Source organism: Spermophilus citellus (genome assembly GCF_964194105.1).
Source record: "Spermophilus citellus genome assembly, chromosome: 7".
In the NCBI taxonomy this organism is placed as follows: domain Eukaryota; kingdom Metazoa; phylum Chordata; class Mammalia; order Rodentia; family Sciuridae; genus Spermophilus; species Spermophilus citellus.
In genome coordinates, this window is record NC_138188.1 from 58,412,055 (window position 1) to 58,484,143 (window position 72,089).

At 33.4% G+C, this 72,089-nt stretch overlaps 1 pseudogene across 1 annotated transcript; it reads left to right on the forward strand.

The window, feature by feature from the left end:
* Positions 1–37,697: 37,697 nt before the first annotated feature.
* Positions 37,698–38,451, forward strand: LOC308653778 (dnaJ homolog subfamily C member 8-like; annotated as a pseudogene). The gene has a single exon. The product of its transcript is annotated as a dnaJ homolog subfamily C member 8-like (transcript).
* Positions 38,452–72,089: the final 33,638 nt, after the last annotated feature.

Here is a 72,089-nt window from a genome sequence, read left to right on the forward strand (position 1 = left end):
CAGAAGTTAATCTGAAAAATTCAAGGTTTTATATCTGCACAACTCACATGTAAATTGCATGAAATTATTTAAAGCATGTAATTGAAATATATACATATACATGTACATATATATATATATGTATATATATATATATATATATATAAACATTGTTTTAGAGAAGCAAAATACATTAAAGTATTATATCTATGTATTAAGAAAAGTAGATTAATTCACTCATGTTCTGAAATCTAAGTATTTACAAAATAGTTAGTTTTTACATGTAAATTGTATAGATTCATGCCTTAAAATGTAAACTTTGATTGTTGACTCATATAAATGAATGTTGAAAAACTTGCTATTAAAATTATGAAAAATTATATAACTGGCAAAAAATGATAAGATAGTTTGAAATTTTTTCTCTTCTGGTAATATGTATTTTAATTTATAAGTAATATTAGTTAATTGTAGAAAATATTAATAAATTAAAACATTGATACCCATGAAAAAGTAGTGAGTGTTGATATTTTGGTGAATTCCTTTCTTGTCAATTCATATTATACATGTAACCAATTGAAAAATTAGAATAATACTGAGTTATAGTTCTATGATCTGACTTATTGTTATTTTAATATAATGATTTTCTATGTCATTAAATAATATTTGGTTATTTTTAATTTCAAGGTAATATTGGATTACAAAATCAAAATATAATTTATTTAAAAAATTCTATTACTGGATATGTTTGATAGTCCCAATTTTTTACTATTATGCAAAATACTACAAAGACATTTTATTCATCAATATTTCTTGGTATCCTTAGGATAATTTGCTAGAGAACTCTGAAAAACACAAACATTTATTTACAGAAGGCTTTTCACTTTTTTTTTTTGCTTTTCACTTTTCTATAAAAATTTCCATTTCTGCACAAACTTGTCAACCATAAGCATTAATATTACATAAAATTTTGTCAATTTGATTGATGAAAATCATACAAACACTATTTGTGATTGTTTCCTGGAGAGTACTTTTTGCTGTTTCCTGTTTGTATTTCTTTTCTTATAATCATCTTTTTCATGATACTTGTTCATTTTTTGAATGAGTAGAAAGAGATTGAATATATATTTTTACAGACTCATTTATTAAACACAACATCCCTTTCTTATCACATTTGTTGAATGTACTCTCCTTTTTATTGTCTAAATGTTTATTAAATAGAAGAAATACAAAATGAGCTATAAATAGTTATACATGTGTCATTCTTCAAAATGAGGTTTTAATTCCTGTGTCAATGTTAAAATGAACAGCCTTTAAATTCTTCTAATGGAGATGAAATAATAAGCTTCATAAAAATATAGCAAATAACACAATTCAAGCCACAGAACATGATGCAGAATTTGATATGGAAGTGGGGCGAAACCACCAAATATAGATACACTATGAAGATTACCTTAAATAATCTAGATCTCATTTATTTTAAATATAATTGAATGTACAGTATGGAGTTCTGTAAATGCTTTGTATCAGAGATACATCTTGATTCTAGTTTTAGTTGATATCTCTGCTATATAATTCAGTATTAAATTGGATCATGATAAAAACAGCTCTGTAACTCCATCAATATTTTAGAAAGCAGAATTTAAAACCATCTTTACTTTCTAGCAGAAAAAAAAAGAGAAAGAAAGTGATTTTAAACACTTAACCCACATTTAACTGGTTCCAAAGTCATAAGCATACAATTGTGCTTGTCAAAGAATGCAGTTCAATTGCAGAGCTGTCCTCAATGATTGTAGCACTGTAGTTGAGGACTTGGCAGTTGAGAGAGTGGCAGCAAAAGGATCTGATGCAATGTGATGTTAAAGTATGACCATAGCATCAAGCAGAGCTTTTAAATGGGTGCCTCCTGCATATTTTATTCAAACATGTTTGTAAATCATCTAAAATAAAATAATGTATCATTGAAATAGATGTCCTTGGATAATCTATGTGACTTCTACATGATATATTATAAAATCCAACTTAAATTTAAATTGCTTTACACAACTTAACCCTTCTCTGTAATGAATTGCATTATCTAATAAGCAGTAAAGTAGGGTAAGTAAATAAGATAATATATCACACAGGGTATGGGTGTCTTTAGAAGAAAAAGGTTATGTGATGAGCAATTACCATGCTATTTGCATTTGTGTAATAAAAACAAATTGTTTAAATGAATAATAGAAATTGCTTTTTTAAAATCTGAACGAAGGTTAATCTTATTTTAAAATACAAAACAATTTTATTAGTTTTCATTTACTCAGTAGATCTTAGTTAAAACATACTGGCTTCATTAACAGAACCATAACAAATCTTGAACGAAACTGAGGGCTTTTCCCAGCATATACCTCTATCCATAGAATGATAATTGAAAAATTATCAAGAGAATTAAGCATGAATCACTGAGAAGTATTGCCAGGAAAGCATGTCCCTAGGTGATTAAAATTTTAGAAAAAAATGTTCATATTTTTCATATAAACAAACTTAGGGTAAACTCATTCAAGTGTGTAGGGAAAGAAATAAGCATTTTGCAATACAATTGATCCTAACTGGTTGGAGTTAAAATTAGGAAAAAAAAAACAAAAAACGGGGAGAAAAAATGAAAGTAACACATGGCATATATTAGAAATTTAGTAAGTTTTAAATAAAATTTAAGACTGAAAATAGGTTAGGAAATGAAGATAAACACATCATCTACTTCTGAAAAGTGTTTATTGAATGTCAAATTTAAAATAGCTACTCAAATATAAGATATTTTAATCAATTAATTGACATCTAATTTGATATTTATATCTTGCTTAGCATAGATTAAACACCTGTATATATTCCTGAAGGTTAATACATTCATAGGAGTGCAGTTATAATTTTAGTGTTTATAATGCTCCAAGTGGAATGACACAAAGACTAATTCATAGCACACACTTAAATGCAGCTTTCAGTATATTATTGTGACAATTTTAGTTTCCCATTATCTGAAAAATTTCCAATTCCTCTGGGCATATTTGCATGTTAAACAAGTAATACAATCAAATATGCTGCAGAAATTGTAAAATAAGAATTAAAACTTTATTCACAAAAAGTATAAAAATAAAAAAATTCAAAGAATCTTCATTTTAATAATGATAAAATTGAAATAAAATTTAAAGTGCAAAAAATACTCATTTAACACTTCATGATGAAGAGCAATGAGCCTGAATTTGCAAAAATATATAATTTATATATTTGTCTGTGTGTCTCAAGTATATTATTATAAATTCTTTAGAATTGCATAAGTCTCGTAACTTTGGATGAGTAATGTTTTTTTTGTAACAATATTATTAAAGCTATGATGTGGCAAAGAAGCAAAGATAAATGACCTGAATACAATTTTAAATGTGATATAAAAAAAATAAATGAGCGGAAGTTCATGAACATCAATGAATAACTACTATATTCTAGAAAAATGATAGGTATTTTCACAACATTTAGTTCTCCAAAATACACTAGCAGATACTTTTAGCCTCACTTTTTCTATAAATAAATATGTTTGATGAATTTAAGAAATTATTATTGATTTTTATAGGTAAGGGAAATGAAACAGAATTATTAACACATTTTCTAAGATATGCAGCTATAAGATGACACAAAAGTATTCAGTCACACTAATAACATCATGTCATGTCAAATTTTATTACAATAGAATTAAATTATTCTTGAACCAAGAGAAATTTTTATCATTGTTACTCCTGACAAGGATTGTATTAAAACTCCAAAACTGATGAAATAAGTCCTATCAGAAACTCAGAGAAAACCTAATTGACCTGATAACTAAGTAACAAAATTTAAGAGTGGATATAGGTTCCCAGAGAAAGGAAGAAACCCTCTAATCATGCTCAAATAAAAAACAGTTAACTCACCTGAACACTAGGCCATTTATCCTTGTGTCTGTGCTCATTAGTTACCCCATTCTTTTTTACACTAAACACAAAATCAAAACACTTTCACTGACTTGCAGCATCATGTTTAATCTATCTTTATTACAGAATATAAATACTTATTTTCTAAAATAAAATTTTCCTATCTTACTGGAGTGAGATGGTATCTTAGGGTGGTTTTGATTTGCATTTCTCTGACTGCTAGAGATGGTGAGCATTTTTTCATGTACTTGTTGATTGATTGTATGTCCTCCTCTGAGAAGTGTCTGTTCAGGTCCTTGGCCCATTTGTTGATTGGGTTATTTGTTATCTTGTTGTCTAATTTTTTGAGTTCTTTGTATACTCTGGATATTAGGGCTCTATCTGAAGTGTGAGGAGTAAAAATTTGTTCCCAGGATGTGGGCTCCCTATTTACCTCTCTTATTGTTTCTCTTGCTGAGAAAAAACTTTTTAGTTTAAGTCCCATTTGTTGATTCTTGTTGTTAACTCTTGTGCTATGGGTGTCCTATTAAGAAATTTGGAGCCCGACCCCACAATATGTAGATCGGAGCCAACTTTTTCTTCTATCAGACGCAAAGTCTCTGATTTGATATCAAGCTCCTTGATCCATTTTGAGTTAACTTTTGTGCATGGTGAGAGAAGGGGATTCAGTTTCATTTTGTTGCATATGGATTTACAGTTTTCCCAGCACCATTTGTTGAAGATGCTATCCTTCCTCCATTGCATGCTTTTAGCCCCTTTATCAAATATTAGTTGTAACTTTTATGAAGTCAAACAACAACAAGTGCTGGCAAGGATGTAGGGAAAAGGGTACACTTGTACATTGCTGGTGGGGCTGCAAATTGGTGTGGCCAATTTGGAAAGCAGTATGGAGATTCCTTGCAAAGCTGGGAATGGAACCACCATTTGACCCAGCTATTCCCCTTCTTGGACTATTCCCTAAAGACTTTAAAAGAGCATATTATAGGGATACTGCTACAACGATGTTCATAGCAGCACAATTCACAATAGCTAGACTGTGGAACCAACCCAGATGCCCTTCAATAGATTAATGGATAAAAAAAATGTGGCATTTATACACAATGGAGTATTACTCTGCAATAAAAAATGACAAAATCATGGAATTTGCAGGGAAATGGATGGCACTAGAGCAGATTATGCTAAGTGAAGCTCGCCAATCCCTAAAAAACAAATGCCAAATGTCATCTTTGATATAAGGAGAGCAACTAAGAACAGAATAGGGAGGAAAAGCATGAGAAGAAGATCACCATTAAACAGGGATGTGAGGGGGAGGGAAAGAGAGTGAGAAGGGAAATTGCATGGTTAAGGAAGGAGACCCTCATTGTTATACAAAAATTACATATAAGAGGAAGTGAGGGGAAAGGGGAAAAAACAAGAGAGAGAAATGAATTACAGTAGATGGGGTAGGGAGAGAAGATGGAAGTGGAGGGGAGGGGAGGGGAGAGGGGATAGTAGAAGATAGGAAAGGCAGCAGAATACAACATACACTAGTACGGCAGTATGTAAAAATGTGGATGTGTAACCGATATGAATCTGCAATCTGTATACGGGTAAAAATGGGAGTTCATATTCCGTTTGAATCAAATGTATGAAATAGGATATGTCAAGAGCTTTGTAATACTTTAACAACCAATAAAAAATATATAAAATAAAATAAAATAAAATAAAATTTTCCTAACTTTCAGAAACTATATATGACCAATTATATTTACCCAGTAAATGAAAATTGGCCAGAATCAGGTTCTTTGTGACCATGACTCATGAGATATAAGCATTTACATAAGAATACACACATAAAGGGAGGAAAAGAAGAAGAAGAAGAACAACAACAACTACAACAAGAGGAAGAAAACAGAAAAAGAAACATAAAGAAGAGGAGAAAAGAAGAGAGAGGTGAAGGAGGAGGAGGAGGAAGAAGAGGAGCAGAAAGAACTTTGCTTAGCTAAGAGCATGATACTAGCATGTGGTTAGACTCTGGTGGTCTCTGGCTCTATCTCTTGACAGTTGCAATCATGGTGGGAGCACATGCAACAGGGACAGATCACATTGAACGTGGGAAACCAGAGAATTTAGGGGTTAGATATGCTCTCATAGGAACTAATCTGGATCCAGTGAGATTTTTTTTTAATCTGTTCCCAGGATGGTGCTCTTGATGGCCCCACCACATTCTACAAGATTTCACCTCTTAAAGATTCCACCACCTCAATGCTGTCAGAATCCGCATTAACCTTTGGGGGCAAGCTTACACCATATGGAAACCACAGCAGCGTTGTTGAATGAAATTCCAAAGCTATCATACATCTATTAAAAGAGATTTTCAGTCAAAGGATTTCACAGTTCTTACATCTTTCCTAAGGAGCTAGAATAAACAGAAATAAGCTTAAGCAAAATTATCCTTGAATGACAAAAAAACTGAAAATATTTAAAAACTAATATATTTATTAAATATTTTCAAATTTTACCTCTATGGAGATTGGGCCACTTTAAATTCCAATTTGTATTGTCTGTTAGTATGTTGCCTTGAAATTTGCAAGAATGTGTTTCTAAATATATTTTTGTTTATTCTTACAATCTGATAGGTTAGCGAAGTATTTCCTTTTAATTTTTATTTGCATTGCTTCTATGACAAGTTAGTTTTTACTCTTTTTACATTTTCAAGCCTTTTATATACATATTCTTATGAACTATCTGGTCATGGATTGGTAATACCTAACAGTGTTACATGCCAATTTGCCTAATGATCCTTGTCTAGAAATACATTATTTAGTTCTAAAATATCAAAATACCTATATGCAGTTTATGAGTATCCTTTCATACTTTGGAAAAGTTTTCTCATGGAGAATGTATTTTTAACAGCAAAATATTGGACACATGTGAATAAGGCAAGGGATTCCTTTCTCAGTAAAACTATCCAATTTCTATTGGATATTCTAGCTACTTTAACAACAAAATGAAAAGATACTTGTACAACAGTGGTGCACAGCTGTAATTCCAGAAACTGAGGAGGCTGCAGTAGAAGGATTGCAAGTTTGAAGCCAGTCTCAGTAACTTAGTGAGGCCATAAGCAAATTGGTGAGACCCGGTCTCAATATAACAGTCACTAATATGGCAGTATGTAAAAATGTGATGTGTAACCGATGTGATTCTGCAATCTGTATTTGGGGTAAAAATGGGAGTTCATAACCCATTTGATTCTAATGTATGAAATATGATTTGTCAAGAGCTTTGTAATGTTGTGAACAACCAATAAAAAAAATAAATAAATAAAATAAATGAGGAGCTGGGAATGTGGCTCAGTGGTTAAGAATCCCATACAAAAAAAAAAAAAAAAAAAAAAAAAGGTACCAAATTGGAAAGTAAGAAATAAAGCCCTTTTATTTACAGAAGAAATGATTTTCTATATAAACTGCTTCCCAACACCTACTTAAAATGCACAATACAATACACATGAAACTAATAAGATATATCATGGGATATAATATGGATAATATAGAAAATTTGGTTGTTTTCCTATATACCAGTGATGTAAAATTGAAATTTAAAATTATAAGAAAATATATTTTCTATAATACCAAAACAATGCTATAAACACAACAAGCATGTATAGAATTTGTATGCAAAATAGTTAGGAAACAAATCAATGAAGATCTAAGAAGTAAGGATATATTCTATGTTTATGGGTGAGAAGACATACTTTTAAGGTTTTCATTTTTTCCAGTTTGACCCATACATTAAAAAAAACCCACCAAGATCTCAGAAAGTGATTTTGTAAATATCAATAAAGTGATTCTAATGTCAAAAGACCTGGCATAACCAATAAAATGATAAATAAATCAAAGTTGAAAGACTGACTTTCCTAATTTCAAGAATTACTATAAAGCTGCAATAATCAAAACAACATGATATTGGTGGAAAAAAATAGGCACAGAGATATACTAAATAGCATAGAAAGCCCCTAATTATGCTCAAACAAATAGTCAACTCATAATGGACCAGAAGAAAGTTAATAGAAAAATCTTTCCAACAAATTAAACTGAAAAAAATGGGTGTCCTTTTGCAAATAAGTTAAACTAGATATGGATATTGCAGCATACACACACACACACACACACACACACACACACACACACACACACGAATGAATACTACATCTGTCAAATACAAGAAAATGAAGTTTCAAAAACAAAACAGGAGAAAAATCTATGGGACCTTGAGCTTCATGTTGAATTTTTAGATGCAAAACCAAAAAAGTATGATACATCAAAGAAAAAGTGATATATTTATTAAAATTAAAACTGCTTCTTTTGAAAAAAGAATGGAAAGAAAAAAAATCCACAGACTGGGAGAAAACAATTCTAAAATCTGGAAAGTTTAAGAGTTGGGTGACAGCATCTGATGAAGTTCTTCTTGTGGGATGTGGAAAGTCCAGATGTGACATGAGCCTCTGGTTTCTCCTCCTCTTCTTATAAAGCCCAAATTTATAAGACACATCTTTAAACCTCATTTAATTTACATTATCTCTCAAAGGTCCTGTCTCCATTTACTGTAGTTGGAATGTTTCATCTTTTTAAAAATTCTCAAAATGAATTCAAATAGGAACAAGATTTTTGATAGAAACATTCAAAGCAAATCACAAATTTTAATTTTAGATTTTCAAAACTCACTAATAAGAAAACAAATAACTCAAAAAATGATCAAAAGATCTGAACAGATACTTCATTAAAGAATATATAGATTGAAAGTATCATATGGAAAGAGGTTCAGCATAATTCATTATTAATAAATTGCCAATTAAACATCAATGAGGCTTTACTACATTCCTAATAGAAATTCTAAAATTCCCAAAATAGGACAATACCAAATTCTGGTGAGAATGTGGAATAACAGGAACATTCATTTATTGCTGGCAGGAGTGAAAAATAATACACTTTGAAAGACAGTTTGGAAATTCCTTTATAGTGCTAAAGATAATCTTACCACACGAACTGGAAATTATTGCACTCCTATGTTTAACATTTTATATTTGTTGGTATTTACCTAAGTGAATTTAAGAACCTGCATCTATATACGAATCTGCTTGACAGGATTTACAAAGACTTTTTGTCTTTTTCTATCTTATATTTTGTGAAAATTTTTGTGCTTTTTTTGGTGGTGGGGGGGTGGTTACTGAGGATTGAGTTTAGGGTACTTTACTAACTAGCTATATCCCCAGCCCTTTTAATTTCTTACTGTAAGACAGGGGCTCACTATATTCTTTTTATTTTTTATTTTTTTTTTTTAAAGAGAGAGTGAGAGAGGAGAGAGAGAGAGAGAGAGAGAGAGAGAGAGAGAAAGAGAGAATGAGAGAATTTTTATTTTTTTTTATTTATTTTTTTTTTTTAAAGAGAGAGTGAGACAGAGAATTTTTAATATTTATTTTTTAGTTCTCGGCGGACACAACATCTTTGTTTGTATGTGGTGCTGAGGATCAAACCCGGGCCGCACGCATGCCAGGCGAGCGCGCTACCGCTTGAGCCACATCCTCAGCCCCTCACTATATTCTTGAGGGTCTCCCAAAGTTGATTGGGCTTACTTCAAACTAGCAATCATCCCGCCTTGGCTTCCTGAGTCCCTAGGATCACAGGAATGTGCAAATACTCCCAGATAGACTTTCTTCTAATGCCCCAAAATCTGAAACCAACAAGGTGTCGTTCAATAGGTGAGTAGAAAAACAAATTCTGATATAGCCATATAATGGAATAATTTTCATCAATTTTAAAAGGAACATCAAAACATAAAAATATGAATTGATGGATGTAAACTGAAATTAGCCTGGAAAGGTTACATACTATATGATTCTAATTATGTTACCTTTCTTGAAAAAGTAAAATTAGGTGACTGTAACAAGATTACCAGTTGCCAAGGTTTTAAGGGATTGGTGTTGAGAAGGTGGAAAACAGAAATTCTAGGGAAGTGAAACTATTTTATATGATAATGATAGAGGATACATGACATATGCATTGATCAAATCCCAAAAACTTTACAGATTAAAAAATAAACCATGATGAATGTAATTTTATGAGTATCATTTAGGAGGCCAGACTTTCCAGGATAGAGTGCAGATTATGACAAAACAATACAATTTTATTATAAATATACAATCACACACAATGAAAGGGAAGGGCAAGGAGGTGTTAATCCAACTAACTTTGTAAGTAAGTAGAATCTATAGGTGTAAAACAACAAAAAAAAAATGTACATAAATATTGTATACAAGCACCCCAAATAAGCAAAATTGTTAAAATTAATAATGTGGTAGCAATGAGTGAGGCACTGGGTTCAATCCTCAGCACCACATAAAAATAAAATTAAGGTATTATGTTCACCTACAACTAAAAAATATATATTTTAAAAAATAATGTTTTCCTATAAAACCATGGGCAAAGAGTCTGATAACATTTTACATCAATAAATGAACCATTAAGCAAATAGTGAATTATTTTTTTTTTTTACTCCTGGAATAGGAAGTTACATATAAACATTAGAAAAACTCTAGCATAGAGATATCAAAATGAACTTATGTTTAGCTCAATATAAAAAGAACTGTCTTCCCATAGAAAATTGTGTAGATATGTGTGTATTGATGGGTAGTAAATACACACATTCCTTTAATCTTTCAGCTGAGAGGGCCTGAAAGCAATCACACCACAGTAGCAATAAACAATTCTGGCTCATAGATATTGGTTTAATATACCATAAGCTAATTAAAATATTCACCCTTCTTGAAAAAAGTGGCCATTTATACAACTGGGACAAAAAATATACAAGATTATCCTGGAACATCTTTTATGGTCAAAAGTTAAGGAATCATTGGGGAAAGAAATTATATTGACAAGGCATATGATAAAGCAACACAGGACCAGCAAAAACTACTGGATTGTCACACTGGAATACTTTTCAGGGCATGTTTTATATGATCTTGAAAGTAAAACTAATTAATAGAAAGCATTCTAGTTTTAGTACAAATAATTTGGGGCAGTATGTTAAAATTACATCATATATAGGAAGAAAACTGGGAATACACAGATGAGGAAATTCAGAGGACCAATAGAAGAAATCATGCTTTTACAAACAATATCTTCAATATTTTAGTTTTCTGAATTCTTGACTGTTATTTCTACATTTATAATAGTATATCTTAATTACACGAAACACCTTTTGAAAATGAGACTAAGACAGAAAACATTAAGAAAATAGTAGACATCTATATATATTTGTTTAGAAAACAAAGATTGGTGCTTAGAGTTCATTTTCATTTTATATTGCATTTACTCTTTCTGTTTCTTTTTTTTTTTTTTTTTGGTTACGGGGATCAGTCATTGGTCTCAATTACTAGCTAGCCTCAACACATATCATTTTTCTTGATTCATTCCCAATCTTGTCTGTTCAGAGTACTTTAATATACCATAGACTGTGTAATTTACGCTTATTCCTTGAAATTATGAAAGCTTGAAAGTACAACATTAATATCTAGTAAGGGCCAAAATTTTGAACAGTAGACACCCCTTTCTCCTTCTGTCCTCAACAAGCTGAAGAGTCAAGAGAGCTCTTCTGGATTCTCTTCATAAAAGGCTCTAATCTCAGTAATAAGGGCTCCGACCTAAAGATTTAATAAACTCCTAAAACCCCACATCCTAATAGCAACAATGAAGATTAAGATTTCAACATAAATTTGAAAAGGCATAAATATCCATTTTTAAGTAGACATGCATGGGTATCTATTGACTGGCTGACACTCTTATAAAGAATGGATTTGCAACATCAGTAATACTGTTGAGAACTGCATCTCAAGGTATTTTTACCCTCACATGAGTAAAACCTGGGAAACAGAGAATAAACAAACAGAAAAATTCAAGGTAGTGGTCAGTGTTAAGATGAATTAAATATTGCAGGTCATTTTACATGATCAAAAAAGACTCTCTTAGAAGTTTATATGTAACATAAAATGAGAATGACATAAAGGAGGATGTTTAATAAAACTTGGAGAAAGATATTTTGAGATAGAATATATAGCAAGGAACAAGGCAAGTGACTTGACAGGTGACTTGACACGAATGGCAATACTATTGCTAAGTATAGGAGTGAAAGGGTAAATGGGCATGACCAATATCAATAAAGGAGACCAGGATAAAGAATATGCTTGGACTATATGGTGGTCTATATGGATTGTTATCCACTTGTTTTACAAGGCATAATAAGTGATATACTTGTTGTTGCTATGCACCAGTTATTCTCAATTGCAAACAGGGAGACCTATTAAGGTGATTGACTATGGTATGGGATGGCATGTGAGGGATTCTCCTGCACTAAGAACATTAAAAGCATTTTACAGTGATATGTGGCTATAAAAAATGGTTTCATTACCTAAATTGCTTTGGTTGGCTTTTCAGTTACAGTTATAATGTGTTGTGAAATGCCAACCATATTGATGCCTAATACACAAGTTTAAGGTTTATAAAAAGGCAGTTGGTTTTAAAAATGGTGAGAAATAAAACATGGACTGTTATAGATCATAGAAAAGCCACTTCCCTGTATAAAAGATGCCTAAATGTGATTGTTAGTATTGAAGTTAGCCTGGAAGATGCAGCAGAGCTATGTCCCATGGTAAACTGCTAACCTATATATATTGATGAAGAAAGGAGGAAAAAGAGCTTTGGGCATACACAATATGGTTGGAGGAAAATCTAGACCTTAGAAAAAGCATCTTGTATGTGTCTACAAAAAAGAATAAAGCACTTGCTTCATTTTAAATATTTGGCTGCTGATACATGGAAGGCAGGAGGCAGGTTTTGAGAAAAACCTAAGGATATGAGGAAAATGTGGCAAAAGAAGATAGTGCTGTACAAGTTTCTCAATCTCCTAACTTAATATTGAGCCAAGTGCTTATTTTCAGGTGGACTGAAACTGCAATTAAACACCACTAAGTTATACTAAACAGACCAAAATATTTAACTAGTTAACAAAATTTCAAATCCTTCTTCTACTTCCCATACTATATAGGATAACAGGCATTATAATCATTCTTCTTCAGTCATATGAACCAGGGAGATAAAAAGGTATATTTTCCCAGAGTATCGTACTGTATACAGTACATAGTCCCAGAGTGCAGTATACTAAACTGCACCTTCTTCCATAAAGTTTTAGTTTCAACACAACACCATAATATAGGGTTGTTTCTTTGTAAAAAAAAATTATATTTGTAATATAAAGGTTACTCCAAGACACTACATGAAGCTCTGACAAAGAGCTATATGACTTTTAGCAGTTCATTTAACTTCTAAATTTTTGTCTCTTCAAAATATTAGTTTAGTATTACCTACCTCATCAGGTAAGAAGTAAGTGATAATTGTCTACCAATTACTTTTCTCATATTCCTTATTTGATTCAGAGCAGTGAGACTACAGTAGAACTGCCCCTAATTTTTCAAGGCCATAGCTATGCTCTGGTCATTCCCAGGTCCCAGACACACTGGAGAGAACGTAGCTATCTCCAGGGAAGCTTATCAAAACACTGGACCACTAACGGACCAAGGCCTGGACCAAGAGCTACACTTCCCAATGTCTAAGGTAGTTACTGGTCTCTAGAAATGGGGAGAATTTTAGCACTCTTTTCTGTCCTTGAATTACTATCATGGACTACAGATGTGGGAACATTTTATTAAATTAAGAGTTTAAATAGAAAAATTAATCCTCAGTTTAGCTCTCTTTTAGGACCTACCCACAACTGACCATGCAAATTTTCATTAGAAAAGGACAGCAGGTATCTCTGAGTTAATTTGACCTATGAGGTAATTTGAATTCAGGAGAAGAAAACTACTAAACCTACTTTTAATACAAAACCAGGTTTTCCCATCTACTTGTACTCTGATTTCTTACTAAATCCATTTTTCAATTGCCTTACAAATTACAGAGTACATATTGTTACTCTGTATATGCATAAATTTAGAAAAAATTAGAATATTTAGGAAAAAATAGCACCTGTAACCTATGAAGTGACATTCAAATGGAATTCATGAGTATACTCATGGATTCATGCAAAAGACCAGGGTTTTCAATCACGCATGTATAGGGTCTAGGTAGGTTGCATAGATGTCTAGACCCAGTTGAGAATAAAAGTATAGTGTGGTGGTACCAATAGTGTTGTGGAGACACATTTCACTATTGTTGACAGGTTGTCAAACAAAGTATTCAAAACGTTGAAGAGGCCAAGGTCTGCTAGTGGAATCTGTTTTGCTAAGAGCACTTTCTTTAGAAATAGGGATTAATTAATTCATTTTACTATCTCTAGATCTTATCACTAGAACATGTCTGTAACAATACTCAATTAATATTTCTTGATTAATTGAATAGGGAATGATTGTCTCAAATCTATCATTGATTATTTTCAACTAAAATTTCCCTAATCAAATGTTCATCTGCTTTTAACATTAATGTGGCTTTAACGTTTCACTGTGCCAGAGTAAAATGGATGCACACACATAAATTGAATACAAATCAAGAAATATGAGCAATTAGTATCATTGTTTATCTCAGGCATATAAAATGTTGAAGTGTTGTTTTATAAAACAGATATAGTTTTATGTAATAAGGAAATTGAAATGTTTTTTTCTAACAATGCAAGCTATAAGTATATGAAAATGTAACTATCTTTTGCTTACATATTTTATATTGAAAGAGCAAAAACTCAATCATAGTGGGTCAAATATTTTCTTTCACATTTTGTCAACAATTGCTGATGGCTATGCCATTTCGAAGAATATCTCATTTTATCCTGGTAAATCTGAGCTATCGAGAAGTTCATCATTTTCAATTTCATAGTGTTTGCTAGTCCTGAGTAATAATACTTTTTGTGATAAAGTACTCAGATGCTGTGGATTCCTGAGTTCTTTATCTACCCAGGAATGTATCAACTTAAATTCAAATGCTAACAGAATTGTCATGTTTAAAATTTTTTACATTATGAAAACCTGCTGATAAAAATGGATAGAAATAACCGATATGTAAGTATACCTTGAGGGTAAACACTTTAGATGCAGTTTGAAATATAACTAAATCTAGTCATTATAAGCAAAATAGCATTCATCTTATTTAAGAGAGCTTAAACATTACCACAGTTCAAGAATTCAAAGGTAATCTTTCAAGTTATAACCAAATTTTATTACTCTTTGATTTTGAATTTCATCAAATCAATTTTCATATGTTCTTATATTGCTAGGAGGGAAAGCTGACACCATTGTGTTCAGCAATGCTGATATATGAGATTATTCATTCAAATAAATTCAGAAAGTATAACATCAAAATGACACATTTCCTCTTTTCCATGCCCCCAAATTAATATATACATAAGAAAACATACTACAGCCCACATACATAAAATAATGCATATAATTTCACTTGATGCCATTTCTTCCTTTTTATTGACAATTTAAAGCAGTAAGAAGATAATTTTTCAAAGGTATTCCACACTATCCCCACTTATCAGCATCAAAATTACATATTCTTCCATTCTGGTTATTACTAAGGATCGACTAACTCTACATAATCTTATGTGGCACGCAGTGCCACCCTACCTCACCTGAGGGCTTGGTCTTAAATTTTTCTCCTTTTTCTCTCTACTACATCAAACTTTCCCTTTTAACTGGATCATTGTCATTACTAATCAAACACTCTTTAATTTCTTCCACTGAAAAGAACAAACAAACAAAAAAACCTTCTTGATCACATGTAAGTCACCACATGATTCTTTTTTTTTTAAGAGAGAGAGAGTGGGGGGGAGAGAGAGAGAGAGAGAGAGAGAGAGAGAGAGAGAGAGAGAGAGAGAATTTTTTTAATATTTATTTTTTTTTAGTTCTCCATGGACACAACACCTTTGTTTGTACGTGGTGCTGAGGATCGAACCCAGGCCGCACGCATGCCAGGCGAGCGGGCTACCGCTTGAGCCACATCCCCAGCCCACCACATGATTCTTTAAAAGTAAAAATTATTTAAAAAAATTCCTAAAAAATGATTTATACATTTACTGTCTTTAATTCCTCTTTTTCCATGTTCTTAAATACATTCTTTGTGTTTCACTTCCAGCACATCAACCAAAATGTTTTTATTACAAAAGCTAATATTCCCCATCTGGCTGATTCCAGTGGTCAGTGTTGGGACCTCTTTACTCGGGCTTTTGGCTAACTTTTGCTAAAGTTGCTCACTCCTTCTTCCTTCATGTGCAGTTGGTTTCTAGGACACCACATTTCTTATATTATTGTAGGACAATACTCTGAATTGCCATGGACAGACCCAGTTCTCTTCCTTTTCTCTCTTGCAATTCTCAAGAATCACTAGGATATGCTTAGAATGTAACATTCTGTGACATGAAGGAGCTGGACAGAATAGCTCATGCTCTGTCGTAGTTTTCTTTAGGAATAAAGTCACCCTTCAGTGTTCTGGTCCACTAATTCTTTTTGCTACAGACATCAAATTCATTGTGAGCTGCTTTCTGAGATCCCTCCTCTAGGGCTCCAGGGGGATGCATGCATTCAGGAGTCCATCCCCTTGGGAAACTTTCCTTTGCAAACCAGTTCACAATGAACCCTCAAAGTCTCTTGTCCTTTGCTGCCATGTGTAAGTGATAAGCCTCCGTGATGTAACTGGTGGGATATTATCTCACACTGGACTCAGACAAGTTGATGATGGGTGCTCAGTGAACCAGCTTCACTTTAGTTACCACTCCTTCATAACTCCTGTATGTACACTTTGCTGCAATCGCTTTAGTGATAGCCATGTTCATCGTCAATGTGCTAGTAGCACAACAGAGCCCTACACGACAATGACTGCTTCTATCATTGCGAGGGCGATTCTTTAAAACTCTTTCACAGGTGTCTCTTCTAGCCAAGACCCCACTATGGCACCCATACACCGGGCAGTAAAAGCTTAAGTCCACAAAATGGTCAATGAGGTCCTACATGGCCTGTGGCTTTACGCTTTCTTTGATCCTGTTTTCACTACTCTTCCCGTCAATCCTTTTGCTGCTTTGGTTTCATTGATGTTCCTTGAATACAGAAGACATTTCCCTGTCAGTCTTTGCACTAAAATTTGACTAGTTGTTTTTTTTTTTTTTTTTTTTTGTTTTGTTTTGTTTTGTTTTGTTTTTTAGCTATTTCTAACTCTATCATCTTACCCAAAAGTTATCAAAACATTTCTTATGAGAGGGGGTTTTCAGTTCGGTTTGCTTGCTTTCTTTGGTTTTAGTTCAACCCTCATCTCAACCCTGGCATGCTAAATGGCCGTTCATATTCATTATGTAACTTTTCCCCATTCATTTGAAAATCACCTTGCAACAAGGTGATTCGTGACAAGATCATAAAAGTGAAATTTGTGCTGGACGTGGTAGCACACACCTTTAATCCCAGCAGCTCTGGAGTCTGAGGCTGAAGGATTGTGAGTTCAAGGCCAGCCTCAGTAAAAGCGAGGCACTAAGCAACTCAGTGAGATCCTGTCTCTAAATAAAACACAAAATAGGGCTGGGGATGTGGCTCACTGACTTAGTGCCCCCGAGTTCAATTCCCTCAATCCCTGAAAAACGTCCTGTTTGTACTGAAATATATCAAATGCCCCTGAGCCTGGATTTCAATGGTTGCTTCAATAATATTTATTAAATAAATGAACATAAGTTCAGATAGCATGACTTTATTTATGCTATGTCCTTATTAACGTAATTGTAACATTTAGCATTTATTGAATTTCTGTGTGTGTATGTCCTTATAATTTATTCCAGACTTGTGATTAGTGTACTGTAATAGCAGATGGATTTCCAATAAGTGTGAAACAATACTCATCAGGAGACTCCAAAGTTGTCTGTTTTCCTCAACTCATACTTCATTATATTAGGAAAAGTTTTTTCTATGCTCATTCACATCCTGTGCCCTAATTTTTTACAGGGTTTTCATATTTTCCTGTTCAGTCTCATAGCACAATGCTTAAGTGTACATTCTAGAACTAGGGGACTGGCTTAAATCCCATATCTATCTGCCCTACTATGGCTGTGTGTCTTTGGGCATGTTACTCCATATCTTTATGACTCAATTTCTAAATCTAGAAATTACAAGAAATGAATTACAGTAGATGGGGTAGAGAGAGAAGATGGGAGGGGAGGGGAGGGGGGATAGTAGAGGATAGGAAAGTTAGCAGAATACAACAGTCACTAATATGGCAGTATGTAAAAATGTGATGTGTAACCGATGTGATTCTGCAATCTGTATTTGGGGTAAAAATGGGAGTTCATAACCCACTTGATTCTAATGTATGAAATATGATTTATCAAGAGCTTTGTAATGTTGTGAACATCCAATAAATAAAAAAAAAGAAAAGAAATTACAAGAAATAATCATATCTCTTATAGGATTTTTGTGAAGATTAAACAAAAACATTCAAAACTCTTTAAGAGTGCCTGACACATAGTATTATTATTTTGTTTCTCATATTAAATTAATCTTGCCCTAGCTTTCTGTTAGAGTATCAAGTTCTTGCTGTTCTCTAGATATTTTTCTTGAAATTTTATTGTCCCCCCTCAGAATGTTGGCCTAAAGTAACCATGTAACAATTGAGTCCTGTTATCTTTTTTTTTTTAAGAGAGAGGAGAGAGAGAGAGAGAAAGAATTATTTTTTAATATTTATTTTTCAGTTTTTTGGTGGACACAGCATCTTTATTTTATGTTGTGCTGAGGATCAAACCCAGCGCCTCATGCATGCCAGGTGAGCATGTTACCGCTTGAGCCACATCCCCAGCCCAAGTCCTGTTATCTTAATGACAAAAATTGCTTTTATGATGATTTAAATAAAATGTCACTTGTGTGTTTGCGATGCTATGAGTCCTTTTAACACTCTTTTTCTCTCAAACATGAGTATTTTGCATTCACCAAGGGTGGCTTTCTATGGTGTCTAAATAATTTTTATTACAGTATTTATTTTTCAGATACTGTGGCTATAAGCAGAGAATTTAAAATCTCAACCTTAGTAGAGCCTTCTCTTTTTTGAAGTTTAACATGTATACATTTCTTAATGCCAAGAAATGTAGATATCTTGATATTTTTATTAAATACCGCCAGGTTTTCTAAGTCCTTTTAATTAAGGGTATAAAGGGCATATAGTTCCAGTTTCCATGAAAATTTAGTAATACATAGAATGGATATATGTTATTTTGGACTACCGAATGTTCTATTTTGATAATTTAATGAATACTCTAGTGCCAAAATCTTAACATGAAATTGTTTTATTAAATCTAGAGGATGATTGTCGAAAACAGATGTGTTAACATATATATATACACATATATATAATTTTAAACACTTGTATGCTATAAATTCAAACACTTGACACATGTATGTCAAGTGTTTGAATTTATAGCAAATCAACCTTTCAAAAGTTTTTAATATATCCATATGTGCATAAAATATTAATTTTTGTACAGGTTCATTTATACTTGTATTAATTATATTGCTAAGGATTCTGATCTAAAACAAGAACATCACAATTTTTTTTTCAGTTTTGTTCTCCTATGAACACATTTTTTACATTTGTTTACCATCATTATTCTTCTATAAACTGCTGTCTTTTACCCATTCATTTTTTGGAGTGTTCAATTTTTATCTTGTTGATCTATAAGTTTTCAATGTATATATTTTATAGTAACATTTGTTAATATCAACTTGAAAATACCCCCCCCCCTTTCTGGGCATAAATGTGTGTGTGTGTGTGTGTGTGTGTGTGTGTATATGTGTGTGTGTATAAATTTCAATGTAGCCAAACATATTAGTCTTTCTTTCTTGGTTTTTAGTTATTGTCCTGCTTAGTCTATTAAACTTTAGTGTATCATTTTCCTCCTGTAACTTGTAAGTCTCAAATGTTTTCAGTTCATTGAATATTTAAGTGTGCTTGAAAATTCCCCATCATATCAATAGAAATCTAATTAACAATAAAAAGGAAATGTTAATCACCAGAATTAAACAGGATATATTATTGTTTTATATAAATGAACCAGTAATGGAGTGATATCTTGTGTTTATAAAAATACAATTAATTCATGCCATAATTTACAAGACAGTATTCATTTTGTTTTTCTATTTGTAATAATTTAATATGTTTCTATTTCAATTAATCTTTTAAATATATAAAGATTTTTCTTTAGGGAAGTATGAAATAAGTTGAGGATGATGAAACAATAATACCTCATACATGTCATGTAAAATGAATATTTAAAGTAAATAATTTTCTAGTCACAAATCAGAGTAACATAATATTGTCCCCATTCAGGTTTGAAAGGCTTATACAAATATTGTTATATTTCTATATTGCCTAAGCATAATTCTTACTATGAAAATTTGCTTCTGCTTCTTTAAACAATTGTTTGTGATATGTATAGGTACACCTTACCTGTGAATATTTTGTATGATATATGTAGTTACATGACATTTGTTCATTTTTAAAAAATAAAAAGGAGAAATTACTCAAGACAATTTAAATTTATTTTAAATAATTATTTATTTTCTCAATTACCTTCTTATCTCCCATGTATAAGGAGATAATAATGTTTGTTAATTAAGTTAAAGTGATTCATAATGGAAATAATATGACATTAATTTAATAAATTTATTCCAAAAACAAACCTATTCTTATACAATATAATGTGCAATCAGTGAGAATGTTGTACCACACTGAATAATTTAATCTTTCAATGCTATTTTCAGTGTCCAAATTTCAAGATCTTAACCACTGAGTCTTCAAAAATGCCCTTCTACTTACATCAACTCAGTATCATAGTATGCATACCTTTGTGACCCTTGGTTCAGTTACTTTTAGAAGTTATGGTATGAACACCTGTTCTAGTTGTTGCTTATATTCTCCAATACTCTATTTTCTACTAGCTATCATTATTATCTTTTACTGGTTACAACATCACTTTCAAACTTCACCCTCTCTACTAATTCCAACATTTCCTGCCTATGGAAGGGCCACTATTATTGTAATCTGCATATCATTTTTTTCCTATCTTTTACTTCTTGTTTTTTGGGGATTGTAATATAAAGATGGAACTTCCATTTTCATTCTCCATGTTCAAAATCTTGAAAGTCATCACTTCTATTGGAACAAGATAAATGTTGAAGAAGCTGAAAATCAATGATTTTCTTGTGCTCATCTGTGAAATTGAGGTTCTGTGGAAAACTGCCACCTCAAAGTACGGAGAGATAGATGACTACTGAGAATCACAGCTAACACAAGGTGAAAATTTCAGGCAAAATAAACTAGGGGAACATTTAAATGGTCGTTCTGATGAATTGCTGGTGGCCTAGTTTGAACAATTCTGAGAATGAGATACTCCTGGGGAAATGCAGACTTGAGGGTGGGGGGTAAGTTACAACACTTTTGTGGGGAGGCATACGTGCCCAAATATCAACATTCTCAGATCAAAGAATTAAGAACACGCAACTGGTTTTTAGTTACTGTCTTGCTTATGAAAGTAGCCATTTGAATGAAAGTAGCCATTGTGAAATATACCTACTATGTTACTCTAATGTAATTTTCTGGAAAAGGCATAACTATAGACGGTCAAAAGTCAATTCTTTCTGATATGTTGCCTTGGTTCAGGAGTCAGTGTGGATGATTTAAGTAGGTGAAACATGATAGATTTCATGAAACTATTCTGCATTATATTTTAATGGTGAATATATAACATTATGAGTGTATGAAAACCCATGGAAATTAAATTTAAAAAGCCAAATTGACCAAATTATCATATTGTGTGCATGTACAAATATGTAACAACAAACTTATTATCATCTAAATTTATAATGCACCAATAAAAAATTAAACAAAAACAAAGACTGAATCTTAACGCATGTGTATTCAAAAAGAAAAAGATTTAGAAGGTGGTGGATTTCAGGGAGGAGTGTTGACTGTATCGAGATAATGTAACTATGTCATAAATGCATTAACAAATCTCAGTAAAAAGGATGGCAGATAAAGGTGCTGACTGAGGTAACTTTGTAAATAAGATGGAAAATGAGTACTATATCCTTATTAATAATGTTTTCTCCCCCAAGGGATAGTGGTAAATAATTTTGAACTGCAGTGCATGTATACTGAACTTGCATAATTAAGTAAATGGATGTTCCAAGGTGAAATTTAGGTCTAATAGAGTTAGAGAGCTGAAGTGGAAATTTACACCAAAATAATGGGAGGAGACCAGAATGACATATGTGGTCCATTAGATTATATGTGAAGATATCAATATAAATTCATGTTTACCTTAATATAGATATAAGATTTTGCTTGTAGAATTAGTTATACGTATGCAATTCCCACGTTTCTAAGAAATTAGGTTGGTACTATGACTCAAAATCTGTTCATATATAATCACATTTTTTCTGTTATATAATAAAAAAATAATCTTTAGTTAAAATAAGGATAAACCTTTGAAAAGCTACCCATTATTTCAGCCCTGAGAGTCATGAAGTATTAATTAGAAACTACAGAAGACCTTAGGGCAGACCATTTTACTGACCCAGGCAGTTCCCAGGTTTTTGTGGCAACTATGCTTACCTTACCTCTGGGTTGCAGTTACATTGCCACCAATTGACCTCTGCCTTTTGAGGGCCCTCTCATTCCCTTAAATTTAGTGATTTAAATCCTTTCGACTTATATAACATTCCCTCAATATCTAAGGTCTATCAAAATTGCCACAAAAACATTTTTAAAGATGATGACACCCTTGGGCTGAGGATATAGCTCAGTTGGTAGAGTACTTGCCTTACATGCATAAGGCCCTGGGTTAATCCCTAGCACCAAAAAAAAAAAAAAAAAAAAAAAAAAAAAAAAAAAAAAAAAAAGATGATGACACCCCACATCCCTCTCCAAAGTCTATTCCTCCTGGCCCTTGATGAAGGAAGTATCCTCCAGACCCCAACGTATAATTTTAGGAAGTGTGTGGGACAAATCAGATTCACCCCAGCATTTTTTCTTTCAACATTGTTTGGATTTATTTATCAACATAGTGACTTGGAATTGCTGGTATTTTTGTTCAATTTGCCACAGGCTATCAGTGCAACCAGACCAATAATGTGGACCACTCACAGCTGTTTATGTTACTGCAGAGAGTCCAGAGACTCCATCAGACAGACTATTATTGATTAATTCAGCCAAGTTTCTCATTATATTCTCAGAACTAAATCCATTTTCCCATATATTTTCCCAGACCTCTGGAAATAGAAATAATTTATATAAATTGATAATATAAAATATTGCAAATCTTTTTGTATAATAACTTTTTTTCAATGTTGTCTTTATGGGACAATCCCAAGAAATGTTTAAGCTGTTATCCTAATTCAGTGTTTATCAATCTTGATTCAGTTTAAAGTTTGGCTTGGAAGAGTTGAAGATTTCTGATGCTCAGCCAATCTCCAAACTAAATAATTCGGTATCCCTGGGGAGAGACCTTAGCATCAGTACCTTTTACACCTCTTAGGTAATTCCAAGACACAGACAAACTGAATAAATGCTGTTTTATACATTAAATATCATGATAGATGGGGAGTGTGTTATACTAAATGGTGGTCTCCCAGAAGATATGTACAGGTTCTAATACCCAGAGTCAGTATCTAATAACTTAGATGGTTAAGAAAGTAAATATTGCCTTATATAGCAGAAGATGTGATTAAGTTAAAAATCTTGCAAGAAGGAGTTTTTCCAGATTATCTGGGTGGTCCTAAGTGCAATCACATGTGTCTTCATAGAAAAAAAAAAAAGTAGTTTATAGACACATAGAGGAAGGAACATTGTAGTGATTGTAGTGATGTGAATACAAACTAAGAATGCCAAGGATTTCTGGTGGACTGTAAGCATGATAAAAGAATGACCAACACACATTAAGTAACATTCAACTATGTTACAGTGGACACTTCCCAAACAAGGGATAATCTTCAGTGATCTCAAGAGCTCAAAAGAGCTTGCATACAATATTGCTGCTACTGGTCTGAAGACCTCCTGAACTAGCTTCTTGACCAAAAGAAGGGAAGGAATCAACCTCCTTGGGCCTTAAGAGTCTGTGCATTTTAGGACTTCATACATTGAAGGCTTAATGACCCTTTCACGTAAGTAATATCCTCAATTACAGATTGTTAAATGAGGTTTAACATAGCTATCTAACTTTCTGGATGTTAAGGAAATATCCTTGACAAAGCTAAGAACTGAGACCAGTAGACGGGCTTCCTGCCTGTGCTGTTAATGACAATACTTCACCATAACAATGAGAACTCTGGGGTTTCAATGTGTGGGGTATGATGAGCCAGAACCTTTTCCCCCACAATGCTGCAGCGTTATGTGCTTTCTCTGGGCCCCATTCTTAGAAGGGCTCCACAGTTGGATTAATGCTCTGTTTGGTCTAAGACATCTTGAAATCATTAATCTTTGAACAAAGAGTCTCACTTTTTTTTTTAAATTTTGCATTGGATTGAACATAATATATAGCCATGTGTACTTTGAATCTTCAGAATTTCCTTTCTTTCATTCTTTTTTTTTTTTTTTTTTTTGTACTGGGTATTTAACCCAGGTGGGCTTTACCACTGAGTCACATCCTCAGTGCTTTTCATTTTTGAGACAGGGTATTGCTAAGTTTTTTTGCTTAGGGCCACACTAAATTTCTGACACTGGCCTTGAACTGGAGATCCTTCTGTCTAAGTCACCTGAGTCGCTAGGATTACAAGCATGTGCCCCATGCCCATCTTCATAATTGTCTTAATTCCTTTATTAGGTGTCCATTCCTTACTAAAATGTTTATGTTCACAATGACATCTACTAACAGATGATGAAGTGCTATCTCAAGTATTTTAATGTCAGTGAGCATCCCATAAACCTTTCATAAATGACATCTTACATTCAGTGTCAGGTGGTAGTCCTAACTTAGTTTCTGTTACCCATACTTGTGCAAAAATAACCATTACTTTTCATTATGTTCTCATTAAGTATATTTGTTTTCATTATTTTAACAACATATATAATATTTAATTGTCACTCAACATTTCTTCCAAATGATTAAGTTCCAATTTTCTTAAAATTGATGAATTATCACCAAGTTTGATTCAAAGAAAACTACGTTTATTTGTTGTCACTGCAGTAAGAGAAAAACCCTCACATGAAAGTCTTTTAACTGTCTCAGTAGGGGAGTCAGAAATGGTACACATACAAGGTTTTGGGGGAAATGATGTCAAAAGATGAAACTAATGGGAACTGGTAAAGTATGTTGGACATTTTTCTCATTCATGTGTTTCAAGAATTCAGGAAACAAAGTGGGAAGTCATCAATGACTTTAGCATCTCAGTTTACATGAAATAACAACAAAAAAAGGATATAAGTTGTCTTATTTTTAAAATTTGTTTTTAAAAATATAGTTTACCATGTTTACAGCAAGTGTATATTTTATACTACTTAGGGCATTACTACAATTCCATATTTTTGTCACAAAGCAAAAGCAAGAGTTTTTGCTACTTGCTACTCAATTTATTGGCATCATCAGAAATATGTAAAAAATACTGAATCTTAGCTTCTCTCTCTATACCAGGAGTAATAAATAATTACTAATAATGATTAGTATTAATTTAGTAATAATTATTAATTAGTAATAATTTCATAATAAATCTGAGTCTATGTTTTGACAAGAGTCTCATTATTTATGTATACATTTTTTAAAGAGAGAGAGAGAGAGAGAGAGAGAGAGAGAATTTTTTAATATTTATTTTTCAGTTTTTCGGTGGACATAATATCTTTATTTTATGTGATGCTGAGGATCGAACCCAGGGCCCTGCGCACGCCAGGCAAGTGCGTTACCGCTTGAGCCATATCCCCAGCCCCTCATGTATACATTTTAAGAATAATTGCATTAAGTTACCATAAAAATAAAGCAACCCACAAGTAGAAGAAGTTGTGTTAACTTTTGTCTCTGAATTGGTAGCTTCAAAGTTACTATCAAGCACCATATAATGTGATTTAAAGCAGAAAAAAATGCCAAATCCCATAGAAAAGAATAACTAAGTTTAAAAAAATCAATTAATTAAGATGATAGATTCATGTGTCAGGCATTATTATTGTTGAATTGTGGACAAATTATCTGATAGTTTGCATCTTTGAACGGAAGTGTTTAACTTCCATGAGATTCAATTGAGCAAAGGAGTAGGAGTTTATTAAAGTTGAAAAGAACTAGTATCAAAAGAAAAAGGAATATGAGAAGCTTTGGAAAATACCACAGAAGTTATAATTAAGACTTTAAAAATATATTCTGACACACTGTCAGCACTCTTAGGAAAATCATATATCTATGATTCCACACTAATAGGTGATAAAAAGATTTAGTTATTGAATTTAAAGATATTTTGGTAATATCTTACTGCTTTATCGCATTACCATTTCCTTTATGGATTCTAGAAGTGACCAATAGATGAAAACAAAATGTCTAAATAAGTCTAGAGCTCTCAAAGTATAAAACAATAATTTGTATCAAAACTATATAGTTTGTAGTTTTATATCTTTTTCAAAGTTATATAAAATAGTTGCATGTTATTTTAATAATTACTGTCATTTCAAGTTGATAAAATGAAGGAGTAAATCAGCTAATCATAAAATAAAATCTTTAATTTTATTTCTGTACCCTGAAGCTACAGTAGGTATAATATTCTTCATCAAGGCTTCAGAAAGTTCCCGAGTTGGTGAATAACAAACAAAATTAGCATGGTATTTTCTTTCTCTATATTTTCTGGTGTCATTGTGAAAAATCAACTTACCTTAAAATATTTAAAATTTCTCCTGTCTTTTTTTATTATTTGAGGAAATAGTCAACCAAAATCCCAAAAGCTACAATGAGCATCTCATTCTAGTAGATCCTAAAAATCAATTTTATTAACTCTTTTATTAGTGCATCTCGGCATTGCCAGATTCAAATATGAAAAAGTAAAATTGTACGGCATTTAAGCAAAATATTCAATATCATATTGCCACTGTTTTCTGGAGATCTTTGGCCAGAAATTTAAAACCTTTTTTTTTAAAAGAGAGAGAGAGAGAGAGAGAGAGAGAGAGAGAGAGAGAGAGAGAGAGAAAGAGAAGAGAGAGAGAGAGAATTTTTAAATATTTATTTTTCAGTTTTCGGTGGACACAACATCTTTATTTTATTTCCATGTGGTGCTGAGGATGGAACCCAGCACCCCGTGCATGCCAGGCGAGCGCGTTACTGCTTGAGCCATATCCCCAGCCCCTAAACCTTTTTAACATTATCTACATTAGAGATCTCAGTTGAATACATGAGAAACCAAATAACATTAACAATAGAGTCCATAAACTTATTAGAAAGCATAGCTTAAATAAAATGATGAATCTTCATGCCACTGTCAGTTGGATTTAAAGTCCCAGATGATGTCAAATTGCCAATTTGTAGGTCAAATATTCATATTCTGCATGACAGTTGTCAAAGGAGTGAGGATATCTACCGTTTGAACCATTTGGCCTTGGTAACAAAAACAGAACACTCATTTCCACTAAGAAGTACACTTTGGTCAATTCCTCAAATGTGAGGAATTGTTTTAGATGCCAATCTGCATGCAAGGTTTATTAAGTCTTGAAATTAACCTATAATTTTTTTCAGGTATGTTTTGAGCTTATGGTAAAGGATAAAGAATATTCCAGGCAGCAGGAATAAATTACCATACAAATCAAAACTATAGTTCAGACTTCTTGTTTATAATCAGTAAGAAATTTGATCTCCTCTTCTACCAAAATCTCACTAAAATGACAGAAAATTAATGAAGAGATAATAAATATATAATTCCATTAAAAGTTTTTTGAAAAATGTAAAGTAGTACAAAAACATTTTTGAAAGTCACAAATCACATGGACAGATCAATGAAATTACATAAACCATGCTGGTTGTGTTTGGTATAGAAAATAAGAATGAATTGCTGATATAAATGTAAGTGATTAAAAAAAGACTGTATAGGGTGCAGCAGAGCTCTTATAAGACTTCTTATTCTTCATATACTTTCAGGAAAATAAAACACTGGAAACACCAGTACTAAAAGCACGAATTGCATAATCTGTCTGGAAATAGATTGTATTCTGACTGTGATACTGGGTCCTCAGAGAAAATTCTCATTTCTTGTGGCATTCAGTGATTAGTGATTGCTTCCAATTATGTGAGAGTAAAAACATACCTAATCTATTTAGATAGTCACCTACATTAAATAGAATTTTTTTCCATTAGTAGAAGTCTCGTAAGGAAACAGACCCATATAACTGGTAAAACATCTCTGCCATTTGTCCATATCAATAAAAGTTTATTCATTAATACAAAGCACAGAACAAGGAGAATTTTAAAGCCATTTGCCTAGATGAGAGAGAGAATCATGGGGATGAAGAAAAAAAAAAAACTTTGAGTACTCCAATATTTTTTTTTTGTAGTTGTACACAATAACTTTTATTTATTTTTTTATGTGGTGCTAAGGATCGAACCCAGGGCCTTGCACATGCGAGGCAAGCGCACTGCCACTGAGCCATAACCCCAGCTCAAGTACCGCAATATTTTAATCCTACTTTCCTTACTTCCTTAGTAAAACTCTGTGTGTGTGTGTGTGTGTGTGTGTGTGTGTGTGTGGAAATGTGTAATTATTACATTTACTTATTTAATAAAGAAGCAGTGCTGCTTTTCAACTCTGTCAGAATATCTTCATGAAAACATGAGGCCTTTAGATTTTACAATAAAAAGTGCAGACCCTGTAATTTGTGAACTGTAAATATACTTCCAAGACTAATTAGAAAGCCCTCAAGAGGGTTATTAGAAGCAATCACAAGGTGTGCCCTCTTGTCTCTCAAGAAAATGAGAGAAGTTTTAATATTCTCTCTTTAACTTTCTGCATAAATTGTGTGAAATTCTTTCCTGACTCTGTAATTACTCTTATGCTAACTTACATGCACATAATTTTTCATCCTTAACTGATTTTTAAATTGTTCTTTCTCTCTCCTACACTGGTAGGGAAAATAATTTTCTTGGCATGATTATTTATATGCACTAACTATATATGTGAGATTGGCTCTAGCCATCTAGGCTACTATTTCTGGAAGCAGAACCTTTAATTTGAATCTGCTTTCAATAATATGTGTGTTTAAATGGGATATGCATATGTGGAGCAGTACACTAAAACAAAACAAAAAGGCTGAATTCAAGTGCTTCAGGACATTGCAAGAGATATTTGAGGCAGGCATAAATTCTCCAAAGCTTCTAAAACATGCTTATACCTGAAAGGATGGCATTTTTCCTCAGCTAATTATATATCAAGGTTTGTCTATTTCCTGTTCCAACCATTATGTGCACCACTATTAGCGGTGAAACGTAAATGTGGAAATGAGTTTGTTAATCTGATGACAGTCTACTTTTTTAGCTCCATTTATTTCCCCCTATTTAAAATGTTTTCAACCATCAAAGTGGCAAGTCAAATTTCTTTCTTTCTGTAGTATAGATATTAATTTAATCCTGCAAATGTGTCCAAAATTTTTTGTAACATTTAATAGATTGAAAATCATGATCTGTGTTTAGAAAGCATGTAATTGCATCACTAGAGTCTATTTTTAGCCTTCTATCTAGAACATAACGTTCCACTTCAATTATTACATAGAGGCCAATTTTACTGTGATTCTAAACATTCATGGGCCCATAGGGAAGGCTTAAGATGTGGGTAATGGTAATATGAATTTTATTGTGCTTCCTTCCTCAAGAAATAAAGATAGTAATTATGTTCTATTGAGTGTACGTGCCTGTTGGATTGTCCTGCATCTCCTTCACTGTGAATGTGTCCCCGGACTAGGGGCAATATTGAGTGAAATTTCATGCATGTTTATACTGCTTCATCGAGCTCCATGGGTATAAAACCAGCATAAGAAGATCATTTGAACAAAACATATACCCAGAATAGGGGTCAGTTCCTTTAAGATGATTTGTTATCCCTCTCATGACGATGGAACCCAACAGAGCCACTCTGTACTAAATACAAAGTTTGACTTCCTGATGAAAAGTGCTGTACTGGTGCCTCAAAAGTGGTCTTTTTTCTCAGACAGATTGAATATTCTGAGAAGGCAGAAGCTAGATTGTGAGAATCTTTGCTGCTGGGCTCATGTACAGTCTCTATCTCCACCATGACTTTTGCATGCCAACTTAGGCATGGCCAGTAACAACAGCAGTTCAATGTCAATAAGCTGAGCAATTTGTCAGCTTAGTGGTTCAATGTCTCTTTCATGGTGAATAATGTAAAGTAGGCAATAATATCTAAAAGGAAATTTTCATACTTGGTGCCTATATGCAGATGTGTTTTTGCATCCTTTTCACCTAGACCTCCTTTTATCTGATATTCCTGTCTTTTATTTTTCAAGGAATTTCCTGCTGCCCATAATTGCATATATGTATTAATGGTAGCATTAGAAACTATCTATTGTAAAGATTTTGAGTGAGTGCCATTCAGTCATCACTGAATGAGACTGTAATGTGTCATTACAGTTATTTGGGGTTTAGCCTTAAATATTGAGCCAATATACCCATAAACCAAGCTTGAGTTTTATTCATTCTCTATACATCCATAATTTCAAGATGGGAGAAAGATGCAAATAAGGTTGGTGAAATGAGAATATCTGCTATATGTTCACGGAGTTTATTTATTAATTCTAGTTTTGCTCAGACCAAATTCTCAATGCACCCTTTCTGTCCTATAGTGAATTGTTCCTGAATATACCCAATTTGATTACTTCATAGGTTTAATTTGTAACTGATCAAATTGCGCATCTGCCTATCTGCTTATTCATAAATTTAACTCTATTTTCAACCTGTAAATCATAAGAGAAGAAATGGACAGATCTCGAAGGATATCTGTTGCCTTCAAGAAAGAGGCTTCCACAGGGTCTTTGATGGGAGCAGTTCTAGTTCTTTATTGGGAAAAAGAGGCTCCTTTGAAGACTCTGAAGACTTAGTGACTAGACTGAACATTCAAAGCATTTCAATAGTCTTTGTGACTCTATGATCCTAACAGTAATATTCTGAGTCTCTGCTCCTCAGTTGATCCTACTTCACATGGTAACAGATTAAAAAAAAAAAAAAAAGAGTTTTTGTAAGGTACAATGGAGGCTCCAAAACTTGCCATTCCCAGTTTATCATCATCTCTTTTTGGATGTCAGACTAGCCAATTCCATTATCCTTGTATGTATTGTTTCTCCTGAGCTTTTCTTTTCTTTTCTTTTCTTTTTTTTTTTTGATTATTTTTTTAATTGGTTGTTCACAACATTACAAAGCTCTTGACATATCATATTTCATACATTAGATTCAAGTGGGTTATGAACTCCCATTTTTACCCCATATACAGATTGCAGAATCACATCGGTTACACATCCACATTTTTACATAATGCCATATTAGTAACTGTTGTATTCTGCTACCTTTCCTATCCTCTACTATCCCCCCTCCCCTCCCCTCCCATCTTCTCTCTCTACCCCATCTACTGTAATTCACTTATCTCCTGAGCTTTTCAAAGACTTAATTCATCAACACACTACACAGTGTACCTTTGAATACTTATCTTCACTATTATTCCCTGGAGTGCCCATGACTTCACTTTTTAATGTGGAGGCAGATCTAGTGGGCTCACAACTAGATGCTGTCAGATAGCAACCCTCCTGGGGAGAATTCCTCTTTGGAAAGGAGACAATAGCAAGTTACTTTCAGAACTGTAACAATTTACAAATTATAAACTCTATATATGCTCCCTATAATATTATGAAATATATATTGTGAAAATATATTTATTGGGCATTCAATATATTTTGTGAACACCAACTATGTGAAAATTGTAGAATGCATGATCTCCAATATCAAGTAATTTATTCTTGAAATAGAACTTGTGTTATGAACAAGTAATTATCACTAAGTAAATTGCTTATGGCAAATTTCACAGGAGACAAGCAAACCTATGTTAGGGAAGGTTGTTTGAAGGTCAAATTTACTTGAGAAAAACTGGAAAATGTCAATGTAAAACTGCCATTCAAGCTTGAATCTCAAATGACAGTAAAATTAGGGAAAATTTAAAATCATGAGAATACAGAGAAGGTGCAGGTGTTTCCATGGAAAGAGATTGAGCTCTTTAGTTGGATGAATTATACATAGTACAAAGAGTTTTGTACCAGTCTAGGCTGTGGCCAGCCAACTGTGCGGAGTCTTAATGATGAATCTCAGATGAGCACCAAGCAGGTGTAGCTATGGGGCTTCATTTTTGGCCCATGTACAGTCACTTCTCTAATCATTCTAGTTACTGGAATTTCCTGATTTTATTAAGAGTTACGAAAGCTTCATCACAGTGGATTCCATGAAAGGCATAGTGTTATTTGCAAATTTTAAGCTCTTGATCACATCTGCAAAAGTTAATAATATTATAGCAACAGCAATAAATCTATCTTTGTACAAATAGCTTCATCCATTTGATGGAGTACCCCCTTCAAAAGAGTTGGCAAAGCAAAGCTGATAATTAGTTCCTTCTTGTTATTTGTCTCAAGAAATCACTAATGAAACCTAAAACAAAATCAGGATAATGGGAAAGAAAAGGCAATGACAAATTTTTAAAAATTCTATGGCAGTATAAACTACAAGTAGTTGCATAAAACACAGTATGCGAAGTGGGGGAGACAGTGTGGTTTAAAATCAAGCAGTTTGTCATAAGACTAGGAATGAAGCAAAGCAGCAAATGCAACCCATTACTTGGATCTGTAGATTTGAACTTGTTTAGTTTAAACAGTTGGTGAGATAAAAATATGCAGTGAGGCTGGGCTGTAGATCAATGGTAGGCTGCACACAAAGCTCCAGGTTCAATTTCCATAAAGAAAAGTGAAAACAAAAAACAATGTGGTAGCCTGGCACGATGGTGCACACCTATAATTCCAGCAGGTCCCGAGGCTGAGGAAAAAAAAAACAACACGAGTTTAAAGCCAGCCTCAGCGAAAAGCGAGGCACTAGGCAACTCAGTGAGACCCTATCTCTAAATAAAATACAAAATAAGGCTGGGGATGTGGCCTCAGTGAGTTCAATCCCTGATATCCCCAAAACAAAAACAAAAATAAAAACAAAACAGCAGTGATTATTATATATTGAATATATATATTTACTCAGTGAAAAAAATATTTTAGCTTTTTTTCCCCAACAGGGATTATGAAAAATTCAGTAAAAATATCCAAACACACTTAAAGTAAGAGTGCATAAGTAGAATACAGCACCCAACTTAATGTTTGAGTTTGATTTTCAAAGGAGTTGATTAGAATTTCTTAGCTAAAAGATGTGTTTACTTGTATTGAACTTGATACTGCGTATAATGATTTATTTGGAGAAGTGTACATCACTGTTCCAGCTTACATTTCTGTGTCACAATATGAAAGATCTTCCTATTATGATATTAATATAATTCTTAAAGATACACACAAACACAGGCTTTTGTTCAAATTGAAAGTACTGGACATTTTCAATGTTTAAAAAATATGATGTTTGAACAGTACAACAAGTTTCAGCAACAATAAAATTTCCCCTTAACAGTGGTAATGCCTAAGCAAATTGTTTAGTTGGTTATAACTTCTTTGAATAGAAGAATAAATTTTGATTTTTATTTGAAAGAAAAAGACTCTTACAAAAATGGATATTCAAGCTGTAAATTTTGAATGCACTTATTATCTAAGTATTTATAAGAATTTTTGTCTTGGGTTTTTTTATAGTAACTATGTGAATATTAAGGAATTAAGGATTTTTTTTATCAAACCCACTCATTTTTCAAATTCACTTGTACCTTTTATGTTTCAGAATCACAATTAATTACTTGTAATTATTATAAAGAGAGGGTGATTTCTGGTTCTTTCCTTAGATGAAAGGAGAGACAATTAATTGAAAAGCATATATTTATAAACAAGGAATTTCAAAATTTGTTGATTAAAATAGAGGTAACAAATACTATCAATATAATTTTCATTTTCATTTTTCATGTGTTTCTTCCTTATTCTCCACATTCTTTTTTCTACTTAAGTGAGATTTTAAATATTTAAAGAAAACCCTTTGAGGAAATATACATTGGTTTTATTTTAATGTGTAATTTCCAGATGTTCATTAATGTAAAATAGCAATAGGATGAACTTAGATTAATGCAACAATAAAAACAAGAAAATAAAAGGCACACAAAAAAATCCCAGTTGTTCTATAATATTCTATTGGCGCCATTTTCAAATGAAAGTAACTTATCAGATAGAATTTAAGTACTTTATTTTTGTTATTGATACTCAATCCTTCTCCATGTGACTTCTTCTGCTGCTTTCGACAGACAAATTTCGTCAAGGAGATTTGTGGTTGCTATCTTTTAATTTCTTTTATTTTATAGTTTACATTTTATAGTCATTTATTGTGCTGAGAAAGCAGCAAGTAATAATTCCTTTGGGTTTTTTTTTTTTTTTTGGTTTGTATTTGTTCTCATGAAATACCTTACTATGAATTTGACTGGTTCCATGTGATGTTATATTCATTTCATCACCAAGACTATGTCTCAGGAACGCAGTGAGCAGAGCCATCCAAGGATATATTTGCTCATTTTTACTCACTAATATCATGTCAAAACCCACTGGTCATCTCTTGGGTGACAACAAATTAATAAAAGTACACATGAAAGAGGCCAAACAAGTGTCCTTGATTAAGAAACAAACATTTAGTATCAAGACTACCAGGACAAAAATACTTGCAAATAATCATCAAAAGGCATTTGCAGAACACCTAGTATATTGGCTTTTAAACTACATGACTATTCATACCAGATGAGGAAACACTCCCTGAGAATTCTGAAACCTATGGTACCAAGTGAGTGAAAATCTATGGTACCACCTAAGTGAAAGTCAGAAAATGAATAAAATAAAAAGCTGGTTAAAATAGAGCACTACAAAGTAATGTAAAAGTAGGCTATGGCATCAACAGTCATGTCAAGCTGAAGTTCAGAAAATTATTTTTTACCACGTAACTGTCATGATTATAAGAAAATTATAGTCTTACTAAACAATAAAACCAAATGAAACTGCTAAAAAACTAAAATCAATTTTTTTTCCTCCATTTTACAATTGGTATAATTTTATTTTCAGATTTCTGAGTTATAAAGGAGCAAATGTGGAAATACTTAAAGACTATCTCCGTGTATGGATTTCTTAACCTCACTTCTATTGACTAATTGGGTCTCTTTGTTATGAGAGGTTATTCTGTGCATTGTAAAATGTTTAGCAGCATTCCTGTCTGCTATCAAGAGAGGCCAGAGACAACCATCAGTTTTAACATTAAAAATGTCCCAGTCATGGCCAAATGTCCTCCAGGAGCTCAAAACCATCCTGGTAGAAAACCACTGATCTGGATGAATAGTTTTTAACAGGAAAAGTGTGTGTGTGTGTGTGTGTGTGTGTGTGTGTGTGTGTGTGTCTGTATAAATTTGCTTAAAACCTGTTTTTTTTTTGTTTGTGTGTGTTGGGGGGTATACCGGGGATTGAACTCAGGGGCACTCAAAGACTGAGCCACATCCCCACCCCTATTTTGTATTGTATTTAGAGACAGGGTCTCACTGAGTTGCTTAGGGCCTCACTTTTATTGAGTCTGGCTTTGAAATCACAGGCCTCCTAAACCGCAGAGATTTTACAGGTGTGTCCCACCGTTCGAGTCTAAAATTTGTTTCTTATAGTGAGGGGAAAGAAACAGTTGTTGGCATCCAAATTAACAACATAACAATCTTTATTTGCAATTCATAAAATGCTCTTATTTCAAATATTTGGCTTTGTTTATCTTCTCTACTATAGAAACTCTAGTTATAATATGTTGCTAAAATAAACACAATTAAATTTTTTACAGTATTTATATGTAGGTATTAGTAACATTAATTTTTTTTCTTATTTTTGCTTTTTATCAACAATATGTTAAAAGTCAAATATATATAAATAATTGGGAAAACTTCTGAATTACTTAAGTCCTTGAATTAAAATTTTAAAAAGCAAAATACAAGTTTATTATTCTGGTATGAACAATTAGCATGGACCACAGCAATAAAACATGCCTAAGGTATTTTGTCAAGTTTCTCTTCCTGATATCAGAATTAATGGACTACTCAGAATAATTCATTGATTCAAGAAAAATGAATTGAATGCCAACTATGTTCCAGATATTGTTATGGTACCAGGAAGAAAATAACCTTTTAACTGTAGTGGAACTTGCATTTTTATGTAAAGTAATTTGAGGAGACAGAAAATAAATAAATTTTTGAAAATATATTTAAAAATATGTTTGTCTAACAAGATAGCTTCATAATTTATGAAGTAAATGAAAGATAAAACTGACATAGGGAGTGTCTTCAAGAGTTTGGGTAGTAATGCCTTAGGTAGGGTGCTCAGAAGAGCCTTTAAGTACAGGTGACATTTGAGCCAAGAGATAAATGATGAGCAGTAAGCAGAACTGTGAAGAATAAATATTTGACCCAGAGAAGTGACAACAAGCAAAGTAACAGAGACTCACAGAATGTGGCATATTTTGATAATGGAAAGCCCTCTAGAGAGGCTGAATCTTTTTTTTTTTTTCCTTTTTTGTGGTGCTGGGGATTGAATCCACACCTTGTAGATGCAAGGTAAGCACTCTACCAGCTGAGCTGTTTCCCTAATCTGTAAGGCTAAATCTTAAGGCAGAAATGTCAGGACATAGATTTTCTCATCATTTCCTTAAAATAGTTATATTTTATTTTAAATATTTATTTTTTAGTTGTAGGTGGACACAATATCTTCATTTCATTTTTATGTGGTGCTGAGGTTTGAACTCAGTGCCTCGAATGTGCTAGGAGAGCGCTCTACCACTGAGCCACTACCCCAGCCCCTAAAATAGTTATCTTAAATAGTTCATGTATCCCATCTTAAATGATATTATCCTTTTCATTTATTAAGAATTTCCTTTTTGAAATCATAGATATACTTTTAATCTTCACTCTGAATTTCATAGAAATTACCAAACCATATCATATCCTTCTGAACTCATTTATTTCAACTTGCTGAAATGGGATCAAACTAAATGAAGTGCTTTCCTTCTAGAAATTTGTTTTGACATTTTATGAATCTGATATTTCTATCTTCTTCCTTTATCTAAATTCTCTCTCCACTTTTAGTTCTTTCCTAAAATCTATTTTATACACTGTCTTGGTTGCTATCTCTTAGGGTTTAAATGCCAGTTCTGATGTGCTAATCGTCCACTAATCATCCACTGTGGAAAATATCCAACCCACACTTAGATTCAAAGATTATGTAATATATTTAGCTTCTTTGTTCTCCTAACATCTGTCACCATGGAAATGATCTAAAATCGTTAAAGTTGAACAAACTTGCTTAAATCCATACATAATAGACTATAAAAACTATATCACCCCCTTTTAGGATCCCTTGTAGTAAGGTGTTCATTTACACACTAATATTTATTGATGCCAGAGTCTGCTATAAATTTTGGAATGCACCTTTTAATGAAGCAGAGGGAAAAAAATAATAAGATTGCCTTCATCCATTTATATTTTTGAGAAATGAAACAGATTAAAAACTACAAATATGAGGGTCATGTGGTGGCTGGGCCAGGGAAATGGAGGCTTTAGGAGAGATGGAGGCTTCAGAGGGTGGAAGTAGCACAGAAGAAGCATTTTACAGTGAGATGAAACAAATAGTGAAGAGAGATTCAGTTCTGATATCCAAAAATCAGATTGAAAGATTGACCCATCCTGGTTCCTCTTATTTCAACTTGAACCCATTTGAGGTTCTTCAGATAGACCTGGAAGTGACAGATGAAAACATAAAAAAGAGGTTTTGGCAGTTGTCCATATTAGTGCATCCTAGCAAAAATCAAGGTGAGGCTGATAGAGCACAAAAGGTGCTGTGGACAAAGCATACAAGTTATTCCTGGATCAGGAACAAAAGAAGAGGACCCTGGAGTTAACTCAGGCAGGAAAAGAATGTGTGGAATACACTGTGAAAGAGCGGGGGGAAAAAAAGCAATTAAAGAAGGAAGGAAAACCTGGAAATGTAGAGGAAGATGATCCTGAGCTGTTCAAACAAGCAGTTTATAAAAACAGACCATGAAACTCTTTCCTGAGCTGGAAGTTAAAAGAAAAGAGAGAGAGGCCAAAGAAATGCATGAAAGGAAACAACCAAGGGAAGAGGCGATTGAGGCTCAAGAAAAAGCCAAATGAGAAAGGGAGTGGCAGAAAAACTTTGAGGAAAAGTCGAGATGGTTGGGTGGACCGCTGGCAAAACTTCCAAGCAAATATGAAGGGGAAAAAAGAGAAGAAAATCAGATCTTCCTGAGAACACTGAAAGTAAAAATGGAACAGCGTGAGTGACCCTCCCTGGGTCACAGCTCCAGAAGCTCCCCCCAGCTCTCTCCTTCCTGCTCTAAAGGACTCATTCTTTTCCCCCCACCTCCATCCCAACATAGAGTAGTTTTTGCTTTTTAGTCTATTTTGTTTTTAATACAATTGAATATCAATCAGAATAATTCTTTTGTAAATTGAAATGAGAGGCTCTGTTTAAAAAAGACTCCCCCCACCCATTACCCTTAGAACAACCAGGATTGGGAGGTGCCTCCATTGGTGCTACCTTCTTTCCCACAGCCTGTAACTTAATGCTTTGTACTTCACTGAATTGTGAAGTTTAGAAACTCCATGCATAGTTTGTGGAAATCATCTAATAAAAACATATTGCTTACAGTGGTGTTGCCGTGACTTCAGAGACAAGACTGGGCTGCATTAGGAAGCCCCTTTGCTTCACTTGTTTCTGGGTGTGCCATCTTTTGAAGCCCCAAATCAGAAAAGGAAGGCAGTGTGGGCATACAGAGCAGTCACTGGATACCCTGAAGTCCTCTGTATTTCGCATGTGCCCTTCTGTCTGACTGACCAATCACTGTGGCATGAAGGGCCGAGTCCCTTTCAAACCTGTTCCAAAGAGCTAGTCATCTTCCTTCCAGTACCATTGTGTCCTAGCCTGTCTGCATTTGTTAGCTGTAATATTCTTTATGTATAATAAATTTTTATACCCACCACTCCAAAAATACAAATGTGATAAATAGCTAAATTATATACCATCTTAGAATGTAATGAGAGCTATGAAAAAAATAAAATTAAACTCATTGAAGGTTTATGAGAATATATGTATGTGCTATGTGCTAAAATTGCAAAAACTATCAGGCTATGCCTATTGCAAATGATGATATTTCAGTCAATACTTCAGAAGAATATAACCTCTTTTATTTAACTCATATTGAAGTAACCAGACAACTGATCAGTGAAATTATAATTCAATATACTCAGCCAGTAGAAAATGCGTATCTGGAAGGCAGACATAAATAAGAGAATTTGCAGTTACTTTAAATGTAAGTTATAAACTCCGTTTTTGCAATCATCTTTTTCTTCGCCTGTTAGAAAATTATACCTTTTGTTTCCTTGATCTTAGATTGTGTCTCTTGCTAGAAAAATTTAAAGTTCATGGATCTCATTTCTGGAGAATGAGCACTTTGTACTAAAACAAATTGCTCTAGTTGCCTAGATTCTTCCAATAAATTAAGAATAGGAGTTTAAGCCGAATAAACAAAGGGAAATTAAGTTCATAAGAGAAATTTCACAAATATAAGTCTATGGAACAATTATAAATTTTATATATAATAGTTTAATCAGAATATTTGGGTTCATTTCAATATCAGGTGATATCAATCACTGGAGAAAATTGTACAATTTAATTGTATTTAGTAGTATTTTTCCAATGTAGCATGTGATTTCTCAAATTAAATTTAAATGTTCTAATTCACAGCCAGGGGTGATGGCACATGCCTGTAATCTTAACTACTTGGAAGTCTGAGGAAGGAAGATGGCAAGTTCAAGGCCAGCCTGGGCAACAAAGTAAAGCCTTGTCTCAAAATAAAATTTTAACAGGTGATGAAGATATGGGGTATAGTATAGTAGTAGAGTGCTACTGGTTTCAAACCCCACTGTAAAAAGAAACTAATATACATGTTAAATTGAATTTTAAATTAATAATCTGATCATCTTTGTCTGAATTGTGTGTGAATAAGGCAATCCAACTGACACTGTATGTTTGAGTGATGAAATCAAATAGGAACAATTTGTTATATTAAAGATCAAAAGATTAATTTTTTATTTTGTGAATTGCTTTTCTGAGTAATTAATATTGTTTGTTTTATACACAATTGTTATTACACTTTGTGAGTCTCAGTATAAACTTTCATGACTAGAGTTACTTCCTTAATTATTTGTTATAATTAATATTATTTATTAATTAATTTTGTTGTTGTTGTTGTTTTGGGGATTGAATCTATGGGCACTTAACCACTGAGTTAATATCGCCACCCTATTATTTTTATTTTTTTATTTTTGCTAAGTTGCTTAGGGTCTCACTAAGTTGCTGACATTGGCTTTGAACTTGAGATCCTCCTGCCTCAGCTTCCTGGTTCTGTGCCTGAGATTGCAGGCATGTGCTGCCCATTAATTTTTAAAACAATTCTATTTTTCAGTTTCAAGAGCTTTTACAATACATCCTGCAGGGTCAGTTCACATTTGTTTCCTGAGTTAGAGCAGAAAGTACCAAATGGCTAAGTAATTTCAGAAATGGAAAAAATTACCAAAAATTGGAAATGTTACAATTTATTTCAATCATATTATATTAGTCAAAAATATATACAGGTAAAAAATATACTAACATTTGGAAATGATAACTTGCAATCATATTTCAATGTGGCAATCAGGAACATATTTTAATAATCTTCTAATTAAAATTATTATTTTTAAAATTTCCCCAAGATTTTTGAGATAATATAATGAATAATCTTTTGCAAAAATGTAGGTTGTGGTTTATTTTAGGCTTGTCAAGCATTGTTGATTTATTATAATATTAATGAAAATAAGTTGAGATATTTTAGGTTTTTAAATGATGTCTTTAACAAATAGCATGACAACTTTATTCTATTCTCATTGTCCTTGAATATCCACTCTTTCTTTGGCTATACAACACATGAAATGATACTATCTATGAAAAACTATGTTATTCATTAGAACATTTATATAAAAATTTTAAAGTTATATATCTCAATAAACTCTATGATTTGTAAGAAAGCTCATGAAAATTGAAGTTAGAAAACTTGAACCAAAAGCCTTGTTGGATTTAATATAATATATATATATATATATATATATATATATATATGTTATAATTTACATATATAGTTACATATACATATGCACACACACACTTTTCTTTTTACACAAAAAATGATGGTTTACCAATGGTCTTTACTAATTGAAGCTAGTCAAATTGAAACTAAAGCTCATATGAAAAAAAAAATGTGCAAGCACAGCTGGGCATACACCGAAAGGGTAAAGATATAAGGAAGTCAATAGCCTTTCCAGATATTACATCATACCATAAAGACTCTAATTAAAATAATGTGTCATTGGCACACAAATAGTGTAGTGAATCCAGAATAGACTGACTCATGTAGGCATGTAATATATCATAAATAATAATATAAGAACTATACACATACATGATTAATACTGTTCAATTACTTGATTGTAATTTAATATGTATTATATTACCTTTGCAAAAAGAAATGCAAAGATTTTTTTTACAGACATCTGGATAGCTATTTAGAGAAAAATGGATAAGTGCCTCTTATGTTCACTAGCTTTTTTATTTTCTATTTTAATTCACTGATCCTGTCATTTGCTGTTCTTCTATAATAATGCATTTTTCTTAACTTTCTTTAGCTTTCCATTGGTCATTATGGATAGTACTCAACTTCACTTTTGTTTCTAAACAACATTATTCTGTTTAAAATTTTGACCCAATTTTAAGACACATTTCAGAAATGGTTAGCTAATATGTTATAAACCAGGCAAAAACAACTAATAATATCCAAATAGAAATACCACATATTTAATCAGTGCCCAACAGTGAACATTGTATTTAGGGATATTTTATTAGTTACAAGAAAAATGATATATTTTATGCAGCCTAATTGAAATTGTGCACTATTTCAAAGTTGCAGTGTAATTTAAAAGTTGAAAAGCTGTCAGTTTCAAGTAAACTTTAAGCAATACATTTGTAAAACTGCTTGTGCCCTTGACATTCATCTCTCTTTGCTAAGGTTTATTTCTCATGTTCTTTTTCTGTATAGTTTATCCTAAAAGAAATATTAATGTCCACAGAGATTGAATAAGAGCTTAACATATCATGGATTCTATTTGGTTTGCATTAGACAGTCAGGATTCTACATTGTGCTTCTGTTTGTTTGAACCATATTATTAACAATACTGTTCTAACAGTGCTACAATGATTCTATTATTTAGGAATAAAAGAGAAATAAGAAACTCTACAATATCAAGACAGCCTCACATTATTCCTTCCTGAAATGCTAACACTGTACTCCATTTTTATTCATTGCTGAAGATTAGAAATAGGAAATTAAAAGAATAAGATTTACATTATATGTGGAAAAGTTGTAGAAAATATCACTGAAAGCCATCATTAACATATAAGGATATATTTTTGTTGAAGACACTAACTTGGAGCAGTTTGGCTTTTTCTGCTAATTTTAATTACTGCCTTTGTGAGCTCCTTTATAACTGCCAAATTTTCAAGTAATGATGTGTTCTGTGATGGCAGTCATCAGGTTGTCATTCATTTTGTGAAGTTTAAACTAATTGGCAGTGCTTTCAAGAGCAGCTTGTGAAAAAAAAATTATTTAGATAGATATGTTAGCAGTGGGGAAAAAAAAGCCTCAAACTGTCCAGCAAACAGATGGTTCAAATAAATAAAATAAATTGCATGTTTACCAAGCTGCATGCATTGCCCTGCCATGTGAATGAAGAAAACATTAGAAAATGCTTTTTAAGTATCCAAGGCTTAAAGATATGAATACTGAACATAATTTTAACAAATAAATAAAATAACTATGGATCTTTATAAAAATAGAACAAGTATGTAGACAATTTACTATGAGAATCGTATGAATGTCATGTAGATATCAGAACGTTCTGGAAGTTTATATAGTTCCCAGTACTTCACATAGGTCCATCAGATACATATCCCAGGCCTGTAAGTGAAGCAAGATAGTTACTGATCGTTCAATTAACTAAAGTCATCCAGAAGTACATTGTACTATTCTGCCAGGAACAAGAAGAGAGAAAGTGCAGTTATAGGGAAGAATCAGTGCCAGGAGGTACCTGGGCTCACATGTGCTCCTCATTTTACCTGTATCCCAATTGCCTACAGTGAGCTCCATTTACTGATCAAAATTCTATTCACTGAGAAACTATTTTTTTTTTTTAATGTGAAACTTAAGGAAAACATTAGCAGACCAATCACTGGTGGTGGTTCTCCAAGTGAGGTCTCATTCATAGTATCTTTAACTGGGATTAGAAATGCAAATTACTGAGCTTCAACCTAAGTTTTTAGTGTTATAACTCTGGGAGTGGGCCCAGTACCTGTTCTTTAATAAGCTCTTTGGATTATCGTGATACAAGCTGAATTTTAAAAATCATTGTCCTACAACAAAATCAAAATCAACAAAGAAATTTAAAATTCTTCTAGAAAGTAATGAAGAGAACACTGCATAAAACTTTGAGCACTGAAATCTGTACCAAGAGGAAAGCTTATGTGCTCAACTCGTTTTCTATTTTTCTTAGGCTCAGTTTCTTAAAAGGCTTATATTTGCTATTTTATAATTATGATTTATATATTAAATATTTAAGGAAGCATAAATTCTTATAAAAAGAATCATATCCCCAAGTATTTTTAGAAAGATAGCAAATGTTTATGTCAATATGCATAACAGGATATACACATCTACACATATACACACATAATTACATGTGTATGTATCCACACATACATGTACATATGTTTATTTCACATTTAACCTGAAAATAAATCAAGCTTGGTTATTAATATGTACATAAATGTAAAGAATTCTATTTGTTAAAATGGAGTTTATGTAGGCACAATATACATAATGTAAATAGAACTCAATTTTAATTCCCCAAATGCTATTTTTTCTATAACTTTTCCTCCTAATTAAACATTGCATTAAATTATAATTTATGATCTCAGATTTCCTGAGAACAAGTCACCTATCATCTATCTTTGAGAATAATCTAGGCATTATCAGAGTATGGGTAATTCAAGAAAATGAATCTAAGATAATCTTTACTAAAGTTTTAACTGGAAAAAATGTTGAACATTTTTTGATGTTGAATTTTTCAAATGTTGAAAAATCTGGTTACAAAATATGCACTTTTTGTTTCCAGGAGAACCTGCAGTGTTACCAAATATATTTTCCTTGTCAGTTGTTGTCTATTTAAATAATAGTTGCTCTCTATATGGTCTGCTTTTGAGGTGCAACGTGTCAGAAGGCTGGCTTGTGAGACTAGACATTATCTGTACACGAATAACGTTAAATATATAATTTTTTCTGTGTATGTGCTGAGAATTGAACCCAAGGCCTTCTAAAAGCTAAGTACAAACTCTTTCACAAGTTATGCCCAAGCCCTGCATATAAAATATTTTGAGATATAGAATACATATCTACTATGCTTACATTAATAGAATATTCCCAATTTTGCCACTTTGTTATTGGTACTAAATCACAAGGAATGTTTAATTATATGGAACACAATTAGCAAAATAGGAAAAATAAATCCTCTTGGTGTAAAAACTAATGAATGTTTCAAATCTTAAATTATCTTTTGAGTTATAAAAAGAGTAACTTACCTATATTAATTAAAATAGCCATGAATATAAAAAACAGTTACAAGAGCAATTTATGTGAGTAATGTCATTATATAAGTTATGACATATTTAAATAATTAGAAATTCAATAGAAAATCTGATAAGTATAACTGGCATATTATCGATATGTTGTCAAAACTCAATATATTTCAAAGAATATTAAGAAAATGGAAAATGTGACAGAACTTAGATTCTTTCACATATTTTTCTTTCATCTCTATTTTTATGACATAGCATTGCCTGCACAGTTAGCAAACTATAAAATTAGTAAATTAGAATTTCAGTTAAGTAGAAAATTAGTAAAATTCACAAAATAATCTGCAGCATAAAATAACTTTCTTAACGAGTTATATGTCACACTGATTAGATAACAGGACAAGTTGTGAAAAATAAGAATGCATGCCTCTGCTAGTTATTGGTGTAGCCTGTGAATAATAAATTCAAATGCACTGAAGTTGTTATCTGAATTAAACATACTTCAAAACTTATCAAATTATCTATATTTTATATAAACTTATTTTAACTGATACACAAAACCATAAAATTGTACACATTTGTAGAAAACTGTGTGATGTTCTGATATACATATACATTCAGTAATGTTCATACCAGAGTATATATTTAAGTTAAATACTGCAAATCTGTGTTCAAAAGAAAATACTCTTCATTTGTTTACTGTTTTCTTTTCCTGTTAAGAATAATGTGGTGTTAAATTTTCTTTAAGTACTATGGAAATATAAAAACTTTTAAAGCAATAAATGAATATCAATATTAAAATAAACTTACCAATAGAAAAAAAATAGAAAAATATTATTTTAAAGATGGATATATGAGAAAAGGATGAAGTTTTAAATTAACATAGTTGGTCAATTAAACATGTTTTAAATTTAATATAACAAACTTGGTTAAATCTTAATAAAATATAAATGTATGTACATATATTTCATATTTGTATATTTGTGTAAATATGCACATAAAAATACTCCTTTAAAACCTTGATATTGATATTAATGATATCAATATTTCATGGTTGAAATATAGCCAGTTTTGGAAAGTCATCCTCATTTTGTCAACCATCTATCCATAACAAATTTTTTTTCCCAACTAGGTGAATTAACTTTACATATTGTCTTCCCATTAATGGTCAAAATCTGTGTGCAGTTTTCCCACAGAATTGATGGGTTCATATGCCCATCACAGATGGTGGTAATATCACTATCAATGACAATGAAGTCACTCAGTTTGACTGAATATTATGTCTAAACCACCCAGCAAACTAAAATGACATCCTGTCTATTTCTACATCTTACATATGATCAACAATAGGCTATTACAGCAATAATTAAGCAATAACTCCTCATTGAAATGGGAATGCTATTAAATCCAGACAGCAAGGGGAATGTAATAGTGAAATATTATAAACTACCGTGCCTTTCATTTTACCAGGAGTTAAATGTTTAAAGATCAACTAAGGTAATACCAAGAATCCCAATTCTTCCCAATATCTCCACAAAAGTTTTGACATAAATAGTATTTGTTCATGTATATTAGTTTAATATTATTTCTAATAAATTTTAATTCATTAATATGGAAATATTTTCACCAATGGATGCTTTTCATACAAATTTGGATTTATATATAAAAATAAATTGAAAAAGAATATTCTCACTCAAAATTGATTAGGAAAGGAACTGAGAAACAGTGTGTTATTCATGTATATACTCTTAAACTGGTCAGTGAACAAAATATTGAATTGCATTGAACCATGCCATCCTCTAATATAATGGTCACTGAATTTAGGCAATTATCATAATCTGTTTTTCATTAAGTCCTTATCTTGCCATTGTTAGTTGTAAAGCATCATAAATCAAACAACTAAATAGGAATATTAGCCAGGATCACAGCTCTCAGGAGCTATCATCAGCTAAGATCAAATACTCAACTTAAATTTTGTATTTTCTGAAAAAGGAGAAAGAGAAATTAAGAAAATTGCTTAGATTAACATACAGAAATATCTTCCTATGCATACATAAAATACCAAAGTTCACACTTTGTGTAACTCAGCTTTTCATTACTGGAACAATATACCTGAGATAATTAACTTTAAAAAGAGGAAAGATTATAGTTCATGGTTTCAGGGTTTTTTGTTTATATATATAAAAAATAAATATATATATATATATATATATATATATATATTTTTTAGTTTTAGGTGTACACAATATCTTTATTTTATATTTATGTGGTGCTGAGGTTCGAACCCAGTGCCTCAGGCATATTAGGCGAGTGCTCTACCTCTGAGCCACAATCCCAGCCCCACGGAGGTTTATTTATTTTTGTTGTTGTTGTAGATGGACACAATATCTTTCTTTCTTTCTTTCTCTCTCTCTCTCTCTTTCTTTCTTTCTTTCTTTCTTTCTTTTTTTCTTCCCTCCCTCCCTTCCTTCCTTCTTCCTTTCTTTTTCTCTTTTTGTTTTTGTTTTTTTTTGTAGTGTTAAGGATTAAACCTAGTGCCTCATACATGCCAGGCAAGCACTCTACCACTGTGCCACAAACCCAACCCCAGTTTTGAAGTTTTGGAGTTTTGGGTGCATATTCTATCTACCCATTGGACTGGCGAGGAAGTACAATCTAGCTGGAGCATGTGGCAGAGGAAGCTGCTCACCTCATAGGTAGACAGGAAACAAAGAAATGGGAAAGATCAGGATTTCCACTCCACCTTTCTAGGGCCTGCCTCCAATCACCTAAGATTTCCTACTAGACCCCCACCTCCTAAATGTTCTACCATCTCCTAATAGTATCACGCTAAAGACACACCTGAAATTTTGTGGGGACACTTAAGATACAATAAGATACAAATGGTTAAAAGGGGGGGGGAGGCTGGGGCTGAGGCTCAGTGGTTGTGCACTTGCCTGGCATGCATGAGGCACTGGGTTCGATTCTCAGCACCACATATAAATGAATAATTAATAAATAAATAAATAAGGTCTATCAACAACTTAAAAATATTTTTTAAAAGATACAGACTATAGCACAATTCACACAATTTATTCTTTTGTTTGTTCAGTAAGATATTGGCCATTCTGTGTTTTTTATATTTCCAAAAGAGTTACAAAAAAAAAAAAAAAAAAAAAAAAAAAACCTCCTTTTCCCTAGTTCTGTGAAGAATTTAACTGATATTTTAATGGGAATTCCATTGAATTTTTATAACACGTTTGGTAGTATTGCCATTTTGACTGTATTAATTATGCTTATCCATGAACATATGTGGTCTTTCCATTTTCTAAGGTCTTTTTCAATTTATTTTTTCACTGTTTGATAGTTTTACCTCCTTGATTAGATTTATTCCTAAGTATTTTATTTTGTTTTTGAGATTACTGTGAACAGGATAGGTGACCTGATTTCTTTTTCAGCAGGTTCATTATTGAAGTGTAGGGAAAATATTGACCTTTGTTTATTGATCTTTTTTTCTGATACTTTGCTGATCAACATATAAAAATGGAGTGTAGCTTGGCATGAAGGTGCATGCCTATATTTCCAACAACTTTGGAGGCTGATATAGGAGGATTGCAAATTCAAAGCCAGACTCAGAAAATTAATCATGTCCTCATAAATACAAGGAGACCCAAACTCAATTGAAAATAAAAGGACTGGGGCCAAATCTGTCTATGCTGACCTATGCAAGAGCCCCAGGCCCAGGGTAGGCCCAGGTCCATCCTGTCACCAGGATACCCATGTAGTAGCTCAGGAGTTGGGCCAGGACTGCCTCCATGGACTGGCAGACCATGGCCAGAGCTCAGACCCCGGCCAAGATCCATCTACACTGACCTGGCAGGAGCCCAGGCCCACAGTAGGCCTGGCTCTATTCTCCCATAAAACCTGGGAGCCCAAGCCTAACCCACATTCATCTTGGGACACAGCAGCCATCACCATAGCTTTCTGCACACAGTACCCTCTACCTTTCAACAACAGACAGGGCCTAGAAGCAGCTGAATCTAGGAGCAGGCATATCAAAGCCAGTGTAAGGCTCACCCTTTCAGCCTTGTCTCTGAAAGACATTTCATCCATCTTGGGGCACATTCACTACTATCTCTAGTTACCTCCGCTATTGCCACCAACACCTTTAGTTGTAGTAGCATCCATCATGGGACACTGGCAGGGTCTGGAAGCCCAACACCAAGGTGAGATACAGATAATCTGCATGGATACTACAAGATTATAAGGTGTAAACTGTGATACCTCAGATCCACACTAAAAAAAAAAAAAAAGAAAAAAAGAAAAAAGACACATAGACAACATGAAAAAACAAGGGAGGAAAGTGCCTCAAACAAGCCAGGATACTACAATAATAGAAGCTATGAACAGTGCAGTTGATGAAATGTCAGAGAAGGAGTTCAGAATGTTCACAACTAAAATGATCTGTGAAGTAGAGAATGACATAAATGAGCAAATTCGGGCAAAAATTGATCACTCCAAGAAAGAGATAAGAGAGCAAATACAAGCAAACTTTGATCACACTGACAAAGAAATAAGGGAGCAAATACAGGTAGCAAAAGATTACTTCAAGAAAGAGAGAGACTCTGAAAAAACAAAACAGAAATCCTTGAAATAAAGGATACAATAAATCAAATATAAAAACTCAATAGAAAGCATAACCAATAGACTAGATCACTTGGAAGAAAGAATGTCAGATAATAAAGACAAAGTATACAATCTGAAAAATAAAGTTGAAAACTCAGTTAAGATGATAAGAAACCATGATCAGAACATCCAAGAATTATGAGATAGCATCAAAAGACCAAATCTAAGAGTTAGTGAAATACATGCAGTCACAGAGTTTCAAAGCAAAAGAAGGAACAATCTCTTTAATGAGGTAATATCAGAAAATTTCCCAAACATGAAGAATGAATTGGGAAATCAAATACAAGAGGCTCTTAGGACACCAAATGTACAAAATTACAACAGATCTACACCAAGTCATATTATAATGAAAATGCATAGCATACAGAATAAAGATAGAATCTTAAAGGCCACCAGAGAGAGCAATCAGATCACATACAGGCAGAGACAAATTCAGATCTCAGCAGATTTTTCAACCCAGATACTCAAAGCCAGGAAATTCTGGAACAAACAGGAACAATCAGGCACAACCTGGAACAACCAAGCTCTAAAAGAAAATGGATGCCAATCAAAAATATTACATCCAGAAAAATTCAGCTTCAGATTTGATGATGAAATAAAAGCCTTCCATGATAAATGAATTAAAAGAATTTACAACTAGAAAGCCTGTGTGACAGAACATCCTCAGCAAAATACTCCATGATGAGGAAACAAAAAATAAACAATGAAAATCAGCAAACAGATATTACACTAAAGTAATAGCTAATCAAAGGAGAAACTAAGTCAAGTTAAATAACAAAATTAAACAAAAATTGCTGGGAATACAAATTATGTCTCATAATAACCCTGAATGTTAATGACCTAAACTCAATGATCAAAAGACATAAACTGGCAGATTGGATTAAAACAAAAGACTCAACAATATGCTACCTCTAAGAGACTTATTTCAAAGGAAAAGACATTCACAGACCGAAGGTGAAAGGTTGGGAAAAATCATATCACTCCCATGGACTATGAAAGCATGCAGGGGTTTTCATGCTCACATCAAATAACGTAGACTTCAATGTAAAGTTAATCAAACGGGATAAAGAAGGACACCTCATACTACTCAAGGGAACCATACACCAACAAGATATATACTTATAACAATTATAAATGTATTTTCCCCAAACAATAGAGCATTTATGTTCATCAAACAAACTTTTCTCAAATTCAAGAGTCAAATAGACCACAACACAATAATTCCCAGTGACTTTAACACACCTCTTTTAGCACTTGATAGATCTTCCAAACAACAGCTGAACAAAGAAACTATAAAACTCAATAAAACAATCAATAACTTAGACTTAACTGACATAAAATATTTCATCTTTCAACAAGTGAATACAATTTCTTCTCAGCAGCACATGTATCCTACTCTAAAATAGACCATATATTATGCCACAAAGCAAGTCTTAGCAAATATAAAAAAGTAGAGATATTACCCTGCATTCCATTAGATCATAATGGAATAAAATCAAAAATCAAAGATAAAATAAAAAATAAAAGCTATTTTAACAGCTACAGAATAAATAATATGCTACTGAATTAAAAATGGGTTGCAAAAGACATCCAGGAGGAGATTATAACATTCTTAGATGTAAATGAGAACACTGCTACAATGTATCAAAATCTCTGGCACACTATGAAGGCAGTACTAAGAGGAGAGTTCATTGCATGGAGTTCATTCCTTAAAAGGATATAAAAATCCAACAAATAAATGACCTGATATTACATCTCAAAGCCCTAGAAAAAGAAAAACAAATCAACACAAAAAGCAGTAGAGACTGAAATAATTAAAATTAGCTGAAATCAATGACATCAAAACAAATCAAAAAAACTCTTAGTCATGCTAATAAAGAGAAGGAGAGAGAAAACTCAAATGACTAACATAAATGATGAAAAAAGAAATATCATAACAGACATTACAGAAATACAGATGAGAATTATGAATTATTTTTAAAACCTGTACTCCAAAAAAAAAAAAATAGAAAACATCAAAGGCATCAACAAATTTCTAGAGTCATATGATTTGCCCAAATTGAATCAGGATGATATACACAATTTAAACAGATCAATTGTAAGTAACAAAATAGAAGATAGCATCAGATGCCAACCAACCAAGAAGAGCCCAGGAATGGATGGAGAGACAGCTGAGTTATACAATACCTTTAACAAAGAATTAATACCTATACACTTCACATTGCTTCATGAAATAGATAAAGAGGAAACACTTCCGAACTCATTCTATGAGGCCAATGACACCCTGATTCAAAAAAAAAAAGGCAATGACACATCAAAGAAAGAAAATTCCAGACCAATATTTCTAATGAACATAGATGCAAAAATTCTCAATAAAATTCTGGTAAATCAAATACCAAAACATATCAAAAAGATAATGCACCACGATCAAGTGGGGTTCATCCCAGGGATGTAAGGTTGGTTCAATATTAGGAGATCAATAAATAAAATTCATCACATCAAGAGACTTAAATATAAGACTCATTTGATCATCTCAATAGATGAAGAAAGGGCATTTGACAAAATACAGCACCCCTTTATGTTCAAAACACTAGAAAAACTAGGGATAACAGAAATATATCTAACATTATAAAAACTATCTATGCTAAGCCCAGGCCAACATCATTCTAAATGGAGAAAAATTGAAGGCATTCCCTGTAAAAATTGGAACAAGAGAGGGATACCCTCTTTCACCCCTATTTAACATAGTTCTTGAAACACTGACCAGAGCAATTAGAAAGATAAAAGATATAAAAGGGAGACAGATAGGAAAAGAAGAACTCAAAATACCAATATTTTCCAACAATACGATTCTATACCTAGAAGACCCAAAAAGTTCCTCCAGAAAACTGCTATAACTAGTAAATTAATTCAGCAAAGTTGCAGGATATAAAATCAACACCTATACATCAAAGGCATTTCTGTATATCAGTGACAAATCCTCTGAAAGGGGGACGAGACATTTACAATAGCTTCAAAAAAAAAAAAATCCTTGGGAATCAACTTATCAAAAGAGGTGAAAGGCCTCTACAGTAAAAACTACAGAATGCTAAAGAAAGAAATTAAAGAAGACCTTAGAAAATGGAAAGATCTACCTTGCTTGAGGATAAGCAGAATTAATATTGTCAAAATGACCATACTCCCAAAAGCACTATACAGATTTAATGCAATTCCAATCAAAGTCCCAATGACATTTCTCATAGAAATTTAAAAAAAAAAGCAGTAATAAAATTCTTCTGGAAAAATAAAAGACCAGAATAGCTAAAGCAATCCTTAGCAAGAAGAGTGAAGCAGTTGGCATCACTCTAGCAGATCGTAAACTATACTACAGTGCAATAGTAACAAAAACAGCATAGTATTGGCACCAAAATACACTTGTAGACCAATGGTACAGAATACAAGACACAGAGAAAACCCCACATAACTACAGTTATCTTATATTAGACAAAGGCATCAAAAACATATATTGGAGAAAAGATAGCCTCTTCAACAAATGGTGCTGGGAAAACTAAAAATCCATATGCAACAAAATAAAATTACACCCCCATCTCTCACCATACACAAAACTCAACTCCAAAGTCAAGGACCTGGGAATAAAACCAGAGATACTGAACCCATTAAAAGAAAACATAGGCCCAAATTTCCATCATGTCAGATTAGGCCTCAACTTCTTTAATAAGAGTCTGATAGTGGGCTGGGGATGTGGCTCAAGTGGTAGCACGCTCACCTGGTATGCATGCGGCCCGGGTTCGATCCTCAGCACCACATACAAACAAAGACGTTGTGTCCGCCGAAAACAAAAAAAAAAATAAATATTAAAAAATTCTCTCTCTCTCTCATACTCTTTCTTTTTTAAAAAAGAGTCTGATAGTGCAAGAATTAAAATCAAGAATCAATAAATGGGATAGATTCAAACTAAAAAGCTTCTTCTCAGCAAAAGAAACAATCAGTTAGGTGAATAGGGAGCCTACATTTTGGGAGCAAATTTTTACCACACACACATCAGATAGAGCACTAATGTCTAGGGTATTTAAAGAACTCCAAAATCTTAACAACAACAACTACAATAAAAAACAAATAGCCCATCCAATAAATGGGCCAAAGAACTGAAGAGACACTTCTCAGAATCAATAAATATATTAAAAAATGTTCAACATCTCTAGCAATTAGAGAAATGCAAATCAAAACTACTCTAAGATTTTATTTCAGTCCAGTCAGAAAGAATACAAACAACAATAAGTGTTGGCAAGAATGTGGAAAAAGACACACTCATACATTGCTGGTGAGACTGCAGATTGATGCAGCCAATATAGAAAACAGTATGATGAATCCTTGGAAAACTGGGAATGAAACCACCTTTTGACCCAGCTATCCCCCTCCTCGGTCTATACCCAAAGGACTTAAAAACAACATACTACTGTGACACAGCCATATCAATGTTTAAGGCAGCACAATTCACAATAGCTAAACTGTGGAATCAAAACAGAGCCATCAATAGATGAATGGATAAAGAAAATGTGGTATATATACACAATGAAATATTAGTCATCAATAAAAGAGAATAAAATCATGACATTTGCAGGTAAATGGATGGAGTTGTAGAATATAATGCTAAGTAATTTAGCCAATCTCAAAAAACCAAATGCTGAATATTTTCTATGATATAAGGATGCTGATTCATAATGGAGTTTGAAGTGAGCATGGAAAGATTAGATGAACTCTAGATAGGACAAAGGAGAGGAAGAGGAAGGGAGGAGCTATGGGGAGAGAAAGGACTGTGTAATGAGATAGACATCATTACCCTAAGTACATATATGAACATACGAATGGTGTGAATCTACTTTGTGTATAACCAGAGATATAATAAGTTGTGCTCTATATGTATAATATGAATTGTAACTCATTCTACTATCATATATAACAAATAAAAAATTTAAAAAATAAATTAAAAAAGCAATAAAAGGCGTGGGAATGAATCTTTAAGCCCTGGGTTAAGTCCCAGTCTCCCAGCCCTGTCTCCCCATAAAATATTGTTGTGTAGATGATAGTCTGAAACATTATTACCAAACTTGGAGTGGGGAGATGGCCAAGGTTGACTCCAACATCATTCAGGATCCAGCTGGTGGGCACATGCTCCTGCAATGAATACAAGATACATGTCAGACTACATCTCATCAGATCAGTGCAAAAATTGACAATGTTGGTAATCACATTTGTAATTGGAGAAATACACTCTACAGCTTATAATTCAGGTTTGAGTTGAGAGTTTAAAAACAGAAATAAGATATTGTCACACAAAAGAGCTGAAGGTTGCTAATGGTTTACACTGAAATTTGGAACACCATTTTCCTAAACTAAGAAGGGTTTCTTGCAGCTAACTACTATGTGAAGAAAGTTTTTATATTATAATGTACATTCTTATCACATATTATGTAGTTAGTTTATAAAATGATTTTCCCCCAGTTTCTTGAACATAGTAACTTCATGTCTTGAATCTGGTCAGTCATGCTATTAATTATTGAACACTGAAATTTGGAATGATATTAATTATGTAGTATACCATGTTAATAGTGAAGGAAAAAATCAACATGATCATTTGATGCAGAGAAAGCATATAATCTAATACCTTTTAATAATTAAAAACACGCACACACACAAACACATACACAAAACAAAGATAAAAGAAAACTTCCTCAACCTAATAAAGAACATTCATGAAAAATCTAACATCAAATTTATTACCAATTATAGCCACAGAAATTAGGCAAGAAAAAATCTTTTTAAATATCCACTTGAGAGGGCTGGGGATGTGGCTCAAGCGGTAGCGCGCTCGCCTCGCATGCGTGCTGCCCGGGTTCGAACCTCAGCACCACATACCAACAAAGATGTTGTGTCCGCCGAGAACTAAAAAATAAATATTAAAAATTCTCTCTCTCTCTCTCTCACTCTTTCTCCTCTCTCTTTAAAAAAAAAAATATCCACTTGAGAAATAAAGAAGAAAAATTATCTATTGCAAGATGGCAAGATCTTGCATATAGAAAACACTAAGACATTTATCACAGTGAAATCTTGTATCACCTTGGGTTATAGGCCAGCCTAGTCAATTTAGTAAGACCATGTTTGAAAATAAATATGGATGTAGCTCAGTGGCAGAATACTTGCCTATCATGCACAAGGCCCTGGGTTTGATTTCATCCCCAGTACCTCACACAATCTCTCTGTCTCTCTCTGTGTCTCTGTCTCTCTCTCTCTCTCTCTCTCTCTCACACACACACACACACACACACACACACACACACACATTCCTAAAGAATACACACAAGTGCACACATACAGTTAGAACTATTAATAAATAGGTTCCATTTCTATTTTGTGGAATAGTTTGTGAGCTTGGTATTGTCCTACCTGGTTGGTTTTCTTTCCTTTCATCTCCAGGTCTTGCCAGGAAGCCAGCCAGGTCAGTTTCTATGATTAGTACTGTTGCTACATTTTAAGGATGAGAGAAATGCTAAGTATCTTGCCCAAGGTCAAAGAGCCAGACAGTATTGCTTCCTGAGCTTGGGTCTCCAGAGAGCAATACTCTTCCCTTCCAGGAGACATTTGTCCCAGCCCCTCAGCACCTCCCCACATCCCCAGGAAACAGGCTTCTCTGAATGTAGAACAGACAGACAGGGCAGTCATAAAAAACAGCAAAAAAATTATGAGGATTAAACAGTCATGAGGGTCATGGAACTCCCAAGAGGGGAGTAAATGAGGACTCAGGCCCAAGAAGCATCCATGTGGGGCTCACATCTTGGCATTGCATGAATATTATGGTGTCATTGGGTGGATGGGGCCTCCTGATGCAGCACTGGGTGGATGGAAAGATAAAAAAAGGAGTCAGTATATGGGGGTACTCCCTAAACTCCACCTTGCAGCTCACAGTCAATTCCCTGGGCCCCTGAAGGCAGGACAGGGGAGAAGGCTAGCACCACAAGTTATTGAAAGGCCCTTGGGGAGCACTGAGGGTCACTCCATGTGTTTCACATGGGACTTAAAGTAAAAATTTTCAATAAAAATGATCTCTTTTAAAACATTATAAACTACTAAACTAGTCTCAGTCTTCATTAACAGCTGAGGAAACTGAGGCCCAGGAAGATAAGGGGCTGGCCCAAGGCCAACCAGCTAGTTAGTAGTGCACTCTTTTTCTTTTGTCTATCCAGGAACACCTGGGTGTGCTCTGAAGTCTTGTGACCTGTACCTCTACCTGTACCGTCCAGGTGTATAATCCTGCTCTTAAGCTACAAAACAGCTTCAGCTTCAGGGCCAGCCCCACCTGAGGGGCTTTCCCCCAATACATGTGCAACCCACAGACACCCCTCTCCCAATGCACACCCACTACTCCACACCACCCAGATAGCATCGTCCTTGCACTTCGTTGGGGGCCCTGCCCATCTGAGTCAAAATCCGTAGTTTGAAAGTTGGTCCTAGGAAGGTCTGTGGGATGGCTTGCTAGGAAGTATCTTGGTGAGAAAAGGGCCTCCATGGGCTCCTACTCATTCCCTCGTCCTTCTGGAGCCACACAGCTTCCAACATTTACCTGGGGCATGACAGCCCAAATGTAAGGAGTCAAAACCTACCTTGGCATAGACTCCTTAACCACACTCACCCCACATCTTGGAAACCACAGAGCACAGGGTTCTCATTTGAAAACACCACCAGGCTGCAGTCCCCCTCTACCTCATTTCCTGGGTCAAGAACCTAGAAAGTCAAGAATAGTAAAGTTCCCAGAGATTCTCAGAGTGCCCTGGAGAAACCCCAAAGGAAAGGAACTGTGAGTGTCAGGGTCTAGCAGATGGGGTTAGGGACCAAGAAGGAGTCTCAGCTTCACCCCACCCCACCAGCCCTAGGGTTTGTCATTTGAGACTTTGGTTTACCAACTCACTTGCGTCCCAGGGGTGCAAAGAGGGCGATGTAACAGTTCCTGGCACAGCCTGGTTGAAGGGATTGTCCCCCTGAAAGAATTGGCTCTGAATGGAGAGGGAAATGGAAAGAGGAGCTCAGAAGCAGCAGCAATGGGCAAGGCCATCTCCCAGTGACCCTCCCCTAAGTTGGTCAGCTAGGCTATGGCTCAACACAGGCCTGGAGGAAGACTCCAAGGCCAGGGAAGTCCAAGAGTGACTCAGGGTCTCTTGCCTTCCTGGACTCCTAGGAAGTGTGTCCTCCCCCAACCCCCTTGTGAGCATCTGTCCCCAGACACTGCTGACTCTGCACCCACCCCTCCTGCCTTCTCAGGGCTCCTCGTCCCCTTGTGCCTCCCTGTGCAGCATTCTTGCTCTGTCTCCATTGGCCACACCTATCCTCCCACCACGTCCTTCCAGATGCCTTATAAGCTCCTCCTTGTGCTGCTTCACAACTGCTCCAAAGACAATTTCAGCACCACACTCTCACTTCACTTTCCCACCTCTCATTTTTTCCTAAACATGTGCCTTCACTGAATTTCACTATCCAGGAGAGCAATGGCAGCGGGCATGCCCAGTCATATTTTCCTAGTCAAAAATCACATGGCCCAGGAAAATCTGGGCTGAAAGCCTTCAGTACAAAAAGCAGTAAAGGTCAAGCTCAAGGTTAAATCCTCTCTTGAACACTGACTGCCTTCTCATCTCTCTTATTCCAATTTCTCCTTTCTCTCTCCATCCATCCACTTTGCCCAATAGCCCCCCTCACCCCCAGACTAGGTTGAGTCTCAACAAAGTTTCAAGAGCTTTAGCTAGCAAATATTCTGTCACACTGGGAAGTGGGCCATCAGTATGTGTCCATCCCCAACTCTCTGATGGCCCACACATGAAGACTTTGATCTTCAACACTATTCTCCACTAGAACAAACTGGGATTACACTTGAGGACAGCTCTAGAATGTCCCACCACATCCAAAAAGCAAAATGAACCATTGTGCTCTATGAGGTTCTGCCTCCTTTTTTTTTTAAATTTTTTAATATTTATTTTTTAGTTCTCGGCAGACACAACATCTTTGTTGGTATGTGGTGCTGAGGATCGAACCCGGGCCGCACGCATGCCAGGCGAGCGTGCTACCGCTTGAGCCACATCCCCAGCCCAGTTCTGCCTCCTTTAACATGTTCACAGCACTTAAGAAACTAGCATCATGCCAGGTTCAGTACTGCATGTCTGTAATTCCAGTGACTTGGAAGGCTGAGGCAGGAGGAATTCAAGTTCAAGGCCAGCTGCAGAAAGTTAGAAAGACCCTCAGCAACTTAATAAGACCCTATCTCAAAACAAGATATAACAAGAATTGGGAATACAGCTTCACTGGTAAAGCACCTCTGAGTTCAATCCCCAGTACCAGAAAAAAAAATAATTAACAGCAGAGTACAAGATAGTGCCCCATGAACAAGTGTGGTTCATTCCAGGGATGCAAGGTTGGTTCAGCATACAGAAATCAATAAATATAATTCATCATATCAATAGACATAAAGACAAGAATCATATGATCATTTCAATAGATTCAGAAAAAAACATTTGACAAAATACAGCACCCCTTCATGTTCAAAACACTAGGAAAACTAGGGATAGAAGGAACATACCTCAACATTGTCAAAGCTATATATGCTAACCCAAAGGCCAACATCACTAATAAATGGATAACAGTTGAAAGCATTCCCCCAAGAACTCACCAAGATAAGGATGCCCTCTTACCACTTGTATTCAACATAAGACACTAGCCAGAGCAATTAGAAAGATGAAAGAAATTAAAGGGATATGAATAGGAAAAGAAGAACTTGAACTATCACTATTTGCCAAAAAACATTATTCTATTGAGAAGACCCAAAACATTCCACCAGAAAACTTCTAAAACTAACAAATGAATTCAGCAAAGTCGCAGAATATAAAATTAACATCCATAATTCAAATGCATTCCTATACATCAGTGATGAATACACTGAAATAGAAATTAGGAAAGATATCCCATTCACAAAGGCCTTAAAACAGAACAAAACAAACAAAATAATATGTGGAAACCAATCCAACAAAAGCAGTGAAAGACATCTACAATGAAAACTATAGAACACTAAAGAAAAAAAATTGAAGAAGACCTTCGAAGATGAAAAGATCTCCCATACTCCTGGATAGGCAGAATTAACATTGTCAAAATGGCCATACTACCAAAAGTGTTATACAGATTTAATGCAATTTCCATTGAAATCCTAATGACATTCTTCACAAAAATAGAAAAAGCAATCATGAAATTCATTTGGAAAAATAAGAGACCCAGAATAGCCAAAGCTATTTTCCTTAACAAGATAAGAGCCATAGTAACAAAAATGGAATGATATTGGCACCAAAATAGACTCATAGGCCAATGGTACAAAGAAAAGACAGAGATAAGACCACATAAATACACTTATCTCAAACTAGACTAAGTCACCCAAAATATGTATGGATAAAAGATAGCCTCTTCAACAAATGATGCTGGGAAAACTGGATATCCACATGTAGCAAAGCGAAATTAAACCTCTATCTCTCACCCTGCACAAAATTCAGTTCAAAGTAGATCAGGGACTTAGGCACTAGAACAAGACCATGAACCTAAAAGAAGGAAAACTATATCCAAATCTCCATCATGTCAGCTTAGGAACTGAATTCCTCAACAAGACTCTTGAAACACAAGAAGTAAAACCAAAGAATCAATAAATGGGAGGGAGTCAAAATTAAAAAAAAAATCTTCTCAGCAAAGGAGACAATCAATAATGTGCACAGAGAGGCTACAGAATGGGAGAAAATCTTTATCACACCCACATCAGATAGAGCATTAATATCCAGGATATATAAGGAACTCAAAAACTTAACACCAAAAAACCAAATAACTCAATCAATAAATTGGGCTAAGAAACAGACACTTCAAAAACAAAAATACAAAGGATCAACAAATATGTGAAAAATGTTCAACATCTCTAACAAGTAGAGAATGCAAATTAAAACTACTGTGAGACTCTATCTTACTTCAGTCAGAATGGCAATTGTTAGGAATATAAGTAACAATAAATGCTGGTGAAGATGTGAAGACTGGTGGGACTGCAAATTGGTGCAATCACTCTAGAAAGCAGTGTGGAGATTTCTCAGAAAACTTGGAATGGAACCATCCAGTTATCTCATTCCTTGGTTTATACTCAAAGGACTTAAAGTCAGCATACTACAGTGATGCAATCACATCAATATTTTTACCTTGTCAATTTACAATAGATAAACTATGGAACCAACTTACATGTCCTTAAGCTGAAGAATGGATAAAGAAAATGTGGTACCTATACACAATGGAATATTACTCAGCCTTCAAAAAGAATGAAATTTTGGGCATTTGCTGGTAAGTGGATAAAATTGGAGAATATAATTCTAAGCAAAATAAGCCAATCCCAAAGAATCAAAGGCCAAATGTTTTCACTGATATGCAGATGCTAATTCACAATAAGGGGTAGAGAAGGGACAGCAGGGAATGGAGGGAAAGGACAGGGTATGAGATTTAGGAATCGTAGGAGAAGGCATTGGACATTATTTTCTATATGCACATATGATACGTATCCAGTGTAATTCTACATCACGTACAACCAGAAGAATGAGAAGTTATACTTCATGTATTAATGATGTGTCGAAATGCATTCTACTGTCATGTGTAACTACTTAGAACAAATAATTTAAAAAAAAAAAGAATTCTGAAGTGAGGTTATAAGATACACAATGCAAATTAACTCTATGAAATAAAAATAAAATTTGACAATATTTTAAAAAGTCTATAAAAGCAATTTTCCTGAGAATCTAAATTCTAAAATAGTGTACTATGGTGAAAGGTGTATATAACCAGTCCTAGCAATTAAAAAAAATGGAGAGAAACAATTTCTGAAATAAAATGACTGGTGATGCATGAAAAAAACTTATAAAACCACATTTTCAACCAGAATGGTGGGTTCTTTGTAAGGTAAATACAACTAGCACCAACCCTAAATCCATCAGAGTAAATTGGCTTAAAATAAAAATCAAACAAAAATGTTTAACAGTAGTCAAGTGAGAAAAGTGAAATGATAGGAAAAAAAATGTATCCTATAGACAGGTACAAAAAGAAATCTGGCATACTTATATTAAATTGTAGTAAAATTAATTAGAGTTTTATACTAAAAATTGTTTGTGGGGATAGAAAAATTCATAAGGAAGCTGGGATTAAACCTTTGGGATCATATATAAAAAAAACCTATATTTGTATACTCCCTAAAGTCATGGCTGCAAATTTTTCAAAATAAAAAAAATGAGATAATTCAATGAAGTAATAAACAAAATCACTATCAAAATTTGAGATTTTAATACATGTCTCATAGTATGTGAACAAGCAAAAAACAAAATCAATAAGGATGAAGAGTTCAAAAAATTGTAAAAATTAAAATAAAGAACATCTATAGGAGATTGCACCCAATACATTACATAGTATCTTCACACAGAGAACATTTAATAAATTTAGGCACACATTGAATTATAAATTTAATAGCAAGTGATATGAAAGGATTAAAACTGTGGAGGCTGTTTTAACAAAGTTGAATTAGACTACAAATTAATCACAAATATTTGTATATTAAAATATGTTTACACAAGTCAGAATACTTCTGTTTTAACGCTGAATCAAATAAGAAAACACAACGAAATTCATGTAAAAGAGTACTGTTCTCTGAGTAGGTAAATCTGCATATGTACATCAAATGAGTTTGGTTTCTATACGTTGTAAGGGGAGATGTGTCAATGTAGCTGCTTTCTATCCAGATTGACCAAATTGCATAAGATTTGTTTTTTCTTTTAACATTGATTCTTATGTGGGCAGACAGTTGAATCTGGCCAGCAGGGATCAAGACAGTTTCCCTGGATTGGCTGCTGGTGACAGAGTCATATTTGGGGAAAAAAAAAAAAAAAAAAAAAAACACCATTTTTTTAGTATTTAAGCTACATTTCTGGCCTTTGGGTTTTTTAACACAGTTTCTAATGTAACATAATTAGCAAGAAAATAATGATTTACAAGTTTTTTTTTTTTAATGTATGTATTCACTCCTTATTTTTAAAGGTATAAATGAACAACAAAAGAGCCAATTCATTACTGTTATTAAATATTTATTCCTACTAAATATTTATTTCCTACTAAATTATTGCCTTTAGTATTTTATGACCATTTATTATAACTTATTTCTGATGTCAGAGTAATATCTCACTGTGCAATCCCTTGATTATACAATTTTGTTTTAGTTTTGATTAAATTTTCCTTCATCTTATTGATGTTCTTTTGAATAAATGAAAATATACAAAATAAGTTACCTTTCATATGTATCAAAATCAGAACACCGTAAAAAAGAAAAAAAAAAAGAATATTTAAGCACTACCGTATATGTGTGAAAATGTTGAAATAACCAAAGGCTGTCAACTTTAGATTTGGTACATAATCTTTAGTACATTCTACAATGAACTATTATGTAACAATGAGAAATAATGAAGTATAATGTATTCCTATCTTAAATGTTTATCAAATGAGTTGTTAAAAAAATAATCAGATGCCAATATGCAGATATTATATGATTTCGTTTATATCAAGTTTAAAAAGGAAAAGCAAAACTAATCAGTAGAATAGAAGTGAGCTTATTGGTTAATTTGAAGAAGAGAAATACTCATATTTGGTAGTGGGACATATAACTAATATAATAAGTGCTCCATAAATAGGCAAGGATCTCAATTTATTCCTATACTTCTTAAAATACCTTTACTTTTTAACATTACAAGGCACAAAGTGCTTTTAAAATTAAATGCTCCCTCAGTACATTACCCTACATCTCATTGACAGCATTGACATTATCTACAACTTGTTGCACTATACTGTTGCATCTTTTGTCATTAATTATAGGACATACTGTTTCTATCCTCATTTAGAATATAAATTCTCTAAGAGCAGGAAGTTTGTTCTCTTGCATTCCGCCCTCTTAATGTCCAGAAGAGTGTCTGTCATATAAAGGTGTCTTTATAAAAATTTTTGAATAAAACAAATAAATTATCAAATTAGTTTTTCTCTATCTTGCTCTCCTCTTAAATGAATTTACTTAATATTCAATGAGAACATTATAAAATAAATACATAAAAGAGAAAAAAAAGAAGCAGGAGAAATAAGACTTAGCAGATGACTCCTAATAACTATCATGAGTTCTATCATAGAAGAAAGCAGAGTGTGATAATATATTTTCTAAAAAGTTTATTTTGGTAGTTAATAAGATAGGCTATATATACCCACAAGTGGTTGCAAATATTTACTGAGCTCCTTATTTGAGAATGGATTAACATGGGAAAGTTTTAACAATGTTCTCAGTACTTGATGACTGATCTGTAAAACGAGAATAGCTTAGCAGACTTGGAATTGTGATTGATGGTAAGTACTAATAATTATAGTATCCACTAAAGATCAATTTGTTGAAAGTTGGAAAATAATCTTTTAGTCATAGGATGATGTTGATTTGAAAGAAATGGATTCTTGTCATATATTATAAATTTTGTTTTTCTTAATAATGGTATATTTACTTACCAACAGTATGTTGCTCAACAAAAGTTTATTTATTGACTCCCTCATCTCCATGTGGCCATGGGATGGCATTCTCGCCAAAAGAATAAGAACTGAACAAGATATAGGTTTTCAGGATCATATCCCCAGAGGGAATGAGGGATCATTCCTTTTACACTTCCTCTTTCTCCCTGTATCAAATAAAATTCACATGGTCCAGTAGGTTCAGCAGCCACTGGGACCACAAGTTGGAATCCACATGAAGTCTTTGTCATCAGTTTTTTGCAACATCATTTTAGGCCTGTATGTTCTACCTATAATTTGATGGTAGAGTAATACTGTTTTTAAGTAACTATATTTTAAATCCCTTTGATACATCAGCTTAACAGATCCAGGCTAATAAAACTGTGAAGCATTGTAAGGCTTGGAAAGATTTGGGTTGATAAAGGGAAAATTTTTGTTGTTTAAGTTCTTCACATGCAAAATGATGACTCCTGCTCTCATTTTCAACCCTAGTCAGTCTATAAAATATAAATGAAGAAAACAAATTCTTTTCATAAATTTAAGGTAAAAATAACCTGTATGTGAAGAAACAGATTTGCAATATAATGTTTGAAGTGCAAGTAATCCCCAGTTTATGATGGTTCAACTTGGTTCTTTCAACTGCATGATGGTGTAAAAACTACCTACTTTTCTGTGGCACCTACAGTTTGAATTTTGATTTTTTCTCGGGTTTGTGTTGCTGGGCAGCAGGTCCCAGTCTCATGTGATCACATGAGTAAACAACCAATACTCAAAGTTAGGTATATTAAATGCATTTTGAACTTACTAGGATCTTATTGTGATGTAATCCTATTGTAAGTTGAGAAGCATTTGTAATTTAAGTCATGCTGTAAAGATAGACAGACTAGGCATTCAAGTACAAGTAACTGCTGAGTTCTTGAAAAAGTTAGTTGACCTCTTTAAGTCTAAATTTTCTCATCTCAAAAAATGGTGACTTTTTTTTTGTTATGATCCTGCAATCTGTACACATGGGAAAAATAAGAATTCATACCCCTTTTGAATTAAATGTATGATATATGATATGTCAGGATCATTTTAATATTTTGAGCAACCAATAAAAAAAAAATGGTGACTTTGCTAGGGACAGTGGTGCAGGCCTCTAATCCCAGCTATTCTGGAGGCTGAGGCAAGAAGATAGCGAGTTTAATGCCAGCCTTAGCAAAAGTGAGGTGCTAAGCAACACAGTGAGACGCTGTCTCTAAATAAAATACAAAATAGGGCCGAGGATATGGCTTAGTGGCTGAGGGCTCCTGAGTTCAGTCTCCAGTACCCCTCCCCCCACCTCCATCCCCACCCCCCAAAGAAAAGGAGACATTAAGTTCTTCTACCTAAATAGTCTTGGGAGGAGTCATACATGTTACACTCATGCTAAATAAAGTACATGCTAAGTATTTTTAAATTATAATGAATAATAGCTATTTTAATTATCATTTTTGAAGGAGGTTGTACATTTAATGTTCATACTAATTCTCCATAAATAACTATTAAAAAATTTTAAAGGTAACTACAATTCTCCCTAAAGGTCTAGGTTGTGAAACAAATACATTTTTGTCTATATATATCGTGACCATCTTGTGTCTGAAAGTTTTGAGAATTTTAAAGCCATACTTTCATCATTATTCAACATATGTTAATTTTCAATACCTTAGAGTCTGTAAAAAATCTTCAAGAAATCTACAATTCCAAGAGATATCTGGGGGGAAATGTGTGAAAACATTGATACCTATTTGAACTAGAACACCACTAAAATAACCAATTGCAGAGAAATCAAAAAAGAAATTACATTGTCAATTTTTTTTTTTTTGAGAGAGAGAGAGAGAGAGTTTTTTTAATATTTTGATTTTTTAGTTCTTGGCGGACACAACATCTTTGTTTGTACGTGGTGCTGAGGATCGAATCCAGGCCGCACGCATGCCAGGCGAGCACGCTACCACTTGAGCCACATCCCCAGCCCTACATTGTCAAAATTCTTAGTTGAGTGTGATAGCTGAGCATGATGGCACCCACCTGTAATCCCAGGCGTGGATTATTTTATTTATTTATTTATTTATTTATTTATTTTTAATTTGTTCTTTTCAGTTATACATGAGAGTAGTAGTTCTTTTCTGATAATGAGGTTAGAAATTAAAACCAACAATAAGGATGCCTTGTGTTTTCTTAAGTAAAGGGAGATTAGTGTAAAGAAGCAACTAAGACATAGGCATTCCTAGAACAGTAAGATAAAGTGGGCTGGGTGCAGTGACAGATGCCTGTGATCCTAGCTCATTGGCAGGCTGAGGAAGAGGATTGCAAGTTTGAGTCCCACCCAGGAAACTTAGTGGGACCCTGTCTCAAAATAAAAGTTTAAATAAAGTGTGAATACTGTATACTCCTATTTTCATCCCTGTACCTTAAAAATAAACAAAAGGAAAATGGATCATAATGAGGGTTATGTGTCGATGAAAATACAGGATGAGAGCACCACTGAAATACAAGCCATTTTATTAAAGTTGTGCTTTGGGTAGTTTGGTAAGATATAAAGATTTAAACAGCTATACTTTGCCTTGGTTAGAAAATATTTTACCAAAATCATTCTGGAATTCAGATTCCCTTGTAAATTTCTATATAAAAAGTACAGATCATTAGATGTCAGGAATTTCACTCTCAGCCTCCTGTATTTTATAGGGACTTCTTAAGTGAACATTTCATTTATATAAAAAGTTTTCCAGGGCTGGGGATGTGGCTCAGTGGTAGAGCGCATGCCCATCATGTGAAAGTCCCTGGGTTCAATCCTTAGCACCACATAATAAATAAATAAATAAATAAATAAATAAATAAATAAATAAATAAATAAAAAGTTTTCCAATAGGGACTATTTAGTTCTCAACTATCCTCAGTACACTTTTCCCATTTTTGAATATTAGCACAAGAAGTAAAAAATAGTTGGATTAGACACAGGAAGCCGTAATCTAATAGAGAATGTACCTAACCTGTGAATGAGGCCCATAGATCTATGAGTGCTACCTGCCAAATGTCCATTGAGTTCGTTGTTTGTGGACTTTATGACTCAGGTCCCTAAACTTAAATGCTGAAATAGACAGCACACTGTGCTCTTCTCTGAATTACATCATGTTGACTAGAACAGCTGTGCTTTGTCCTGAGTTACTCCATTTTTAAGGCAGCAGTTTCACTTAGCTACTCCATTTTGTGTACAGGCGCTAAGACAGAAAGACTTGGTAACTTGTCTGGGTAAATTGATAAAGCCCAGATACTGGGTATAGAGAACATATCAAAAAGAAAATGATACAGCAATCTGTATACGGGGTAAAAATGGGAGTTCATAACCCACTTGAATCAAACTGTGAAATATGATATATTAAGAACTATGTAATGTTTTGAACGACCAACAATAAAAAACAAATAAATAAATAAATTTTAAAAAAAAGAAAAACCTCCAGCTACACAGCACAATCATAGGGCACAAACTGAAAAATAAATTCATCATGCTTACAGAAATGGCTAACTGTAAATTTACTGAATTCCATCAGAAACAACTAGGCCTATGAGCTTATCAGACACACCAAAAAAAAAAAAAAAAAAAAAACAGAAAATGATGCAACCACCTCACCTGATACCTGTAAAAAGACAAATACCTAAGGTAGTGGTACGGTGGTACACACAGATCTGCCATCTATCAGACCACCTGGTGAATATGTCATGAGGTAGACACAACAAATTTCCAACTCTGTCCCAGGGCCTTCAGTCCAGCTCAATTTATGATTATAGTTTAGATATGATATATCCCCCCGAATTTTACTTGTGAGAAAATGAAAGTGTTCACAGATGAAATAAGTAGATTATGATAACTGCAATGTAATCAGATTATTCTATTGTTATGGATTAACTGGATGATAACTGTAGGCAGGCAGGGTGTGTCTGGAGGAAATAGTCTACTGCAGGTGTTCCTTTGGGGTTTATATTATGTCCCTGGTGAGAAAAACTCTCTGTCTTGTTTCCTAGTTGCCACATCCTGAGCAGCTTCCCTCTGCAGTGTTCTTCTGCCATGATGTTCTGCCTCACCTCTGGCTCACAGCAGTGGAATCAGCTATCAGGGAAGTGAGATCTCTAAAACCATTATCCAAAAATAAACTTTTCCTAATGTCTATTGTTCTTGTCAGGCGTTTTGGTCACAGCAGCAAAAAAAAAAAAAAAAAAAGCTGAGTAAAACACTATGTTAATGGCATAGTTCACTCAGAAAAACTGACCACCTCTTTATAGACCCGGCAGTTCTTCAATTCCCAGTCAAAGGAACTTTTAGATAGGACATTGCTTCAAATAAGACCATGTTGAAAGAGTTTTAATAATCTTGAGGAAAAGTTGGTTGGCCATGGGAAGATATTTTTACTTTTGAGTTTATGCTCAAATGGTTTAAGAAGATTCAAGGAATAAAACATTAGAATAAGACAAAATCAACAATGTAATAGTTTAGGATTGATGAACCCTATAAGGCAAAGTTCACAAAGAAAATATTAAGTAATTTGAATGTGAGTTGTTCACTCAATTGGAGAGATTTTTGTCCAGATAGACAGTGATTCTATGGCAATAAAGAAAAGTATTGGTTTTTAAGCATAAAAAACAGTATGTTCCTCTAAGTTGAACTGAGAAAAACTGAACAAGTTGCCCAAATTCTTCAATATTATCCTGTTTAGGTAAATTTTTATATCACATATTTTCACCAAATACTTGATGAAACCTCTTATTTATGAAGCCCTAACATGAGGACATATCTATGTGGCTTTAAGTCTTTTGGAAGGAATAAGATGAACTGTTAAATTAATTTATTTTTATAAAGTAGGTTGGATTGGGAATAGAGAGAAATTTTTATTTATCATTCTTATAATAAGAATGAAAATTTTGAAAATTAAATATCTCAAGGGCTGGGTCTGTGGCTCAGTGGTAGAGCGCTCGCCTAGCACCTGTGAGGCCCTGGGTTCGATCCTCAGCACCACATAAAAATAAAAAAAATAAAGGTATTGTGCCAACTACAATATATTTTTAAAAATCTTAAAACCATACACAAAAAGAAATAAACATTAAAAAGGTGAATTATATATTTAGAAGCAAATCATGAATAGAGATTTTTTGTCCTTTTCTTCAAACCTTCATTTATAAGGACATTTTCAAAGCTGGAAAGTTTTTCAGTAGCTCTACCCATTAATTAATAATCCACTAGTAAAAGAATCGATTTTTGAATTTGCATAGACAAATGACATAGAAACATCACTGAGGAATTTTAGAGGACATATTTTCATGTCAAAATGCTGTGCATGCACATTAAAATACATGTAGTCCAGATAAGGTTGTTAAATAATTGTTGGAAACACAAAGGCCTTATATTAAATTATCACATCTTAAAAAAGAGAAACGCCTACCATTGTGTTGTTTCTTTTTTTAACTTGTACTTACAGCAACAAAACTTGAATCAGGAAATTCTATTTTTTAAACAAGAACCTTCACAGAAAAGTGTTCAGCAATTAACTCATGGTAGTTTCAGATGCTGGGTTGATTCCTAAGTCTTCGTCTTCTGTCCTTTGGGAAATTTAGATTATAAAATTCAAAGGCTGACCTTGGTTCTGATTTTATAAGGAATTTTATATTCAGTTCGGCCTTCACAATCTAGATTGGAAGAAGATGAAAGGATTTGCTGAAATTGAACACTATGCCTACAGTCCAAGGAAGAAAGAAAAAAAAAAAAGTTAAACTTGCAGCATCATAAATTAAACATGAGCTACATGCTAATAGCATAATCCGAGGGCACCAGATTTTCTGCATTATGTGAAAGTGTAGGTTAGTTTAATGGTAAGACAAGTGAACAACTTGGGTAGAAAAACATATAAATTAAAAAAAAATTGTGATTCTACATTGTATGAAGCACTTGCAAATGAATTAAATTTCTACATAAAAGGTAGCTAAAAATAACAAACTTTTAAATCAGATTAAATTATTTTGTATGTGTACTGTAAATTCAATTTTATCTTCATAATAAATTTTATAAAATGTTATTTCAAAAGTATGCTTAAGTACCAATTTATTTAAAAATAATTCTAGGAAAAGTTACCAATGACTTATATTAAGGAGGGCATCTTTAGTATTAATTGACAGTCCTTGGACTCACTTAGGAAAAGTTACTTTGTTTAGAATGAAACATCAGCAGGACTGGGGATGCCCCTCAGTGGTAGATATAACATCTACCAGGCCCCAGGTTCAATCTGCTGCACTGCTGGGTCAGGGCATGGAGTGGCAGATGCAGCCAAACTGATTCTTATTTACAGTTAAAAACTTTTAAAATTCAGATTTATAAAACTTACCATTAAAATTGGAGTTTCTGAAGATATAAAGTCACAAAACCTAAAACATGGTATGGTAGACGAGGCAAAATGTCTTTCCAACTTACTAAGAAAAACATCATTTGTCCCATGCTGAGGAAACAGGCTTTTGTCATCTTTAAGTGTCAAGCACAAAGGTGTTTGTTTCTGTCCTTGCTGTCGCTTTTACCACTGATTAATGTTTTTATTTATTAAATTCATTGTCAAAATTGCTTCTTTTGAAGAGAGGTAGAAGGGCACCATCTGGGTACCATGTCCCACCTTTCTTGTAAGTGCAGCTCTGTCCACATTCAGGCTTTGTGATGCCAATAGTTGATAGTAAAATGTAGAAATCTGCTTTACTTCATTAATTAACACTAACTTCAATGTTTTTCCAATTAAAATAGATTCTTCACTTTAGAAATGTTTTGGAGTGAGTAAACACAGCTTGATTGTAGCAAGAGAGTAGTGTGATCAGAGGATGATGGTTACAAGAATTACATATTCATTCCTCAATATTTGGATGTAAATGAATCCAGAATCATAAAAGCCAAATGCTGAGAATCCAAATAAACAATGTCAAAGTCAATTTTCTAGGAATGACAAATTGGACTTTGATTTATTTGATGCTGTGTCATTCCATTTTTTTAAAAGTGTTTATCATTGTGACAGGATAATTTAGAAAAATAAGCTGTTTTCTATTTATCAGCTCTAGGTATTTTCCTTATCCATTCCAAGGCAGAAGATAGACATGCACACACAAGCTTCTGCCTCAGGGTGTATCACAACTCAGACCTGAAGGTAAAAATTGAAATAAATTTCCTCAACCCTCAATCTTCATTCAGGCTTCTTTCTTTCTTTTCTTTCTTTCTCTCCTTCCTTCCTTCCTGTCTTTCTTTCTTTCTCTCTCCCTTCCTTCCTTCTTTTCTTTTCCTTTCTTTCTTTCTTTTCTTCCTTCCTTCCTTCCTTCTTTCCTTCCTTCCTTCCTTCCTACCTGTGACTAGTTTTAAAGCAATATATATTTAATGAGTATTTAGTAAATTCTCAGTGATTTCAGGGACAGAGGACATAACACTGAAAAGGACACCAGAAAAATGTGTTACCAGAGAAATAAATTATAAAAATTTAAGTTATGTTACTAAAGAAAAAATAAAAGACACTCTTCACATATGATCCGCATCTCTCTTATATACATTGGGAAATTAGTGGCAATGATTTTAGTAACTATGTATGTACTAAGTTTTAACTATATGTCATGTACTGGGTTATATGGTTTTTACTCACGATATTTATGCAGTTCTCATGATGATAATATGATCATTTCAGTTTTACTACTGAGGTAAATGTGAAGCTTTGGGAGTTATAAAACTAAAATTTTCGCTCAAGATCTGTGTGATCTCTGAAAGAATAAAAGGTAATTATTAAATTGTTATATATGTATATAAACATAATCAAAAAAGCAAGAGAAAACATCAATGTTACTTCAACAGTAAAGTAACACCTCTAATTTTAGTGACCCTTACTAAGTG